The sequence below is a fragment of the Rhineura floridana genome, chromosome 17 (genome assembly GCF_030035675.1).
Source record: "Rhineura floridana isolate rRhiFlo1 chromosome 17, rRhiFlo1.hap2, whole genome shotgun sequence".
NCBI classification, from domain to species: Eukaryota; Metazoa; Chordata; class Lepidosauria; order Squamata; family Rhineuridae; genus Rhineura; species Rhineura floridana.
Window position 1 is genome coordinate 4,047,309 of NC_084496.1, and position 72,089 is coordinate 4,119,397.

Genomic DNA, 72,089 nt, shown 5'->3' on the forward strand with positions numbered 1-72,089 from the left:
GCGTTGAGCAGGGGGTTGGATTCAATGGCCTTATAGGCCCCTTCCAACTCTATGATTCTATGAATGTGGCCCCTGCACTGAACAAAATGTCCCTCACCCCTTCTCAAGAGATTTTACAACAGGTGTTGATAGGAGTTGTAGTTCAGCAACATCTGGAGGTATTTCAAAGGTATCCCACACTTGCTTTACAACATGTCCATATTTCCTTCAATCCACAGAACAATAGTATTCATAGCAATGCTTTTCATTGCCTGAACCTCTGGTCTATTCAATAGGAAACACATTGTCTCTCTACCTGCTCAACAGATATACAAGATATTCTGTCCCGTCCCCCCCCCGCAATCCCCAGGGAGGCTCTCCCCACCCATTGCCCTTTCTGTTGGTTGAATTGCCATCCTGAATTTCATTTTATGTGCCTGGAGATTAAATAGAGCCTTGGATTTGAAAAGCAGGACAATATTGAATCTCCAAAACCCTATCAAAAAATTGCTGTCTCCTTAAGTAAGCAAAAATTTCCATTTCCCCCTCAACCTATTAATATTAAGATACAATCATGGAGGGGTGGGGGAATAGCAGAGCTTTAGAATATATCTCTTTGGCAAAGAAGTGGGGAAAAAATAAGTTAAAAGCAGTAATTTAGGAAACTTAAATGTGACAATGTATGATAGATGTGAATTGGCAAGCCAGGAAAATGAGAAACATTAAAATCATATATTAGAATAGATCAAACTCCACATACCAGTTTATGTCAGCAAGTTTCTTTTAATATGCCAAGTCCCCAAAGGGTGAGACCTGAAGTAGACTTTGAAGATGTATTTGAAAGGGAATACGTTCATGTTTGGGAGCAAAATGAGGCCAGACCATAAAGAAAAGAAAAGTTTTGTTTTGGATTTTAAAAGACATATGTGTAAGGTTCTTCAGTTCATTGGGTGGTTTATTATCATACAGCATTTACAGTAAGGTGTTCATGTTGACAGAGAGGCCTAGCTCTGTCAGGTTTCCTCCTGGCCAAGGCAAAATTATGGGGGGAATTTGGGATCTTGCCAAATAACATAAGACTCTCTCTCTCTCTCTCTCTCTCTCTCTCTCTCTCTCAGAGGTATGCACCAAGCTTTAAGGGCATAAAGGTGAATGGGATTCATGAATTCTCTGTTCCCTTCTGGGTACTGTCAAAAATTCCTTATTATGGCAGACAAGACAAAATCATATTCCACAGACATCATGCACTAAAGCCAAACATTTGGAGAGTATCTGCAGCAATCCTTGCAGTATCCATAATACTGTTGAACAAGAAGGTGGTTCAATTATATAGATATAAAAAAATAGGTTTGGAAATGGACAAGAGATCTAGGGCCAGAATCAAACATATTGGAATGGAGATGGTTATATCACTCAAGATCTTACCAAGATGAACATCTGTGGAGCTGAAAGAAAGCTTTTTATAAAATCCTTTATCAATGGTATCTAAGTCCATACAGTATAAAGCAAAATTTGCCCAACAGTTCGAATTGCTGGAGATGTAACACCACCTGAGCAGATTTTATTCATATAGTTTGGCATTCTCCCACAATCCAGGTTTTCTGGATTATAATCTGTAATCATATCAATGAAATGACTGTATATTAGGGATATAAGGAGGCATTGTTTTCTGTTCCATCCTACATTCTTTGCATGCAGCACTGTATCCATTCCACTACAGTTCATCTTCTGGCAAATGTGATTTGTCTCACTGTCTGCTGTGGCAAAACTACATAATTTATGTAATTTACATAATTGATCACATATATTATGTAGTCATTACCTTATTCCATCCCATTAATTTCAGTATAAACGAAACACAATATAAAACACACAATTACATATCATTTGTGAACTGAAAGCAACAACAGGTCATGTTCACTGGATTTATTTCTGTTTTGGACACTGGATAAATAAGTGAACATTGGCAATTTTCTGCTTGTATTTCCACTTCCATTGGAATTTTCCAATATCCCTACTGGATACACACTACCACATGACTCCAAAATACGGTCACTAGGCTATTTAGAAAATATAGCACTGGAGGTGGATCTTAACCTTGTGTAAAATTTACTATCTTCTATTTTTTTTAAAAAATTGTATTGCTAATGCTTGAAGGAAAAGTACAACTCTTCTAATCTCAGAATGGTTTGAGAAAATTAGAGATGTTTTTGTTATGACCAAACTGATGTATTATAAAAAGGGTAATTAATGAGCAAGCAAACAGATTTTTAGAACAATTGTCTTTATCGTATTCTGGAACACACACACACACGGCAGCATAAGTGCAAAGTCAAAAGTACTTCAGCAACTCAGCATGAAAGATAAACCAAATATAAATATCATGGAGACAGCCAGGATGGGCCACATAGCCATCAAAATACAGCTGCAGCTTCAGACATCTGCATTGATGGGGTCCATGGAGTCCACTCACAAGGCAGATGTCATTTTTGGACAATTGTGGTTGTTACATTGACATCTGGCTGCTGGGATGATTAGCCAGTAACTACAAAAAGTGGTGTTTTTTAAAATGTTATTAAGAAACAGCACTCGGGCCTATAATAACCATTAGATGTAATGATTAGGCATTGAAGGACAATGCAAATAGGAGGGACTGCAAATGATTTTAAACCCCTTTCCTGAAGTTCAGTGACACAGCACATGCTTTGAAGGCGAAAGATCCCAGGTTCACTCCATGACATTTCCTGGCATGATTGGGAGAGACCCCTGTTTGAGACCAGGACTCTTTATTTGGCATGTGAAGTCATTTTGGCCAATCAGTGCCCACCTGTGCTGCACCTGATGAGAGCAGCACTTCACAAGCCATCCCCATCAAGGCATTAGCCCTAACCCAGCTACTGAAAGTAAAGTGTTGGATATTGATTTTGGCTGCACGCCTAACCCCATTTGCGTGGGAGTAAGCTCTACTGAATGCAATAGGATTTACTTCTGGGTAGATATGGCTAGGATTGTGCTGGAAAATTAACTTAATTGGAGAAAATGGAAACGAGAGAAGAAAATGAATAGTTTTGAGAATGTTTTCATATGTTGCAGTAAAATTTCCTTTAGGAGTTATGAATTGGATAAAACCGATGGAGAACAAACTATTAAGAAGGACTAAAAGACAACTGAATTATATGAAGTGTTATGGTAGAGCTGACAGAAATGAAAAATGAAATGGACTGCCTTTAAGTCGATTCCAACTTATGGGCGACCCTATGAATAGGGTTTTCATGGTAAGTGGTATTCAGAGGGGGTTTACCATTGCCTCCCTCTGAGGCTGAGAGACAGTGACTGGCCCAAGGTCACCCAGGGAGCTTCATGGCTGTGGGGGGATTCGAACCCTGGTCTCCCAGGTCGTAGTCCAACACCTTAACCACTACACCACACTGGCTCTCTAGAGCTGACAGAAGGGGTGTTATTTTAAATATAGCTATTCTGAATATTGTATTGGTAAAAGAGAGGAGCAGGTCATGATTTTGTGTTCCCTTTTCATGAAACTTTGAGGGTTTTTTTAAAATTTTAAAAATTGGAATATTTCAAATGTGAGATCTGCAGTTCTCTCACGTTTAATGAATCTAAAAAAGCGATAAGAGATTGTTAAACACACACAATCACAAAATATGCTGTGGTGCATTAAAAGAAGATTAAAGTTTTAAAGAAGGTGGTGGTAGCAGCTCATAAATGCACAGTTATGACAAAAAGGCAACATATGTCTTCTAACATCAACTTCCAGTTGGGGCCATTGAGGACATAGTTAAAAGGATGCCCCATTGTGTCCTGGTGTTACAAGACATATGGTGAGTTTCCTCTAAACTGTGCGATTTCCTGGTTTAACGGCCTTTCATAATTCTAATGTTTTCCTGGTGTAACATTTAGAAGAAGAAAGGACTCTTACAGCTCCTTGTAAAGTGATTCATTGCACAAAAAATATATATAATCTGGCAAAAGCAGTATCCTCTATGGGGAGGGATAGTCTGATAGCAGATAATGCACAACACTTGATGAAAATATAGCCACATCTGCACCATATATTTAAACTAATATATCACTTTAACAGTCATAGTTTCTGTCCAAATAATCCTGGGAACGGTAGTGTAACATCTGGTGCTGAGAGTTGTTAGGAGACCCCTTCTCCCCATCACAAAACTACAGTCCCTAGAGTTCCCTGGGGAGAGGAATTGATTGTTAAGCCATGGGTTGTAGTCAACAAACTTCTGCTCAGAGTAGACCCATTCAAATGGATGAACTTAAGTTAGTTGTTTACATTGACGTCTATCAGTCTCCTCTGAGTAGGGCTAACATTAGATCCAACCCTATTTGTTTAGCATTAGTTATGAGTAACAACTCCTCTTCCTATGGTTCATCTCAGGGTGGCTCTGAATACGCCAAATAAGACATTATTTCTCAAAACATCAGGAATTAGCTAGTTTTTTCTGAGCCAATTGGAGTTAAACTGGACTCTTTTGAGCAAATTAATTGGGGGGTGCAATGGGGTCTGATCTCGCTCCAACCTCCTTTTCCTCCAGCCTCCTCACACCATCTTTCACCTCCCCCAGCTTCCAACCCCCCTCACACCTGCCAGCTTTCATCTAGGAATGGGGAAGTTTGATTCAGTTTGCATTTTAAGCAGAATCTATCCAATTTGCACTTCTCAAAACAATATGAGAACCAAACCACAGCGATTCTGTGAAATTCACACTTATTTGAATTTCGCAATGCAGTTCACCAACTAAGCAATGGTTACACAAACTGCATATTTTAGGGGGAAATGGAAATGGGCTGCCTTCAAGTCGATTCCGACTTATGACGACCCCATGAACAGGGTTTTCATGGTAAGCGGTATTCAGAGGGGGTTTACCATTGCCTCCCTCTGAGGCTGAGAGGCAGTGACTGGCCCAAGGTCACCCAGTGAGCTTCATGGCTCTGTGAGGATTCGAACTCTGGTCTCCCAGGTCATAGCCCAACACTCTAACAACTAGGACACACTGGCTCTACTTTAGGGTAAGGCAAACATAAAACAAATATATCAGCAAAAACTACATACAAAAATGCATTATATGACAAAGAATTGCTTGCAAGCATGTGCCAAAGCTGCCTACAAAAATATGTTTATTTGGAAAAATTCACACTAAAATGCTGGAGAATTTTCATGATTTTTTTTTTAAAAAAATCCCAAATTGCTACAGGAATTTGGAGGACTGAATTTAAGATTGGAAAAATTAGAAAATGAGAGAATCAAAATGGATAGATCTTTCCATCCCTACTTTCAACCAGCATCGCCCACCACCTACCTGTCCACTTACCTTGTAGCTGGTGAGGAAGGGAGGGAGGTCTGCCTTCCTCCTCCCTGGTGTCTACAAGGCGGCTGTCAGCAAGACATGTGGGAGAAAGGAAGTGGACTGGATAGCAGGAGTTAATTCTTCCCTGGCTCAGCTTAAAAAATCTGGGCCGGAGGAGAACTCAGAGGGTCCTAATGCTTGTCTTTGTTTTAGGCAAGCACTATGACAGGAAGGAGGGTCTATGGCTTTTCAGGTGTTATCCATCTCCAACAGCCCCAGGCAACATGGCCAGTGGTAGGGGCTTGTGGGAGTTTCCCTGCATCATGAGATCCCAGAGCTCATAATCTGAGCCATGGAATTATCATTTAAAAAAATAAATCAAAAAGTGAAATACACCATAGGCTCACATTAAGGATACAATAGCCATCAATAGATCCATCTGAAATTACATATAAGGCAATATAAGCCCTCCAGAAGTCCAAACAGGTGTCTGCACAAGATTGATGTTTGTTTGTTTGTTTATTATTTGGTTTATATCCCACCCTTCCTCCCAGCAGGAGCCCAGGATGGCAAACAAAGCACTAAAAACAGTTTAAAACATCATAAAAACAGACTTTAAAATACATTAAAAAATCTTTAAAAACATATTTTTAAAAGCTTTCAAGACATCTTTTAAAAAGGGTTAAAAACATATTGTTTAACAAAAAAATTAAAAACATATTAAAAAGCAATTCCAACACAGACGCAGACTGGGATACAGGAAATATGTTTAAACGTAGCAAGAGTGGTGAGGTCCTCAGGCCTTTGCCAGGGCTTATACATCTGGGGGGGGCATTAATGATGATGATGATTAAATTTATATACCACTTAATGTCAAAACAGGCTTCTAAGTGATTTACAAATATTACATCCAAGGACAGAAAACACTGAAATAGACTAATACCTCAGTTAACAGAGTAGATGTATTCCTGGAAATTACTTCTTTAACAGAAACTTTGGTCCCAGAGGTAGGTATAGCATGGAAAGAGTAGGGAGAGGTTCCAGCCACTCACAGATGGCGGGGGCAGCTTCAACAGGGACTTCAAAGGGTGCCAACCCAGCGCCTCCTCCTCTGAATCATATTCCCTCCCCAACCCTAGGAAAAAGCAAGAGATCCCTTTACTGCAAAGCAAATGCGCAGGCTTGTCCATTTCACCCTAGCAAAGCAAAATCACAGGCGTGAAAGTTTATCCACAGCAAAACAAAGACATGGTCTGGACAGCTACAATTTTTTTAAAAAGAGGCTTATTTGAGAGGAGCTTCTTTCCTGGAGGATTCATTGATTGAGGTATTACTGTATAATTATCCACAATGAAAAAACACAAAACAATCTGATTAAAACAAAACTGGAATTGAAAACATATTTAGTATGTGTTGAGACCATGTAGCATGTACGTTAAAAGTCATGCCCGGACTGAAGGCTTTATTATGGTCGCTGCTTGCTTCGTGGGCATTTGTGAAGGCCTGTTCTGAAGAGTCTTTAACCAGGTGTTTGTCTGAACTTCAGGAAAATTAGTGAAAAGCTAGATGTTTTTTAAGTGTTTTTATTTTAAAGCACCAGAGCTAAACCAACTAAGCTAACAGTGGGGGAGGGACACACTTCTGAAATCAAAGCTCCCTTTCCTTCCACAGCCAGACTAACAGGTCAGGCAAAAGGGTTAAACAAACTTCCTTTTCATTTTCCATTCGGCTGCTTTCAAGGTGACCGCAAAAACAGAAGCAAAATTGCCTCGTGCCCCCTTTATTTTTTTTCTTCCTTTCAGAGCGTCTTTCTGATGTATAAAAAACAGAGGAAAAAAAATCTTGTTAAATGCTTGCTCTTCCCCCGCTCATATAAAACTTTAGAAATGCCCAGAACATAATCTGCTTTTCTTTACGGTCATCTGTATTATTTTGTTCTCTGAAACAAAATTGCAGTAGCAGTTCCGTGGGGCAGTGAAGACGAGGCAGTGCTTGCATCCCTTGCTTGTGGATGCCAAAGGTTGCTGCAGTGCGGCATGGGAGCAGGGCGGTAGAAGGAGCGCTGGATTGGCTCTGCTGCAGTGCCCATACCTCACCTCACTTCCCACACCTTATTTATGTATTGTATTTGTACCCTGCTCTTCAGCCAAAGAGGCTCCCAGAGTGGCTTACGTACAATCAATTAATACAATACAGGTCCTTCCCTGCTGGTGTACAATCTAAAACAAAAAACAAAATGACACGCAAGGAGAAAGGGGCAGGGAGAGAAAAGGAAAAAGGCAAACTCAGGCGGCAATTCTTAAATAGTGGTTCTTATAATGACCAGCTGTCATCGAAACAGTTCAGGGGTAGGAGGTGCCTGCTGGAGCTGGTCTTTCAGCAAAGCCGATGGGATGAGCCTCTCTCCCACCTTGCCTCTCCCTCTACTGGCTGAGGTATGTGGCAGTGATCCCTGGCACCTGGAAGTCGGGTATGCACCACCCCATTTTAATCACCCCACCAAGCACTACTAATTGATTAATTTTCTTACATCCTACTGCTCCTCTTAACTGGAGCCCAGAATAGTGACCATAGCACAGTAGTAGGAGCATAGGAAGACTCTTGGTCCATTTATCTCAGTACTGTCAACACTGACTGGCAGCAGCTCTCTAGGATTTCACCCCGAAGTCCTCCCCAGTTCTCCCTGGAGATGCCGGGGATTGAACCTGGGACCTTTTGCATGCAAAGCAGATGCTCTAACCACTGAGCTACAGCCCTTCCCTTCTACAACATGGGAAGCTGCCTTATAACAAGTCAGGGTATTGACCCACATAGCTCAGTGTCATCTGCACTGATTGGAAGCAGATCTCTCGAGTTTTAGTCAAAGAGTCTTTCCTAGCCCTACCAGGAGAGCTTCCAGGCGTGGAGCCTGGGACCTTTTGCATACAAAGCAGATGCTGTAACCACTGAGCTGCATAGGAAGCTGCACGGACCAATAGTAGGCTCTCCAAGGTTTCGGACAGAAGTCCTTCCCAGACTTGCCTGGAAATGCTGAGAACTGAGGCTGGGTTTTTCTGTAGGCAAGTAAGATGCTCTACCACTAAACTATGACCCTCCTATTCTACACATAAAAGGTCCCGTCCGTGGCATCGCCAGTTAAAAGAATCGGGTAGCAGGTAATGGGAGTACCCTCTGCTTGAGATCCTGGAGATCCATTGCTGGTCAGATGAGACAATACTGGGATTGATGGACCAACAGCCTGAGATGGTATTTAGCAGTTTCCTGTATTTGCCTATATTTGTAGCTTTCTTCATAAGTGGGAAAGATCTTCACGATCATCTAGTGAACAACACAACCATGGGTCCTAAAGTGCTTTTCTTCTTCCACTTGGCAAACCTGTAGATTCGGCACTTGGGAGCCTCTGACTCAGGGATCCCTTTGAAGTTCTGTTTCAGATCCTTGATTGGGCTCAGGAGACATGCCTCTATTCTATCTTGTTGGATTATACGTGCAAGTTTTGCACCATGATCTTGTCCTTGTGGAACTGCAAAAGCCCAGTTTAACATCAAACTATTTTAATACAGAGCAAATTATTCTCTTTCATTTCCCCTTTTTGGACAGGCTACGGTGGGGGGCAGTGAAGGCAGGCACAGTGGAGGGAGCATCAGCAAGGCGCTGAGATCCCCACTGCCTTGGCCCTCTCCTTCTTGGTAGTGATGGGGGAGAAATTTGATTGAGTTTGCATTTAAAGGTGAATCTATCAAATTCGCACATTCTGAAACCATACGAGAAATGAAATTCACAGTTTCCAAAATGAGAACATAAGAACATAAGAAGAGCCTGCTGGATCAGGCCAGTGGCCCATCTAGTCCAGCATCCTTTTCTCACAGTGGCCAACCAGATGCCTGGGGGAAGCCCGCAAGCAGGACCCGAGTGCAAGAACACTCTCCCCTCCTGAGGCTTCCGGCAACTGGTTTTCAGAAGCATGCTGCCTCTGACTAGGGTGGCACAGCACAGCCATCATGGCTAGTAGCCATTGATAGCCCTGTCCTCCGTGAATTTGTCTAATCTTCTTTTAAAGCCATCCAAGCTGCGTCTTGTGGGAGCAAATGCCATAGTTTAACTATGCGCTGAGTAAAGAAGTACTTCCTTTTGTCTGTCCTGAATCTTCCAACATTCAGCTTCTTTGAATGTCCACAAGTTCTAGTATTATGAGAGAGGGAGAAAAACTTTTCTCTATCCACTTTCTCAATGCCATGCATAATTTTATACACTTCTATCATGTCTCCTCTGACCCGCCTTTTCTCTAAACTAAAAAGCCCCAAATGCTGCAACCTTTCCTCGTAAGGGAGTCGCTCCATCCCCTTGATCATTCTGGTTGCCCTCTTCTGAACCTTTTCCAACTCTATAATATCCTTTTTGAGATGAGGCAACCAGAACTGTACACAGTATTCCAAATGCGGCCGCACCATAGATATATACAACGGCATTATGATATTGGCTGTTTTATTTTCAATACCTTTCCTAATTATCGCTAGCATGGAATTTGCCTTTTTCACAGCTGCCGCACACTGGGTCGACATTTTCATCGTGCTGTCCACTACAACCCCGAGGTCTCTCTCCTGGTTGATCACCGCCAGTTCAGACCCCATGAGCGTATATGTGAAATTCAGATTTTTTGCTCCAATATGCATAATTTTACACTTGTTTATATTGAATTGCATTTGCCATTTTTCCGCCCATTCACTCAGTTTGGAGAGGTCTTTTTGGAGCTCTTCGCAATCCCTTTTTGTTTTAACAACCCTGAACAATTTAGTGTCGTCAGCAAACTTGGCCACTTCACTGCTCACTCCTAATTCTAGGTCATTAATGAACAAGTTGAAAAGTACAGGTCCCAATACCGATCCTTGAGTGACCCCACTTTCTGCAGCCCTCCATTGGGAGAACTGTCCCTTTATTCCTACTCTCTGCTTTCTGCTTCTTAACCAATTATGAGAACTGAAACACAGCCATCCTTTGGAATTCACCCTTACCTGAATTTCATGATGCAGTTCTCCAACCCACCAACGCTTACAAGAATGCATAGATTGGGGAAAATGTGCACACAAATGAATGTATTTGTGGAAATAGCATACACAAAACATTGTATTAGGATAGCAAAAGTGTGTAGATTAGTTAAAACTGCAAACAAAAATGTGTTTATTAGGAGAAATTTGTACTAAAATGTACTAAAAAGAAGTTACGAGGATTTTTAGTTTAATTGAGATTAATTTTTAATTCCATGAGGATGCAGAAATGTGGAGAGCTGAATTTAAGTTTAGAAAAATGAGAAGCTGAGAGAACCAAAAATGACAGTGTCTTCCATCTCTAGTGGTAGGTGGTATTGGCTAGCACCTGTAACAACCATATGCCACTTCCCTCTCCCCAGTCTGTCCATGCCAACAATAATTTTATAATGCTTTATCAGGTCTCCCAGTTTCAATTTCTGAGTAATGAGTTATGCTACATTATTACTTACTACATTACTTATTATAATTATATTTTATTATATTTATTCCTACCTCTGGGTAACCAGCAGCAATGCATGGCATTGGGAAGCCAGGTCAGCAATTCAGCCTAAGGTCAAGAGGCAGCCCCCTGCCAGGCATGCTCTGCTCCTGAGATGGATGGCTCTCACAACGGGCCAAATGGCTCGGCTATCCAAGGCCTACTGAGGCTCCTACCAGCCACTTCTGGTGGTACCCCTGCCTGAATGAATAGATGCATAGAGACTCCCCAGAAAATGACTTCAGGAACCTTGGGCTGGGAAAAAAAACAATTCAGGGAGTGTTTCTGGCTGTCAGTTTCCTCCTTCTTAGTGATACCTTTGTAGAACTCAGGAAGGAAGGAAGAAGATGGAGACAAAACTAGAATGAGTTGACTCTGTCTGTTATTGGCTTTGGCTCCACCTACTGTTGGCCACCCTGACTTCTGCCCTACCTGTCTAAATGGGCACCAGCCACCACTGGTCAGAAGATCTGATCAGAGCTTTCTTCATCTTGCCCTGAGGTTGCATCTCCACAAAGTTTTGCCGGACATAAAAGTGTTTCCGTTCCTTTGATAATTTGTTTCCTACAACAACCTCTTCCCCCTCTCCTTATACTCTCCAGCAACTACTCGTTCACCTTTAACTTTTCTCTTTTCAAAACTAGAAATATAAATGTTTCAAAGATATCAATAATAATGAACCCCTTTAATAAAATCAGGCACAAGTTATGCAGCAGCTGTCAATTATAATGGATTTTAAAGGTTTTGATCTAGAACTTGGGTGGCATTGCATTTAGACTAATAACCGTAACTATGATTTATGTGTTTGTAACTGAAATAGCTTCAGCGCTTCGATATATGTCCAAAGTAAAATTTATAGTCTGCTACAGAATGTATAAATAATGAACAGCCATATGTCATATTGCATTTAAAAATTTTACTCTTTCCCCAGCCAGGGTAAAAGTAAAATGAATTAAAAAAATTAAGTTCATTGGGATCCTTGCATTCTTTAATACCTTGTAAAATTGGCACAGTGGCAGAACTAATTTCAGTTATTTTTCCTCCTACGGTAAATGACGAAAAAAAGAATAAACGCTTACAAAAAATAGTAATAATCCTAGAATGTCAACACAGATCAAAATATACAAATGAATGATGGGGGTTTTTTTAGAAAAAAGTGTGCACAAAGAAAATTAACAACGGCTTTTACATTGTTCTCTGGGGAGAGGGACTGACTGTTAAACTCTGAGAATTGTACCTCTATGAAAGGAATAAGGGTCTCCTATCAACTCTCCCTGCACCCTTCACAAACTACATTTTCCAGGATTCTTTGGGGGAAGCCATGACTGTTTAAAGTGGACTGAATAACAGAGGAATAAATGTCTGGTGGAAATGTGGCCATGCAAGAGGCATTATTAGCATTCAAAGTCACATTCCAGCCAGGCAAAAACACTTAGCACGTGAAGTAGGGCGAGTGAGGGGATGTGGCCTGGAGAGAGTTCCAAGGGCCAGATGGGGAGGCCTGGAGGGCCACAGTCACCCTCAGGTCTAAGGTCCCCCACCACCACAGCTCTGCACGTCATGGCCGGGCTTTGAGATTGGCTCATCAGGCTTTCCTAGCGATATCATCACTGAAGAAGGTTAGAGGGCCTTGACTTCCAACTGGCCTTTCCTGGTAATCTCCCCCCACCTCTGAGGAGGAAAAAACAAACAGCCGGGCAGTTTTTGTTTGTTTGGCATCTCTGGGCAGGAATAACACCAGAAACATTTGCTGCTTGCTATATTTGGGGGCGGGGGGAGAAAACAGACCTTTCATCCACTCAGAAAAAGTGGCTGAAGCAAAGGTGTCTTTGATTATTCCCAGATAGTGCACATGCCCATCCTGGCTTTTGTTCCTTGACTCACACTAGACCAGAGGAAACCTATTTGGGCCAGATCTTTATCTCCCCCACAGGTCAACACTGAAAGGTGGGTGTGCCAATCACCTGTCAATCACCTAATGTCACATTGACAACAGGGGGGTCCCCCCCACTTGTCAACATTCAGCCGTGGGGGGAGGGGAGGGGCCTCCTGCACCAGCACATTCCCCGCAGGGAATGCATTGGCAAAGCAGCACCCAGCAGGTCTGAGCTCTCCGCTTGCCAGATGATGTGCAGAAGGGTTCAGTTCTGCCAGCTTCAGGGGTCTGCTTTACCAGCAGGGACATCAGCTGATGGACAGGTGGGAATGGTGTGCAGAAAATGGGCTCGCGGGCCAACTTGGATCCCCTGGCAGACCAGGATTAGCCCGCAAACTGGAGGTTCCCCAACCCTGCACTAGAGAGTGACAAGATCTCTTCTCAATCATCCCAGAGTGCAGAACACGGAATAATGGGTTGAAGTAACAGGAAATCAGATTTCGACTGAACATCAGGAAAAACGTCCTAACTGTTAGAACGATATGTGGTCAGCTCTCCAACACTGGAGGTCTCCAAGAAGCAGCTGGACAGCCACCTGTTGGCCCTGCTTTAAGTTGGATTTCTGCATAGAGCAGAGGGTTAGACTTGATGGCCTTATAGGCCCCTTCCAGCTACACTGTTCAATGATTCTATGATTCTACGAATGCCAGGAGCATACATTCCTAGAAGAGCACCCATCCCTATGAAGGAGAGTATGCACAGAAGGAGGGCTTTTATATTACAAAGATCCCTTGGAAGTTCAGAGTATCTCGGTATGCTCTCTGCACTTTGCATGCATATGCACACTAGCACACATGCGTGCATGCATGGACATCAGGTTGGACTCTGGAAAACTAGGACAGCAATATCGGCATGAACAGCACTTGACTTTCCTCCAAAGGAATAAATGAGAACCATTTTTTTTATATCAAAGATAGGAGAATCCAGGTGTTGCTGTGGCTGGTAAAGCTGGACTCCAACAGGTTCCCCACGCCCAATTTATATGGAAGAAAGGGATTTTGTTGACCTGCTCCCTTGCCTCTGAGGACCCCAGTGATTAAAGTTGTTCTCTGAGCGGCCCTGTCCCTTCACTTGAACAGACAGAGAGAGAGAATTGCTCATTCGTCTGGTAAATCATATTATGAAAGGTCCCTAATAACAGTGCAAGGACTCAAGAAGTAAAAAAGAGAGCGGGCTCCTTGAAAAGACTTCAGCCTACAGATCTAACATGAAGTGTTTTTTTTTCCCCGTTGCACATGCACCACAACAATCTTCTGCTTTTGACTCTCACAGGAAAAGTCTCTGGCATTTCCCTTCAAATGCCGTCGCCTGCAGCTCAGCCTAGCTGCCGGAGTCTTTGCGAGTCAACACAACCTTTGCCATGCAGCATTCATCCTCGAGAAGAAGACAGGCAGCCCCTTTTGTCATCACCGAATATGAAGGGGGAAACCTACTTCAGAAGAAGCATTTTGATTTCCTGAAAATTAAGTTTGGCGTGAAAAAGGTAGCACAATATGAACCCACCTAGGCACAGTGAGTCCTCTGTGTGAAAAAATGAGGGCAGTCATACTGAAGTTCCTTGAAATTCTTCTGATATTTTGCCCAAGCTCATTGCCCATTTTTTGTTGTTTTTAAACATTCTTTGGCAGTTAATTACATGGATGACTTGCTTGTCCTGCATAGCTAGAATTGGAATGGGGTGGGGGTGAGTGCATCATTAATTCTTCTAGCTGGATCTATATCTATATTTATATCTATTTATATATCATCATCATATGGATATAAGAAGAGCCTGGCTGCTGGGTCAGTCCAAAGGGGGCCCATCTAGTCCAGCATCCTGTTCTCACAATGGCCAACCATGGGAGGCCTGCAAGGAGGCCTTGAGAGCAACAGCACTCCATCCACTTTTGATCCCCAGCAACTGGTGTTCAGAGGCATTTACTGCCTTCGGCAGTGGAGGCAGAACATAGCCATCATGGCTAGCAGGCATTGATAGCTTTATCCTCCATGAATTTGCCTAATCCTCTTTTAAAGTCATCCACTTCAGTGGCCATCGTTACCTCCTGTGTGAGCGAATTCCACCATTTAACTATGTGCTCTATGAAGCATCAGGTTCTTTTGTCTGTCCTGAATCTTTTCCCAATATGATCTTGATTCCACCTCTGCTTTTCAGCTTATGCTTGCATATCAGATTGGTCTTGGCACCTGATCTCTGATTCAGACCTATATTCCTCTATATATTTCTGCATTGGTTTGCAATACAATAAGCCCTCATGAATATTCATCAGCACGTTAGCTCCTAATATGCATTTTTTGTGTTTCCTAATATGTACAATTTTGCAAAGCAATTTCCCCTAATATACGGTGTTTTGGTATGTTACATGCAAGTATATGCACACTTTATATATATATGAGAAGTGCAAATTTTGAAGGATGGCTGCGTTTGGGTTCCTGTATTGTTTCAGAAAGTGTGAATGAACTGAATCTAATTTCTCCCCTGTTCCTAATAAAATATAAAACATATTGAAACAAGGTGCAATATCTGTGTCCTGAAGCTGAGGCTATAAGCACAGTCATACCTTTTGAGTGTACATATATCTCCCCCCCTTTATACAAAATATAATTTTAAAAGGGCAGGAAGAAACAAGGATGTATGATGTCATTTTCCTTGAGATGAATAATCCAAAGGAAATGAATTGCAGGGTCCCCCCCCATCAACACAATTTTCAAAATTTAAATTAGGAGAACCATGTTTATACACCACCTTGAGCTCCATGGAGGAAAGGTGGGGTATAAATGTAAGAAGGAGGAGGAGGAGGAGGAGGAGGAGGAGGTGGTACCAGGAAGTACGTCCTTTAAAATAATAACAATGATGTGAATGCAACACTGGAAGATGTTTGATTCTTAAACATCATTAGGTACACTGAATAGTGAAAGAAATTGGAATTGCAAGCTTGCTAGCTATTGCTTCTGATACTGATACAGCATCTCTCTCTGGCCTCATACCTTGAACTAAGGAAGAAACCTTTTAAAATAGCAACCTGCTAGGTTCCCCTCCCACAGAATGAGGACATGAGTAGTTAAAGGTGGAAACAGCAGTGTAGATATGATTGCTTTATATGATAGCTTACGCCCATTAACATATACCAGGACCTGACAGATCAATAGTTTCATATCAGTTTTGGTAGGAAAAATCATAACTGACTTTATGATATGTCTCCTTCTGTTGCGATTCTAGCTAGAGAGAGAGAGATGAACAACCACTATTCATAGAGGAGCAAATTATCTGGTGTCAATGAAGCCCTGCATATCTGATCTCTTGGCAACTGGTAATAATACCTCCATCTCGTATGTGTGCCATGCTATTTTGGGTATGTGAGGAGCTGCAATCAAAGAATTGAGATCATTATCACTATTATTTCATATGATCAGAGAGCAGAAATGTAGCATTTTATGGATCCTAATCTGGATTCCTCATGCATCAGATTCGATGGGCTTTGGGTGATGTTGCATCTGGGCAGGAGGGAGGCAGGTCACACAACTTTGGTGTGCAGTTACTAAGGATATCTGAGCATGGGGGTATGAATAATGAGGCAAAGCAAGGTCAATCAGGGGTCCCAAAATGACCCCTGCCAATACCACCACCATTCCGAATCAGATCAAGGCCCTTGAAGTGAGCCTCATGTTGCTCTTTTGCATATCATCATCATCATTATAATTACTTTATTTGCATGCCATTGTTTAAAAAACGGCATGCAAATAAACCCTTTAAAAAGGCTTTCCATTTTTTTTAAAAAAATGCACAAAGCGGCTTACATAAATGAGAACAAGAAAAAAAGTCACAAAATCAGCAACAGCAAGAATAATTTCGTAGCAGCAATAATAAAACAGCAACGTATAAAAATGTACTGGTCTCCGCACTTCATGAAGGATGAAGACAAAATGGAACAGGTCCAGAGGAAGGCAACAAAGATGATCAGGGGTCTGGAAACAAAGCCCTATGAGGAGAGACTGAAAGAACTGGGCATGTTTAGCCTGGAGAAGGGTCCATGTCAGTGGGGCAGTGGAATCTGTTCCAGGTTCTAGTCTGTTCTAACTAAAACAGACTAGAACCCTGAATGGATTCCACTGCCCCACTGACATGCTGACACTAGCCACCTCTCCCTGCAGCAGCTTCCAACAGCTGGGGGTAGGGGAGCTGGAAGCACCCCTCCCATGATGTTACTCTATCCTTCTCTGTTTCTTAGAGCTCTACACCTTCCTATATTTCCCTTTCTCTGTGTTCATGGGAAGTGGAAGAAGTGAGGCTGTCCAAAGTGTTGACAGAAGAACTTGGGGTTTGATTTTTTTGGTTACATCATAGCAGTAGAGGATTTTTTTAAAAAAAAAGTTAAAAGCTTAATTTAAGGGTTTTTTACATCTTACACTGATCTGCTTTAACAGGGGGGGCGGTGGAAATAAAAAGTGATGCCTTCTAGTGGAAGAGGTATGATAATTAAGGATGCAATCCCTTGCAAGGATTCAACTCCACAGAACTCAGTGAGGCTGGACATACAGGGTCCGATTGCATACCTAGTCCTTTGAGAGGCAGCACTCTCTTACTGAATGAGAAGTGAGACTCTCAATAAATAGGGCACTGCAGGTCTTTTGATTAGGGGCCCACAGAATTCCAGAGGCAGCCCAGACTTACTCTGTATGCATATACTAATATAAACCAATTGCTCTGGTTAAATCGTAAGTAGGGCTTATTAAAATCTGCAAATGGCACATCTTGGCCCTGGTTTCGTACCAATGCACTCTGTGGCAAATAAACATTAATTCAGCTAATCGCAGATTGCTCTGAGACAGCAGGTTTTTGATGCAGTGTGGGATATTCCTTACAGATACCTGCCCCCATATTGTGCTTGATTTTTTAAATTTCTTTTGAAGAATAATTAACATTTAATAGCATAGTTTCCCTTTGTGTGTGTGTGCAACCCTTCCTTGCATCTTGCCTCCCTTCGTGCCTGCTGTGAAGATTGCTTGCATCTGATCCTGGTCATTAGGAAAACTGTACACTAATTGCTTATGTGGCGACTTCTTAATGAAGGACCCCAGAGAGATGAGAAGCTGTTTTTTTGAAGCTGATCATGTTTTACTCTTGGCCTTCTGGCTTACTCTACACATTTCCAACATCTTATTGAATTATTGGTAGTCCTCTCTCTCCCTCCCTCCCTCTCTCTCTCTCTCCCCCTGAAACCCTGACTTCCCTCAGGATACAGATGCCTTATAAACAAGCCCCTTTATCTTGGCTAACAACACAGGCTATCTTTGCTAAATCAAGGGACAACAGTAATCCGTGCTTATTTGTCTTGACCACAGGTCATAACCAAAAAAAGCAGCAAAATTAAATACAATCACACACCTTTAAAACCAATCAATACGACATTCAGCTTCCCTCATAACAGTCTCCCATAAATCATAATAAAATGCAATCTTACACTGGAACACCATAAACGATTTAGCCGCCCTTCCAGCAGTTTATCACACGAAGAGATGCTTCAGAAATTCTCCAGAGGTTTTTGAGTTCCAGATAGCACGGTTACGCTTCTGAAGAAGGGAATTGATGTATTAGGGATGCTCTGTTCAATTTTTTAAAAATTTTTCTAGAGTTCCCATGGAGCACAGTGCAGTTGCCACAGCTGTTTTAGTGGTGGCAGCAATAAGGTTAAAAAAAAGTGGCTTGGGTGGGCAGAAGAGCCCAGTGCCTTGATGAGAATGCAAATCATCACCTTTCCAGCCACCAGAAGGCCTTCCTCCACATAGCTGTGATGTGGCATGACCAGGAGGGCCTCCTCATATGATACAAGTGGTCGGGCTGATCTACATGAGTCCCCCCTAGGCAGTTTTCAGTCACAAGTCTGAGTCAAGCAAAGAACATCCAGGATGTTGGACAGTTCCGAGGGGCCCTGATAAGACAACTGCTGGAGTTATTGTCTCTGCAGGGAGCTAATGCCAACGGAAACCTTATGCAGGCTCACAGGAGAAGCAAGCAGTATCTGCTCCAAGTAGAAAGCAGTCAAGAACAGGAGCCCTGGACAACTCCAAGGGTGTGCGCTGTTGGCTGAAGCATTCTCCTACTGAGGCAGCTACAAGAGAGAGTTAGAGAGTTAGAGCTTATGTAGGCTGAATAGGCCTGAGGTATGGTAAATTCCACATTCCTGGAAGAGCTGGCCAACTGGAGAAAGGACTCTCATCTTATTCTGTGGCTTTTTGCTTCTGCAATGGGTAATAGCAATATTGTAGGGGACTCATACTGCAGGATGGTGGTAGGGCTGAGCAGGGACCTGAGTGAGGGACTAGCAATTCTCCCCCTGAGGATGTAGCCTGAAGCTCATCCTCATTTAAGTTATCAGTCGCCCACTGCAAGGTCTTGGGTAACAACAAAGCCACGACTCATTAGGAATGTTACTGCGCAGGGATGACAGGCATGAGTTTTTTCCCCCTGAGGGACATATAGCAAGGACTGTGGGATTTTACATCATCAGCGCCATCATTTTAACGGAGCAAGATTTTTGGGTCACTGAAAGATAAAAGGGGATTGTACTGTCAGAAATGTTGGTGAACAACCCGAGGCATCACTTGAAGAGTGAAAGGGTTTTCCCCATAATAATCTCTTAGAGCTTTTTGGCTTGAGGGATCAGGGGCCTCCTTGGGGCCTGCAGGCTCCCACCCATTCAGGGCTTATCAGCTTGGGAGGGGCATATGATTTGGACTGGCCTCTCTCAGCACATTAGACAAACGGAGTTTTGCTTGCTGGCAATCTGGAATATTCCATCAAGCTGTGGCCCTTTGCTTTTTTTTTTTTTTTTTCAATAATTTTTATTCAGATTTTCATAAAACATACAAGACAAAATCATAAAACATTCAAAGACAAAAAACAAAATCAAAAATAGTTAAACAAAAAGAAAAAAAGAAAAAAAAAACAAAAATAAAAAATAAAGAGTAAAATATTGACTTCCCATTTGTCAAAGATCAAATCAGTTATAAGTCTATAATATATAACAATCCTGTCTCTTAAGTCATATTATAAAATCACTTTCCTCCAGTAGTTATCTTACTTAATCATCAAATCTCATAAACATTACTTTATTCTTTCCACAAAAAGTCAAAGAGAGGTTTCAATTCTTTAAGAAATATATCTATCAATTTTTTTTTCCAGATAAGCATATCGATTAATCCATCTCATTACTAATTATGATAATCTTGTTGTCATAACCATAGTCAAAATAAACATTTCAATTAATCCATCACATCAGAATCTGTTAGGTTCAGTAATTTCAGTAGCCATTGTTCTATTATCCCTATTAGTTCCATTTTCCATCTTCCATCTTCAGTAGTCTTGTTAAGTCCAGTAATTTCAGTATCCAATCTTCCATTATCAGTATTCCATAATAATCTTGCTGTCAAAGCCATAGTCATATAGTAAGAGTCTGATGGGAATTACCTCTATCCCAAATATTTTCTTGCCATCCATTCTGAATAGGTTGCTGAAATACTGCTGTAAAATCATATCTCTGTTCTTTTTTTCAAAATACACTGGGTCATCTCTTGAAAGTTTTTCCATTGTCACATGGCTGCAGTTAATTCCATAGATTTTCTCTATATTGGGCTCCATCACATCATTCCAGTCCAGAAGATTATCCATGCCATTGATAACTTTATCTCTAGAATCTTCATTAATTTCTTCAGAGATAACATTGAGTTCCAAACAATAGATTTTATTTCTAAAGTCCATAGACTCCAAATCTTGTTCCTGTTCCACGTTTGTTCCAATCTCCGGGATCTCCTCTCTCACAGGGACCCCTGTTCCAGTCTCCAGGGTCTCCTCTCTCACAGGGACCCCTGTTCCAGTCTCCAGGGTCTCCTCTCTCACAAGGACCCCTATGTCTTTAATCTCCTGTGTCTCCAAACAATAAATTTTATTTCTAAAGTCCATAGACTCCAAATCTTTTTCCTGTTCCACGTTTGTTCCAATCTCCGGGGTCTCCTCTCTCACAGGGACCCCTTCCAGGGTCACCTCTCTCACAGGGACCCCTATATCTTTAATCTCCTGCTTCATTTTACTCAATTCAATTTTCAGCTCCTTACAACCCTGTCGCAGGTTTTGTTTCGTTATCTCAATCTCATCCATTATTTTCTGAAACATAGTTATTTCCAGCTTCTCAGCCACTTTCTTAATTGCCATTTTAAAAGAAAAATATAGGAAAACCACTTCTTATTTCAGCAACAATTGGGTTAATACTCCAAACTTGGTGACATCACAGTATAAACAGAGCAGACAGCCTTATCTCTCCATGTTTAAGTAAACAAAATGCAGTTCCCAGGATCGAAACAATTAATGGCGGTCGTCAGAAAACAGATTCGTCAAAATAAAATAGACCAAAAAGAGAGTAGTCTCAGACAATATAATATTCTTCAAAATAAAAATCTGGAATAGAAATCCCTCTTCTGTGTATATCTTTAGAATGCAAATCCAGGACAGCTTTTTGCAACAAAAACAGAGATAAGCTATTAATTAGTGCGTAGCAGAGAGAAGTTATGGCTCCCCAGTGAGATGTCAAAAACCGATCAATCTGGCAAATCTCTTTTAAACAGCAACAATTTAAGTCAAGTAAAAGAAAAATATAGAAAGAAGGGTGCTTGCCTGTTAGTGCGTTCTCTCTTAGAAGATAAGTTGAACGTTCGCTTTTCCAGATAGAGCTTGCTGTTAAAAATCCGTCCCACCTTCGTCGGCTGGACCTCGTCCCATAAATTAATGAGATCTGGTCGTCCCAACAAAAATAGGCTTTGAGGTTAATCTCTTCGTTTCTCCCTACCCGGGAGAAGTTTAATCAGTCAAAAAAAGAAAAAATCTGACTGATATATCTGAATAAGCTTCTTTTGAGGCAGGAGCCCGTCTCAAAAGCAGGCACAGGCTAAGTCACCCTTCCCGGAAGTGGCCCTTTGCTTTTTTGAAGGACTGGTGTCTGGCCTCTTCATTCCTGTGTCTGTGTGCAGTGGCATTTCTAACCAACTATCCCTGCTAATGTCAAGGGAACATTGTAATGTAGGAAGCTGTCTTATAGTGTGTCAGACTGTTGGTCGGTCTAGTTTAGCATTGTCTACACTGATTGGCAGTGGCGTCTCCCGACCCTATCCAGAGATGTCAGGAATCGAACCAGAGGCCTTCTGCATGCAAAGCAGATGTTCTGACCCTGAGCTACATATCTTTCCCAGGAGATTGAGGAGGGGAGTTATCGTGGAGTTATCTTGAGGGGTAGCAGTGTGCCACTCAATTTCTGCTCATGGTCTTAATTTGGAGAATTTTGTGCAGAAGTGTGAGTCTATGGTGGGGCGCCTGCAAGGTTCTTAGTCCAAGGCTGTCAGCTAGAGACCTGTCGCTGAACTGAGGATCTCTGTTGGCTCCCACTCTGAAGCCTGTCCAAGACACCCCCTGATTTTATTTTCCTGGGCTAGAAATGGAGGAGGAGAAGCTATTTGTTTGAGACTCGGGGGAGACATATAAGTGCCCCAGAGATATTCCACTACCACAGAGCTTGGAAAAGTTACTTTTTTAAACTGCAACTCCCATCAGCCCCAGCCAGCATGGCCACTGGATTGGGCTGATGGGAGTTGTCGTTCAAAAAAGTAACTTTTCCAAGCTCTGCACTACCACTAATGAAAAGTGGTGGCTGATGACCAGCAGATTTGGTGGTCATGGGGGCATGGTGAGGTCATAGGGGTGTGGCCAAGGGGGCAAGGCCAAGTTCTTCTGGATTTCTCCCAATCCTCCTCCTTTACAAAGATATTGTGGACACCTGAGCATATTGCATTTGTACAAGTATTTAGCATCTAGCCAAGCACACACACAAAAGTTCTTACTTTGGTTCAGAAGGTGTCCTTGATGTCACAGTTGCTTCTCTCCTGGGAGAAAGGCAGTGTCTCCTGCACCTGTCCTGGTAGTTCCCTTATCCTCCTTCTTTGCAAACAAACAGTGGGCACTTAAACATTGCAGTTCTATTTGTTGCTCCTAAGTGTCCCATCTTGGTCCAGAAGGGGTCCCTGCTATCACAATTTCTGGTGTGGATTCATGTCACGTGAACATGTACATTAGTCAGTGAAGATGCAAACTGCAGTCAGTGTCAACCAAGCCAGGCATTTTGTCATTGTTAGCTGGGGGTGAGGAAAGAGATGCAAAGCTTCCCTTAAGACTGAAGCAACATTATAATATACAACAGATTTATAGGGAGCACTGAAATTTGAAAATTGCATTCTGTTCTCTCTCTCTGTATGTGTAAAGTTATTGAACCAGAAACAGACAAGAATGAATTTGGTATATAAAAAGACAAGTAATTTTATATATATATATATATATATATATAAAAGAGCCAGCACTCCACGCAAAATAGATGTTTTCTTCAATGGCTTCTCCTTTCTTTCCCTCGCTCTTTTTAGTTTTTAAAGTTGAAACCACAAGTGATTTTCAGAGAAACCTGACTTATCTCTGCGGCAGGGTTTAACAGCAGATATTTTATGATGATCCAGAAGCCTTATTTCCATAGCAGAGAAGGAAAGTTATTCAAGAGGTTTTCTGTAGCTTTAAAAGCTGTGCAGGAGGAAGGGAGAATCCCACCTTGTGGTTTTTCCCATTACAGGGTTTCAAGAACAGTCTCAGGCCCTGAACCTGGCAACCCTAGATATAAGCAAAAATAGGACAAAATGCAATGGCTGCTTATGGGGAATGTGCTTGCTCCATCTAGATGGGGCCTAGTGCAAGGGTATAACTGGGTCACATTAGCACTAGGCTTGTTCAGACTTGGTGTGTGTGGGGAGGGGTTTATGGAACATAAGAACAGTCCTTATGGAAACTGTCTATTTTTCAGAGGCCAGAAGGAACACTATTGGTTCTTTAAGGCTTCCTGGACTTTGCTGCAGTGGGATAGCAATACCTGCTTTGTCCAGAAGGTGTGTTGTTGTTGTGGAGCAACCACTCCCTCTTATGGGACATTATCACAGTAGTATAAAGAGTGAGGTACCTGCATACTACTGTGGGATCTCCTGCTTTGAAGCTCTTCAGATTTTAAATTTCCTACATCAAAACTATTAAACCTTTTAATTTTTTTTTGAAAAAAAGAAAGAAATGGGATAAATGTCTCCAGATGATAATCTGTGGCAGTGCCTTACCCTAAAGATACAGGAGATTAGTTTGCATTTTTCTAGTGTAATATACTGATTGGAATGTAACTATCCTTCAGATTCTTCAAATTGTGACAGAAAAATCAGCACGCACAAACATGCACACACACACACACACTCGCCAGGCAAATTAGTTCTCAAGAAGTCCTAAGGACAACATCAAAATTTCTCCCTCTTTGGGGAATAGATTTCAGCACCTTGGACAGCTTCTTGGACGTTCAGATGAAAAGCCAAGCTGATTCACTGCCCCACTGATATCGGAGCCACTAGCCTCCACTGAATGGATCTCTTGCTGAACCTCCAATTTATTCACATTCATTCTGTTGCCATCATCACATTTCTTGAGTTCAACATCCAATTTTTTAAAAATAAATCTGCCTGTTCTTCTCTTTGCTTGTCTACCCTTTATTTCCCCGCTTCCTTCCCACATAATCTTTCATGGTTAGCAAGCTGTTCCTTTTTCAGACTAGACTCCATTCAACCAGGGAAATCCTGGTCCCTGCGGGCTGACTCACACTCTCACTTTAATTGAGCTAATTGGCAGCAAGTATAACACATTTCTTAATTTAACTACAAACACAGTGTTTACAAAACTGTTCGAGAAAACACCAGTATAGCCACCCTCCTACACTTGGTTTTTTTTAATTAAAAAAGCACAAACTCTTTGCCCTGACACTGACATTGAAGACAGATTTGTAAAAAAAAATACACAGCTTTATTTATTAACAGCAAGATCTGCAACAGACTATATAATTGCTTTTCCTTACCTCCACCCCAACTCAGGTACTTATTTCTAATAAGAGATTTAAGAAGTCTACATCCTGCTGACATTGTCAGTTAGGTATCTTCACCTCCACTTCATGATCTGCCCAAGTTCCATCAGCCCTGAGCCATCCCTAAGATGGGCCTTTTCACATTGCCTTTAGACTATTCTGGATTTCTCCAGGTCTTCAGTTGTAGTTCTTCATGGGCCCCCAAAATTTTCCTCAAAAGAGGTCTCCCCGGGAAGTGGTCAAAAGGGATTCTTACACCCTGCCAGCTCCTATCTAAGATCTCAGGGATTCTCAGAACCCTAGGTGATATCTTCCTTTCAGAGAACCAGCATCTACCTCTCCAGCATCTGCTTCTACCTGTTCTTCTTCCCCTTACCCTCTCACTGATTTGCCACTGGGGTTCTGGGCCCCGGGCCCCTTTTTCTTCTTCAAGTAGTCTCTTTGTGGTGGTCCTACTTCCTTTTGTAATCTGTCCTGTTCCCCCCTTAGAAGAGCTCTTAGAAGATCTGGGTTCAAGCCCGCACTTGGGCAAGTGAGTGTTAGGGATGAGGAAAAAAATGGATTCAGTACTCCTTTAAAGTGGAATCTATCAAATCCACCCTTTCCAACATAATATGGGAACTGAAACACAGCCATCTTTTGAAATTCACATGTCTACAAATTTTGCAATGCAGTTTGCCAACCAAATGATGTTTACAAATATGCGTATATTAAGGGGAAATGAGCATAAAGTAAATATATTTGTGCAAACAGCAAATAGAATGGATTAGTTTAGGAGAAATTGTTTGGAAAAACACGTGTACATTAGTCTAAACACCAATCAAAAATGTATTTGTTAGGAGAAATCCACACTAAAATGCTGAAGAATTTTCAGAGGATTTTTTTTAAAAAAAACCACAAATTGCTGCAAGAATGTGGAGAGCTGAATTTAAGAATGGAACAAAGAAATACTGAGAGAACCAACACATCCTCCCATCCCCAGGAACCGTGTCATTTCACACCAAAATGCATGCTGATCTGGTTGTAGAACCCATGTTGATATTATATTAATTGCAAAGGCCCTTCACATCAGCCAAAAGGCTGTCAGAACAGCTTGCAAAAATCAGTTCTAAGAAGGTCCCCTACTCTCAGGGGATGAATGACCATCTAAAAAGACATGACACATGAGGAAAAAAGAATAGAGGTGAGAAGGAGTGAAGTAGAGTTACAGCTCTTGTCAGTGGTGGTTCTGACTGTTTTGCCCTTGATCAAGAGTGGTCCCTTTCTGGAAGCACCCTTTCCACCCCCCAAATCAGATTCAGCAGCTGACCTGGTGACCACATCCAGGCTAGGAGGACAAGGCAGTCCCTGTCACACAGCCTGAGGCTTGATGGCACTTAGAGTCCTCCCAGGAGGTGGCTTGATGGAGTTACCCTCCTCTGTCACCAGTGTCAGTAATGGCTCTGTATATACAATGATTCTGATTGGTTCCTGGATAATGCTACATGGACAGGCAACACCAAATCACCCTATGGGGCTCCTCTATTTTTTTCATTTCAGCCTTTCAGGCTTGTCATGCCATGTGGAGGCTATTGTCAGTTTTCTGGCATTTTTTCTGTGGCTATCTTGAGTGAGTGAGAATAATCTCTCCTCCGGTTTCATATGCACTCCCTTCCTGGTATTCATGTCTAGAAATGGAGTTTGCATCTCCCCGAGGGAAGGTTTATTGCAGAGAAGCGGCCACAATGTAGTGAAAATGTCAAGTCTTAATGACAAGAAAACAGTTCCCTTGAAAGATACTGATTGTGGGCCATGCGAGGCTTAAATTACGGGAATTCAACCCTCGAGCAAAGAGACTCGTCAAGTCCCCAGACCTGTGATCACTCACAAAGAGCTTCGAATGCAGGACCGCACTCTATTGCAGGTTTCAGAATGTCAGAGTTGGGGTATTGCAGAAGGAGACTGCAGGAAATATGTAGCTCATGTTCTAATTTTCACCAGTCACCCATTGTCCCTAATGCTTTAATGCCTTTAATTCCTTTTCCATTTAATCCTGGCATTTAGGGCATTTACTAGGGCTGTTCATACTCGGTCCCCATTCTAGCACTTTGGCATTGGCCCTGATCTGACCTGGGATGATCCTGGGCTGACCTGATCTGACCCAGATATGGGGCCAGCCCTAACCCTAATTCAACATGCATTCGGGGGGGGGGAGGAGAGAGAAGAAGCCACTGCATCTAATTCCCCCACTGCATGTTGAATCAGGGTTTTAAAACCCTAATTAAATATATACTCGGGGGGGGATAGTAGCAGGGCAGCCCAGGTTACTGAAATGGGAGAAAGGAATTCAGTGGGGAACTCAGCACAGCGTGCCCCTCGCTTATCCCCCTCTCCTTCTCAGTAACTGGCTGCAATTCGGGTAGCCTAAGAGGGACCAGGATGGCCTAAAGCCTTTAAGAGCTTTTAAGGCTAAAAGGAACACCTGAAACTGGGCCTGGAAACAAAAAGCCAGCCGGTGTAGGTGGTGCAAAAGAGGCATCACATGCCTTCTTGCTGCCAGACTGTCTCTAAGGGCAGCCCCGTGTGGAGCTAATTACAGAAATCTAGAGCGGACATACAGCTCGTGCACCACTAAGGTGATATCTAGAGAAGGCCACAGTTGATCAGCCAGTCAAAAAGCAGGTAAAAGGCATTCCTGGCCACCAGTAACACCTGGTCCTCCATCGAAATTGCCAGATGCATAGAAAGGGCAGTCTATCTTTGCGAGAGATTCTGGCCTTTTTTCATTCTCCCCAGATTTCACAACCAAAAATAGGAATGTTGGTTGTAACAGCCCAGTTCTCAAGCCAAGGGTCGCTAAACCCAGCCGTCCCTCCTGCAGTTACAGAGAGCTGAAAGCCCTACTGTGCTTTCGGGAAGTTGCATTCATTTACTCTGCGACAGACTGTCTTCGCTTGATTTGAAAGCCAAGACAATGTTTTGCAGTTTCAAAAGGTAACCCAGCGGTTGCATTTGTGAACTGGCAGGCTTGCCCACTGTAGAGCACTGTCATGTGTATGAGGAGATGATGCATCTTCTTCCCAACTCGGAGATGTGATGATGTGGTGGAATCAGCATTTATTAATATCATTAATAAAGATAATTTTGATGGTGATGATATTCAACATCCTACTAACATTATCACTGATAATATATTAAATTTCATATATTGATTAGCATGGGTAAACTGATAAAGATGCCCATTCATAGGGGACACTTTTGCAAAACTTATACCAAATCCCTTCAAAAGAATGTGTTACTTTTTTTCTTCCCTCCACCCCCAGCATATGCATTTTTTTAAAAAAATGGACCACATATTCCTGTAAATACTTAATTTTAAACTAACTCAACAATGAAACACCGTGCAGTTAACCTTCAAATATTTAAAGGGACTCCCTGTTCATTTATTTTCATTTCATACTTGAATTCAAAAATGGTTTTCAATTTGGTTTACGGAGAGAGAGAGAGAGAGAGAGAGAGAGAGAGAGAGAGAGAGAGAGGCACCGCTGCAGCATTGAACTTCTATGCAATTTATGAGGTTGTGAATTTTAACCTGACACTAACAATACACAGAACGCTTTACCAGTGTTCCTGTTGCACCATCTGCTTTGCCGTTGCTTTGGAATAATACTTAAAACTGTGTCGCCATGGGCAAAGCCAGGCTGATAGAATTTGACTACAATCTATATCTTTCTGGAAGGAAGAATTAATCTTCAGTGCTTGAAAGCTTTTATGCTTCATCATTTTTGATAAAAAAATCCAAAGTCTTTTTTTTTTTAAGCAGGCAACTGGAATCGAGGAGCTGTGAGGCTGGCAAGGTATTTATAGCCTTGATTTTCTTAGGCCTTATATAGTTGTCTACTTGAAAGGTTCCGTGTGTGTTGTAAACTTGACTTGCTGAATGAATGCTTCAAAAAGACAAGGGTGGGCAGTTAGGGACATAGGAACCTGCCCTGTTCTGAGTCAGACCGCTATTCCAGAGCTGGGAAACCTGTGGCTCTTGAGATGTTGCTGGACTACAGCTCCCATAATCCTATTGGCTGGGGCTGATGGGAGTTGGGAAGGGCTAAGGAAGGGTGGCAAATTCCACTGAGCTCACATTTAAAGCAGAATCTATCAAATTTGAACTTTCCAAAACAGCGTGAGAATTGAAACAGCCACCCTTCAAAATCCACACTCATCTGAATTTTGTGATGCAGTTCTGCAACCAGTGTTTGCAAAAATGCATATATTATGGGGAAACGTGCATAAAAGGTGAATATATTAGTGAAAATAGCATACAAAAATGCATTCTGTTAGGAGAAACCGCTTGCAAAAATGTGCACATTAGTCAAACCAGATACAAAAATGTGTTCATGAAGAGAAATTCACACTAAAATGCTGAAGAATTTTCATGAGAACTTTTAAAACAATAAATTCGCAAATTGCTGTGGAAATGTGGAGAACTGAATTTAAGATTGGAAAAGTCAGACACTGAAAGGACCAAAAGGGACAGAACCTTCGCTAAGGGAGGAGCACAGGTTCTACATCCTTCTCTTATACTGACTGGTAGTGTAGGATTTCGAGCAGAGTTCCCTCCCACCAGGCATTGAACTGACAACCTTCTGCATGCAGACCACTGTATTCGGACCCTTCCCCTAAACACAAGCCAGCTTCAATACAAAATAGCCATGACATGGACATAAACAGAGGCCTGTTGCATCAGGCCCATCTTCAGTGAGGTCTCTTCTTCCTCCCCACCCCCAATGACCACATCCAGAGCCATGCTCGATCCCCAGTTCCACCACCTCCCGTTTGGTTGCCCAAAAGCTCTATCATCTGGGGTCTACTCAGGAGGAAGGTTTTATGCAGGAGGGTCTACTCTGGAGGAGGGAGAAGCACCAGCTGCAAACAATATCCAAGCACAGGACCAGGAAGAGAAGAAACTGGTGGTGAGTATATAACTCTTTCATTCTCTTCTCAATACTCTTTGGGTTAACAGCTTACTTTCTCCAGCCCTCCCTAGTGAGCAAGGGCAGTCAGTGACTGACTGGCAGCATCCCTGAGAATGCAGTGATGGGGGAAGGGGGGGAAGGAATTTGGTTCAGTTTGCATTTAAAGATGAACCTATGGGATTTACATTTCCTGAAACAAATGCGTACTCTAGGGGAAAGGGTGCATAAAATGCACATATTAGTGAAAACAACTTTCAAAAAATGCATTGTATTGGGCAAAATTGCCTGCAAAGCTATCTATGTTTGGGGAAACTGCATACAAAATGTGTATAATAGGGGAAATCTGCACTGAAATGCTAATTGATTTTCAGAGTCCAGCATGCTAACCATTTTGCCACATTGGCTCTCATGGCAACATTTAGCCATTAAAACAAACTAATGTATCCATTTTATCAAAATTATTTTGGAATCTTCATTGTTCTGTAATTTCTTTGTCCAAGGAGAAAGCCCTAAATCTGCTTAAAATTTCAGTTTAGTTGCAATTCCACTGGCAACACTGAGCATTGGGTGCCATTCTATGATATGTCCTAAATTTTCTCCTTATACTTCACATTCGTAACATGAATCCAGGATATTGTGCTTCAGGTTACGAGAAGACCTCTCAGTCTACACCAGTTGCTTATAGCGATAGCAGGGTGGGGAATCAATTTTCTCTTTGGCAAATAATAAGTAAAGCCTAAACAGTCCTTTGTAGTAGAGTTGCTTTCTAAACACTGTTCATCATTGTTCACTAGCTCTTGAGAGTACATTCAGATTTCACAGGATTGCAACATACCATCCTGTGTGGTGTGCGGGCCTTACCAAATGGTATCCAATTTGTTTTAAACTGTGCAATGGCTGCACCCAAAGATGGTGGCATAATTAAGAAATGTATTCAACCTATTACTAATTTAACACATCTCATCAATGTTTTCATCAGAAAGCTGTTTATGACCCACTGTGTCTCTGGCAAATTTATGCATTGTAAATACAAATATATTTTATTCATAGAAAAGTCTTGCAACTTCAATTATGCAATAAGTATTTATTTGGAATTCATTATTTTCTCCATTTGCCATCCATCATTAATTCATGTTCCACTGATGAAACCTGCTGTAAAGCATTAGTGAACATTACAGATGACAAAATATAGATTTGTAGGGCTTTGTATTCTCTGTACAGTTTCTAAGTGAAAGCCAGGAGGTGATCCTATTATGTTCTCGGTCATGGCGACTGACTTTTATGATGTTGCAACACAAAAGGTTCATTTGGAAAACAGAAAGCAGTGACCCATTTTCCAGACTCACTTTCACAAAGGCAAATTGAAAAACACTTAATATGGAAAAGGGACATGGGATTTTTGAAACAATGTTAAAAAGAAATTCTGTCACATGCAACTGTTAATCTCATTGATCCCCTTACATATCCCCTCCCCCACAAGACAACTCTGTGGACATTTCCCTCCATCCTAAATTCTCATCCTAAATTCGGTTCTCCACATCTCTGCAGCCATTTGTGTGTGTGTGTGTGTGTGTGTTTAAATCCTCATGAAAATTAATCAGCATTTTAGTGTGAATTTCTCTTGGCACACACATTTTTGTATGCAGTTTTGCAAGCATTTTCTTGTAAAATATAATTCACTTTTGTAATGTGGAAAACTCATTTTAAGACTGGAAAAATGAGAAACCGGAATGGACAGATTTCCCCATCCCTAGTGGAGATGTGACTCATTCATTTTAATGGATTTTACACATTTTATGCACACTTGCCGATGCTTTTCAGTGCACTCGCCAGTAAAACACACTTTTTCTACAATTTTTTTATGTGAAATATGTATTCTGGGGGTGGCAGTTCTCATTCTTTCACCACCTGAGAAATTACTGGGAGTGGTGCACAAGAGGTTTTCCGCCGCTGCCACCTCACCTCTGGAATTCATTCCACGCTGAGCGGCATCTTGCATTTTATTTTTGCCGCTGGTTTAAGACACATCTCTTTGCTCAGGCATTTGGAGAGGCAGAGTTCATGTAGTCAGCTTCTTCCAATATATCACTTGCTGGGTTATGTTCAGAGTCGCCATGGGTATTTTTTCCCAGTATTTTATAGCACTTTATGCTTGGTTCATGTCTAGATTTTGTTGTAACCCAATCTGGAATTAATACAATAAAGGGTGGGATTATAAATTGGAGGTAATCAGTAAGACAAACAAACAAACACTCTCAACAAATTCATGGAGAATAAGGCTGTTAGTGTCTGCTAGCCATGTTGGCTATGCTCTGTCTCCTCAGTTGAAGGCAGTGTGTTTCTGAATCTCCGTTGTTGCAATATTAATAATTGCAAAAGAAACCGTTCGTTTGGTTGTCAGGGCTGAAGAGCTTCAGCAAATAATCCCTATGATTGGGGGCAATTTAGGATAAAGCCAAGAATGGCGACTAGCCAAGATGGCTACGTTCTGTCTCCACTTTTGGAAGCAATATGCCTCTAAATACCAGCTGCTGGATATCACAACTGGGGAGAGTGCCATTGCACTCAGGTTCTATTTGTGGGCTTCTAATGGGTATCTGCTCAGACACAGTGCGAATGGGATGCTAGACTAGATGGGCCTTTGGCACAATCCTGCAAGCTCTTCTTCCATTCTTATGATTGGGCTTGGGGAGATGGGATGCAATTGCGTGTTAAAAAAATAACTCTGAATGCTAATACGCCTGTTTCCGCTGATGGTGAAATAGGAACAAATAGGTTTACATTTGCAAGATGTAAATGTCTTGTTGGAAAATTCCTGAGGTATAAGGACAGCTGAGCAACAGAATGTGTTGCCCAAGGAAGTGATGGGGTTTGAAGGAAAGGGAGTACAAACGGTAAATCAAGAATGTTTTATAGGTATATCGAATCCTGTGTTAGTGCATGGGGATGAAACAGATGGTAGTGGAGGGTCCTTCCAGATGAATGATTTTGTAAATCTTCATGCAAACACTACCAGTAATCAGAGATAAATGTACCAGGCTGGGATAGATTTCTGCACAATCTTAGTACCAAGAGTGTGGTTGAGCTTATTCCAACCATGCTCCTCAGGGACAGTGCTGGTAGATCACTACATATGAAAGCCTGGTTGCTGTTGTGATGTCTGACTAGCATCAGCCACTGAAAAGATAGGCTCTGCTCTTGTATGTTAGTCGAACACTTCAAAATCCAAATCGAGAGTCTTTCATCATTGATATGCGTATTATTTCCACCAATTGAGGCAACAATGCAGCCAGCCTGGAGGGCACCCGGTTGAAGAAGGGAGTACTAGAAGGTGATTTTTTTCTACATAATATTTACAAGGTGGCTAATATAAGAGAGAGGGGTGTGTGTCCACATGGCCTGCTCTTAAAGAATACCCCAAAGTATGGATTTGATTTGCAGTGAAATCTATTTACATGAAGAATGGGCCAATTTTTATTCCACTTTCCTCAAATAACTTGATCAAGACTTTCTATAAACTCCCTTCAGACTTGTCTGTCTCCACAGTTTTCCATTTCCCCCATGTGCTGTCATTTTTGCTTGTGGAAACACACACAAAAACTCTTCCTCTTTCCGGGGCTGTAGAAACTCAGCCTGCCTTCATTCTTGGTTCTTCTATTGGAAACAGAAATCAATCCATCACCAGCCACTGGCCTCGCACCGCTTTCTGCAAAGTTATTGCGTGCATTTCCAGCTTGCACGTACAGCTGTTCTTTCTGCCCTCTCAAAATGTTACATGTGAAGCTGCCTTATTCTATTGGGACATCTAGCCAAGGAATAGAACATAAGAACAGGGAAAGAGTCTGTAGCCTTCCAAAATTCCAAAGCAGAATAAAATTCTCCAAAGGAATAATTATCCCGCCAATATGCCCAACACCTCTGAAAAGGGGGAGGGCCTTAAATTTCTAGAGGGAGGTGACCAAAAGAGGCTGTGGAGGTGCTGCATAGCGCAACATGGCTGCCATGGGGATGTGGCGTACAACGCAATATGGAAGCCACATCCAAAAGAACAAAGAGATGGGACAGGGCCACAAAACGGTGCAGGCATTCTCCCCTCACATCTGCCAACCCATCACTAAGAAAAAAGGCACCTCCATCATCCATTGCCATGCACCCTCAGAGACAAAGAGATCTTTGCATCTCTCCTCTGTTCAGAAAAGATGGAAGGTTGAGTGGCCAGTCCTGGCATCCAATGAAATATGGCCATGTTTAAGGGGGCATGTTCAATACTGGAGAAGCCAACAGTGCAACCAGGAACTGAGCAGGAAAATCAAACAGTCTCTCTGGTGCTGTGGATTGTTAAGGGGATATTTACCAAGACTTTTGATGGTTGGCATAGGAGGTGCTGCCAGGCAATCCCTGGAATAATCAAGACACCATGAACACAGTCCCCAGCCCAAAAGAGGGAAGGGATGACAGAAGGGTGAATCATGCAGAGAAGCCAGGCAGTATTTTGAGATCACAGAAACCAATCTTTAATTCATTGACTCATTTCTTGTGGCCCACCAGCTGTCCTCTTATGGAATATGAGCACACCTTGGGACACAGTTTTTGGGGAAAATGTCTCCAATAAATCACAGTGCTGCTTGCTTCTGTTTTAGCTCTTTAGGTGTACACATCATTAGGTCAGTGGGGGAAAAATCTACCCATTGCATTATTAAGAGGACACTCCAAATCATTTGCGGTGAAATGTTCTTCATTACCGGCACGGTGGAGTCCTTGCTGTTATCTGTGCGCTTTTAACAAGTGACATGCAATTTTGTTGAATTCCTCCATGTATGCCGCAAGAGGGGAGGGAGTATGAACAGTGAAGCCTTAGTAATTAATTCCAAGGAAAGGAGAAGAGAGGAGGGGTATTGTGAAGGGTAATCAAAGAGGGTGATTTTATTGGAGAGGGCTAGGGAGGGAAGGCTCTGTCCATTTTTTCCCAATCTCAGATTCAGATTTCCACAGCAGTTCACGATTTCTTTAAAAAAAACCTCATGAAAATTGTTCAGCACTTTAGTGCACATTTTTCCTAATAAACACATGCATGTATGCAGCTTTGACTAGCAGTTTTGCAAAACAATTCTCCCAATAGAATGCATTTATGCATGTTGCTTTCACTAGTATATAGTCATCTTTATGCACGCTTTCCCCTACGATATCCCTGTGTGCAGACATTGCTTGGTTGAAGAACTGCATCACAACATTCAGTGTAACGTGCAAGTGTCCAAGGATGGCTGTGTTTTGGTTCTCATATTGTTTTGCAAAGTGCAGATTTGATAGAATCAGCTTTAAATACAAACTGAATCTAATTTCTCCCCTGTCCGTAGAGATGGCTGAGTATCTCCATGCAATAGGGAGATATTTATCTGTTTTAACAATTTACATTTGCTGCCTTCTACTGAGTCAGACTGCTGGTTCATCTAGCTCAGTATTGTCTACCCTGACTGCCATTGGCTCTCCAGGATTTCGGAGAGAGCTCTCTCCCAGCCCTACCTGGAGTTGCTGGGGATTGAACCTGGGACCTTCTGCATGCAAAATAGATGCTCTTCCACTGAGCTATGGCTTTTCCCCATAGGAAGAACTAGTGTGGAGGGACTGTGTGTAATAATCTATTTTTGTAACTCAGCCCCTCTTCATTTCACTCAAAACCATCCAGTGGCTTACTTTTTCTTGGATCAACCAGAATTGTGGGGGACATAAGGGCCTTGTTCAGGTGTTCAAAAGAATGCATAGAGGTTCAAACTCTTTAGGGCAGGGGTGAGCAGACCTGTTTCATCCCAAGGGCTGCGTTCCCATTTGGGAAACTTTCCAAAGGCCAAAGGCTCTTCTTGGCATATGATGTGGTCAGGAATGATTGCTCCTGTCAACTTTGCCTTGGAGAAATCCTTTGGATTATAGTCAGCTAAGTCCTATTCAGAGTAGACACACTGACAGTAATAAACACAAGTTAGTCATATCTATTCACTTCAGTGGGTTTACTCTGAGTAGGACTAACAGTGAATACTATCCTTGATATTTGGGGATGTTCACACATGCTTAAATCATATTCCTGTAGTGTGCGAACAGACTGACAAGAAAGTTTGTTTCTATGAGCCCTTATGGTGACTCAGTGACTTATTCTGCAAGATCAGAAGGACAAACATGCACCATCTATCACCTCGTGGTTTGAAGATCTCACTGCCCTTTCTATTTAAACATATGGCTTATAACCGTCAATTATAAGCTGTTAGTACTAGGATATAAAGCAGTTAGTACTATAGCATATAAAACCCTAAATGGCTTGGGAATCAAATATCTAAAAGAGCTCCTTCCCCATTATCAGCCATCTCAGATCCAATTATCAGCAGGCAAGGCCTTTTTTATGGTGTCACCACTGGTGGTTGTCCTGTTGGCATTGAGCCATGATAGGGCCTTTTCAGTGGTGGCTCCCCATTTGTGGAATGCCCTCCCGAGTGAGGCATGCCTGTCTCCATTACTTTTGACTTTCAGGAGGAAGTTGAAAACATTCCTATTCACCCAGGTATTTGATGGCTGAAGGGGACCATTCCTGGCAACCTAGAGATCACTGGATGGAAGAATGCTTTCTAAATTGTAACTGGGTTTTAGGATGATCTTAAATGCTGTTAGGAAGCTTTTCTTTTTGTTGATGTTAAATTGTTTTGTTGCCCTGGGATCCTTCGGGAGGAAGGGCGGGATATAAATTTCATGCCTAAATAAATATATAGTATTGGCACTGCTTATATTCATGTATATGTTCAAGTCGTTCAGGGCTTGTGACACTCATGTGAGCCTCTGGAACTGGGCCTGGAACTGGGCCCATCCATGGTAGGTAACTTTTGTCAGCCTGAGGGCCACATTCACTTTTGGGAAAGCTTCCGGGGGCTGTATGCCCATGGTGGGCTGGGCCAGAGGTAAAATTGCCCTGAGCAAGGGATGCATTTCTGACCTTTGTGCAGTAGGTTACATCTCAGCCAGGCAAAAGTAAAAGGTTTCTATAGCACAGAGCTTGGGCGGACCGGACTTGGGGAAACTTTTATAAGGCTGCCAAAAAGAAAGTTTTAATATGATTAGCAATGTTTCTGGGGCAGGGAGAAGGAGGGCTCACACATCCCCCAAGACTGCGCTCTCATCCTGCTGGGAGCCTGCCAGCATTGCAGGCAGGGGGCTGCAATGTTTAGACACGGCTGTGCTTGGGAACGTTCTGCATCTGACTCATTCATAAGCCTACATAGTCTCCCACAGGTAGATATCTAGGATTTAGAGAAACCTGGAGGCGAGAGATCTTCTCTGCCTCTGCTCTTGAGCTCTGAGGACTTTAGGAAAGAGTTCTTGTGGACCGATTGATTTATTCCACTGATGTTTCAATCACTATTGTTTTATTTGCAATCCATTTATGAGAAATGCAGCCACTTTATCAATTTTGTTTTTTAAAAAGGTGGCACAAGCTCAGAGCTTTGTTTGCTTATTGCTTCTCTGAGCACCAGCTCATGTTGCTTGGATTCGGCTGCCAGTGTAAGGGATTAAGGACCTAAGTGAGTCTGACTGGTGCAGGGATCTTTCAACTGTGTTCTTCCAGCTCAACCCTTTCACAGGCAATTTTAGTTAACCCAAGGGGGAAAAAAATACCTCCCTCTGTGCAAGGCTGGTGGCAGCAACGCAATTGCCTATCTTGGGGATGGCACAATATCTTCACAATTTCCTCTAGGGAAAAAGCGGGGGGGGGGGAGAAAGGTAACCAAAGAGAAAAGCATTTGCCTTTTAAAATCATCCAACGAAGGGATTTGCTTACATAATTACCCACTTACCAAAGTTGTTTGCTTTATGTGATGCTTTAGATTGCTGTATATTTCTAGCCTTGCCACAGGGCAATAAACAGTCACACATCCCAATAATCCTATATAATAACACTTCCACACACCTACAAGCCTGTCTTTCTTATCTGCCCATCTTCTCCTGAACCATTTTGGGGAGAGAAGAGGCACCATCAGTTAGGCACAGGCAGGAATGTAGTTGTCCAGGGTCTCAGCGGGTCTTAGACCCCTTACTTTTTTGGGATCCAGGTCCCAGCAGGGTCCCCATATCTCGAGCATCCTGTGAGAATCAGAATCAGAATGAAAGGCAAATGCATTAGCCATTGAGAAGAGTCTTCTAACTTGCTTCCTTGTCCTTTCCTGCTGATTGGAGCCAACCAGAGTGAAAGGAGCTCTTTTTCGTTCCTACTTCAAAAAGCTTGGGGAGAGAGAATTTTGAAATTGACAAAGAAGTGGATCCTGAGGACAGCACCCCATCTACATCATCAAGCGGCTTGGTAGCAGCAGGAGATCAACGTGTTGACGTTGAATCCCGTCATTCAAGCAATATCACTGAGAGTGAGAAGGGGCAGCCAAATGGTGACAGTGACAGAGAAGCAGGAAGCAGTATTCAAGCCTGGAGCAGATTATTCTGTAATCTGAGAAGGGGGCGTGGCTGTGATTATTATGAAGGGACCCTGCACTTCTGAATTTACCACTGCACTAGTAGCTACCGAATGGAAGGGAAGGTAAAATAGATGTATTGTAATGTGCTGTGCTAGATGCAGCAGGATTTTTAATCGTATTTTCTTGTTTTTACAAATTGGAATTCAAAATTCAAACGGGAATTCAAACTGTGATACAATAACATATGATATAAGAAATAAAAAAGCAGTCATAATACAATTAAAAATCAATATGAATATTTAAGGCAGACATGCTACGAACCACCCAAAGGAAGCTTATGGTCCACTGGTGGTCCATGGGCCACAGTTTGGGACACCCTGCTCTGGTTCACATAATTCATCCCATGCTATGGTCTGAAGGCACACGGGGCCAGCTCCCTACTGAAGCCAAGCAGGGTCAGGTCTGGTCAGTGCCTGGATGGGAGACCGCCTGGGAACCATACATAAGCTGCCTTGAGTTTCTATCATGAAAAGAAAGGTGGGGTATCAATGTAATAAATAAATAAATACATGACGGCCTTGATCCATCTCTAACTACACATAGACAAAATGCTGGTACATGACCAATTGCAGGTAAAGATGCAAATCCAGGTGTGCATCTGATTCAAACCAATTCAGCATTGACAGAGTCTCTGAATACATCTCTTGCATCTGCCTGTAGTTCCTAATCCATTGAGCAATATCCACATGTAAGTTTGCTTACATGCACAGATCTCCTTAGCTGGGTTGGATTGAATTAGTATAATTAACAGAAGATGACAGTCCTTTTAATCCCGATACAGTGAAACTTATCAGTGTAGATACTACTTGCAAGCTATTAATTTCCCATTATGGGAAACTGAAGAGGAGAGGGGTTGAAAGAGATGGAATGCACATCTTCAAAACTCTTCACAGTGACTTTAATAAGGAATTTGCAGTTAACTCTTCAACATATTCATTGTATGATACATTACAGCATCTTGTGTGGGTGTCAATTATAGGCACTAAATTGTTTGTATTCCTTCAGGGTTTTAAGGCCTTAATGTATTTGTTCATATACCTCTTTTCCAGGTCATTAAGGCATGCTTGTCAAAAGAATAGATGGAACAAGCTTTTAATCTCTTTTAATGCTCAGTAAAGGCATCAAGAAGGAGCTTCACCTCAACATCCTTTGCTGACAACCTTTCTTCTACATCAGGCAATTAACCAGTTAGATTAGCCATTTGAAAAAGTTTTGCTCTATTAAAAAAAAGTGCCACCAAACTCTTTGGGCAATGGATTTAAAAAAAATAAATAATAATAATTCAATTTTAAATTTGACTTATTCAGATAAATCACCAAGATTTCTGTGGCAGTGAGCAAAAAGATAAAGCTTAAATAAAGCTTAAATAACAAAACAGTATAATCAAAAAACACTTAGTAATTAATACCAACAAGACAAAACCATCTTAATGGCTGTAAAAATGCAAGAACATAGGGCCTGGTTGCTGGAGCAGACTAATGGCCTACCTAGTCCAACAACCTGTTCTCACTGTGGCCAGCCAGATGCCTCTGAGAGGCCCACAAGCAGAATCTGAGCGCAACAGCACTTTCCCACCCTGTTATTCCCAGCAACTGGTATTCCAAAGCATACTGCCTCAATAGTGGAGACAGAACATAGCCACCATGGCAAGTACCCGTTGGCAGCCTTATGTGAGTATGTACTGCCTTCAAGTCAATTCTGACTTATGGTGACCCTACAAATAGGGTTTTCATGAGGCTGAGAGGCAGTGACTGGCCCAAGGTCACCCAGTGAGTTTCATGGCTGTGTGGGGATTCGAACCCTGGTCTCCCTGGGCGCAGTCCAACACCTTAACCACTATGCCACACATAGCCTTACCTTCTGTAAATATGTGTCACCTTTTAAAGCTGTCCAAGTCACTCTTGTGGGAGTGAATTCCATCATTTATGTGCTGTGCAAAGGGCTACTGCTGGGCGATTAGGAATTGGAGTATGATGGGATAGGGATGGAGCCTAATGATATTTGGTGAGAGCAAAGGGTGACATATGGACAGTCCATGGAACTGCCTGACTATGCTTGGTGTCTCAGGGTGGATTTAGATGGCCATGGGTGAGGTGGTAAAACCTCTCAAATCATGCAGAAAGTAGCACATGTTCTGGATTCTGTGTGCACTGCCCATCACCTTGAAATTTTACTCCCTCACCCCCTGGAAAGTTTGAGGACTGTAGATGCAGGTCAAATTCTGAGATCCATGGAGGCTAGCTAGGCCTGGTAATACTAGGAACCCTAACTCTTTGCCTTACTCAACAAAGAGGATGGTATTGTTGCCTGCACCCCCATGTAAGGGTGGACAAATCTGTCGATATCAGCGAATCTCTGTTGGAAGACCATTCCACAGGAGTGGGCCAATGACACTGAAGGCTCAGTTTCATTTTGATGTCAGGTGAGCCTCACCAACTTGGGGAACAACCAGCAACACTCTTGTTGATGATCTTACTGACTGAGGTGGGGCATAAGGGTTCAGGCAGTCTCTAAGTTACCCTGGACCTAAGTTCAAGGTTTTGTAAATTAACACAAGGACCTCGATCCTGGCTCAGTAGTAGATGGGCAGCCAGTGAAGGTGTTTTAACAATTGTGTCATGCTGTTGGCTATGTGTCCCCAACAGCAGTCCAGTCACTGCATTTGGCAGGGAATGTGGGTTTGATCCTATGGTTCCACACAGAACCCACAACCTAAGGACAGCCATGTTGATTGAGGCTGGTGGGGGGGGTTGTCATTTGAAACACCTAGAGGACACCAGGTTGTATAAATATCAGAAATATCTTCCTGCCCCCACATTAGTTTCAATGTGAAAATGAAAAAGACACCCCATAGTATGAATACTCCTAGGACAGCTTGGGATTTTCCCACATATGCAACTGAGCCTCAAAATTAATGTTCTTCAGTGTTGGGCCCCCGGATGTTGAAGGATTACAACTCTCATCAACCCTGACCATTGACCATGCTGTCTGGGGATGATGGGAGTTGTAGTCCAACAGGACCGAAGGTTGAAGAACAGAGCTCTAGATCATGGATGAAGAACATTTTTCAACCTGACGACCACATTCCCTTCTTGGGATCCTTATGGGGGCACATGCCAGTGGTGGGTGGGACCAGAGGCAAAAGTGGGTGGAGTAATGGATGTGACAGCTAGCTTTGTACAATAGGCTACATGCCAGCCATGCAAAAGTCAGAGGTTTACAGCACAGGCCCATCCTTCATCCAGATGAGGAAGAAACATGACTGCAGTTTAAGGACACGTTCCAGACTCTAGGAACTGCAAAGTAGGGATGGTGATGGGTACTGCCTGGGGAGAGGATGTAGCTCATGGAGAACCCCAAGGGCCAGACAGAGAGGTCTGGAGGGCCAGATTCAGCCATCCAGATCTGAAAATCTCCACCTCTGCATTACAATAATTCTAAAAGGATGTTACCAGAACATGGATAACTTGAGACCACTACGTACTCCCTCTATGGGCTTTGTCATGATGACACACATTTCCCCATGAAAAACTCTCAACATTCCATAAGGGGAAAAAAAGGAAAAAGGAAATTAAATTGATTTCCTTACTCTAATTCTACCAGTGCTAACTAGTGTGCAATGCATTCTAGTCTACAATGCGCTGTGTGACTTCAAGATCAAGGGAACTTCTGTTTTGCCACGCACATCGAAAACATGTGGCAAAAATTGATTTTATGCATATTTTAGATGCCACCAGGAGTAAGTTGTAGAGCATCTGAGGGAAAAAGGAATGCTTGCAACTGGGTAGATAAGCTGTAATGAAAATGCATTGCCTAGTTTTGGTACATAAGCATAAATGTATTAAGGAAAGACGGGCTGTGTCTAAAAAGAAAGAGGTTTTCCTTCAAAATGTTTCAAGGCTTTGTCCTTGGTGGTTTTCTTTGCTGCTCTGAGTGTGGATTTAAGAATTTGTTGGCTAGAACCTTGGCAAAGCTAATATCTGTTAAAGGAATACTTACAAGGCAAAGAGTGGCCATTTCTAGGATCTGCAAATATGATGATGATGATTACACTTACACTGTTGCTTGGGGAACTCTGGGTCCCCAGATGTTGTTGGACTACAACTCCCATCAGCCCCAACCAGCATGGCAGATGGGTGTTAGAGTCCAGTACCCAACCTTTAAATAGTCACAGTACAGAGCAGAATTTACCAAGCTAGCTTTAACTTTGAAAGCCTGAAGCAGCCTTGCCCCAAATTACTAAAGGGAATGTCTTCTTCTTTAAAAGCCTCTCCATACATGCAAAACTCCTCAGAAGCAGCCTTGCTCGAAGCAACAAAAGGTCTTTGAGCAGGGAGTTGGACTCAGTGGCCTTATAGGCCCCTTACTATTCTATGATTCTATGAAAGCACTGGTCCATCTACTTCAGTATTGTCTACACTGACTGGCAGCAGCTTTACAGTCTTTGCCAGTTCTACCTGGAGATGCCATTGGGGATTGAACCTGGGACTTTCTGCATGTAAAGCAGAATCTCCTCTGAGTCTTCCTTCTAGAGCTGGGACAAAATGACACCTCCAGTTATGTGGCCCCCAATCACGGGCTGCAAAACAGGGGGAGCCAATTTAGCTATTAGGGGTGAGATACCTAGCCAAAACCTCTGAAGGGTCCTTGCTATGATCGGTTCACAGCCATCAGATTTATAGCCATCAGAATCGTTGTGGGTGGTGATACCATACCCCAGGAGGGATTTAATTCTGGGAACAATCTATCGTCCCCCTGATCAAAATGCTCAGGGAGACCTTGAGATGAGATATGAAATTGAGGAAGCATCCAAACTAGGAAATGTGGTAGTAATGGGTGACTTCAACTACCCAGACATAGACTGGCCGCATATGTGTTCCAGTCATGACAAAGAAGCAAAATTTCTAGATATTCTAAATGACTATTTCCTAGACCAGTTGGTCATGGAACCAACCACAGGGATGGCAACCCTGGACTTAATCCTCAGTGGGGACCAGGACCTGGTGCGAGATGTAAGTGTTGTTGAACCGATTGGGAGCAGTGATCATAGTGCTATTAAATTAAACATACATGAACCTACCCGTACACTGCGTTCAACATCGAAGGCCCTCCTCCGGGTGCCTCCTCAGAGGGAGGCTCGGAGGATGACAACAAGAAAGAGGGCCTTCTCAGTGGTGGCCCCCAAATTGTGGAACGATCTTCCTGATGAGGCACGCCTGGCGCCAACATTACTATCCTTTCGGCGCCAGGTTAAAACTTTCTTCTTCTCCCAGGCATTTTAGCATTTTAGTATTTTAGTATTTTAGTATTTTAATATGTGTTTTGTCTGTTTTAAACTGTTTAAAATTTTGAAATTTTGGATGTTGTTTTAAATTGTTTAAATATGTGTTTTAATTGTAGATGGAAGTTTTAGTTTGTGCACCACCCAGAGAGCTTCAGCTATGGGGCGGTATAGAAATTTAATAAAATAAATAAATAAATAAATAAAAATGTAAATGGCCAATTGCCAAGAAAATCGAACATGGTCACTTTTGACTTCAAGAGAGGAAACTTCACAAAAATGAGGGGATTGGTAAAAAGAAAGCTGAAAAACCAAGTCCAGAGGGTCACATCACTCGAAAATGCTTGGAAGTTGTTTAAAAACACTATATTAGAAGCTCAACTGGACTGCATACTGCAGATCAGAAAAGGTACCGCCAGGGCCAAGAAGATGCCAGCATGGTTAACGAGCAAAGTCAAGGAAGCTCTTAGAGGCAAAAAGTCTTCCTTCAGAAAATGGAAGTCTTGTCCGAATGAAGAAAATAAAAAAGGACACAAACTCTGGCAAAAGAAATGCAAGAAGACAATAAGGGATGCTAAAAAATAATTTGAGGAGCACATTGCTAAGAGCATAAAAACCAATAACAAAAAATTCTATAAATACATTCAAAGCAGGAGACCACCTAGGGAGGTGATTGGACCCTTGGATGATAAGGGAGTCAAAGGCGTACTAAAGAACGATAAGGAGATTGCAGAGAAGCTAAATGAATTCTTTGCATCTGTCTTCACAGTGGAAGATATAGGACAGATCCCTGAACCTGAACTAACATTTGCAGGAAGGGATTCTGAGGAACTGAGACAAATAGTGGTAACGAGAGAGGAAGTTCTAGGCTTAATGGACAATATAAAAACTGACAAATCACCGGGCCCGGATGGCATCCACCTGAGAGTTCTCAAAGAACTCAAATGTGAAATTGCTGATCTGCTAACTAAAATATGTAACTTGTCCCTCGGGTCCTCCTCTGTGCCTGAGGACTGGAAAATGGCAAATGTAACGCCAATATTCAAAAAGGGATCCAGAGAGGATCCCGGAAATTACAGGCCAGTTAGCTTAACTTCTGTCCCTGGAAAACTGGTAGAAAGTATGATTAAAGCTAGATTAACTAAGCACATAGAAGAACAAGCCTTGCTGAAGCAGAGCCAGCATGGCTTCTGCAAGGGAAAGTCCTGTCTCAGTAACCTACTAGAATTCTTTGAGAGTATCAACAAGCATATAGATAGAGGTGATCCAGTGGACACAGTGTACTTAGACTTTCAAACAGCGTTTGACAAGGTACCTCACCAAAGACTTCTGAGGAAGCTTAGCAGTCATGGAATAAGAGGAGAGGTCCTCTTGTGGATAAGGGATGGCTTAAGAAGCAGAAAGCAGAGAGTAGGAATAAATGGACAGTTCTCCCAATGGAGGGCTGTAGAAAGTGGAGTCCCTCAAGGATCGGTATTGGGACCTGTACTTTTCAACTTGTTCATTAATGACCTAGAATTAGGAGTGAGCAGTGAAGTGGCCAAGTTTGCTGACGACACTAAATTGTTCAGGGTTGTTAAAACAAAAAGGGATTGCGAAGAGCTCCAAAAAGACCTCTCCAAACTGAGTGAATGGGCGGGAAAAATGGCAAATGCAATTCAATATAAACAAGTGTAAAATTATGCATATTGGAGCAAAAAATCTGAATTTCACATATACGCTAATGGGGTCTGAACTGGCGGTGACCGACCAGGAGAGAGACCTCGGGGTTGTAGTGGACAGCACGATGAAAATGTCGACCCAGTGTGCGGCAGCTGTGAAAAAGGCAAATTCCATGCTAGCGATAATTAGGAAAGGTATTGAAAATAAAACAGCCAATATCATAATGCCATTGTATAAATCTATGGTGCAGCTGCATTTGGAATACTGTGTACAGTTCTGGTTGCCTCATCTCAAAAAGGATATTATAGAGTTGGAAAAGGTTCAGAAGAGGGCAACCAGAATGATCAAGGGGATGGAGCGACTCCCTTACGAGGAAAGGTTGCAGCATTTGGGGCTTTTTAGTTTAGAGAAAAGGCGGGTCAGAGGAGACATGATAGAAGTGTATAAAATTATGCATGGCATTGAGAAAGTGGATAGAGAAAAGTTCTTCTCCCTCTCTCATAATACTAGAACTCGTGGACATTCAAAGAAGCTGAATGTTGGAAGATTCAGGACAGACAAAAGGAAGTACTTCTTTACTCAGCGCATAGTTAAACTATGGCATTTGCTCCCACAAGATGCAGCTTGGATGGCTTTAAAAGAAGATTAGACAAATTGACTTCCGGGAAGGGTGACTTAGCCTGTGCCTGCTTTTGAGACGGGCTCCTGCCTCAAAAGAAGCTTATTCAGATATATCAGTCAGTTTTTTCTTTTTTTTTTGACTGATTAAACTTCTCCCGGGTAGGGAGAAACGAAGAGATTAACCTCAAAGCCTATTTTTGTTGGGACGACCAGATCTCATTAATTTATGGGACGAGGTCCAGCCGACGAAGGTGGGACGGATTTTCAACAGCAAGCTCTATCTGTTAAAGCGAACGTTCATCTTATCTTCTAAGAGAGAACGCACTAACAGGCAAGCACCCTTCTTTCTATATTTTTCTTTTACTTGACTTAAATTGTTGCTGTTTAAAAGAGATTTGCCAGATTGATCGGTTTTTGACATCTCACTGGGGAGCCGTAACTTCTCTCTGCTACGCACTAATTAATAGCTTATCTCTGTTTTTGTTGCAAAAAGCTGTCCTGGATTTGCATTCTAAAGATACACACAGAAGAGGGATTTCTATTCCAGATTTTTATTTTGAAAAATATTATACTGTTTTGAGACTACTCTCTTTTTGGTCTATTTTATTTTGACGAATCTGTTTCTTGACGATTGCCATTAATTGCTTCGATCCTGGGAACTGCATTTTGTTTACTTAACTATTGGAGAGATAAGGCTGTCTGCTCTGTTTATACTGTGATGTCACCAAGTTTGGAGTATTAACCCAATTGTTGCTGAAATAAGAAGTGGTTTTCCTATATTTTTCTTTTAAAATGGCAATTAAGAAAGTGGCTGAGAATCTGGAAATAACTATGTTTCAGAGAATAATGAATGAGATTGAGATAACGAAAATTGAATTGAGTAAAATGAAGCAGGAGATTAAAGATATAAGGGTCCCTGTGAGAGAGGTGACCCTGGAAGGGGTCCCTGTGAGAGAGGAGACCCCGGAGATTGGAATAGGGGTCCCTGTGAGAGAGGAGACCCTGGAGACTGGAATAGGGGTCCCTGTGAGAGAGGAGATCCCGGAGATTGGAACAAACGTGGAACAGGAACAAGATTTGGAGTCTATGGACTTTAGAAATAAAATCTATTGTTTGGAACTCAATGTTATCTCTGAAGAAATTAATGAAGATTCTAGAGATAAAGTTATCAATGGCATGGATTATCTTCTGGACTGGAATGATGTGATGGAGCCCAATATAGAGAAAATCTATGGAATTAACTGCAGCCATGTGACAATGGAAAAACTTTTAAGAGATGACCCAGTGTATTTTGAAAAAAAGAACAGAGATATGATTTTACAGCAGTATTTCAGCAACTTATTCAGAATGGATGGCAAGAAAATATTTGGGATAGAGGTAATTCCCATCAGACTCTTATTATATGACTATGGCTTTGACAGCAAGATTATTATGGAATACTGATAATGGAAGATTGGATATTGAAATTACTGGACTTAACAAGACTACTGAAGATGGAAGATGGAAAATGGAACTAATAGAGATAATAGAACAATGGCTACTGAAATTACTGAACCTAACAGATTCTGATGTGATGGATTAATTGAAATGTTTATTTTGACTATGGTTATGACAATAAGATTATCATAATTAGTAATGAGATGGATTAATCGATATGCTTATCTGCAAAAAAAAAATTGATAGATATATTTCTTAAAGAATTGAAACCTCTCTTTGACTTTTTGTGGAAAGAATAAAGTAATGTTTATGAGATTTGATGATTAAGTAAGATAACTACTGGAGGAAAGTGATTTTATAATATGACTTAAGAGACAGGATTGCTATATATTATAGACTTATAACTGATTTGATCTTTGACAAATGGGAAGTCAATATTTTACTCTTTATTTTTTATTTTTATTTTTTTTTCTTTTCTTTTTTTCTTTTTGTTTAACTATTTTTGATTTTGTTTTTTGTCTTTGAATGTTTTATGATTTTGTCTTGTATGTTTTATGAAAATCTGAATAAAAATTATTGAAAAAAAAAAAAAAGAAGATTAGACAAATTCACGGAGGACAGGGCTATCAATGGCTACTAGCCATGATGGCTGTGCTGTGCCACCCTAGTCAGAGGCAGCATGCTTCTGAAAACCAGTTGCCAGAAGCCTCAGGAGGGGAGAGTGTTCTTGCACTCGGGTCCTGCTTGCGGGCTTTCCCCAGGCACCTGGTTGGCCACTGTGAGAACAGGATGCTGGACTAGATGGGCCACTGGCCTGATCCAGCAGGCTCTTCTTATGTTCTTATTGATGTATTTAAGGTATTTATATATTGCTTAATCAGTAACATTTCTAAGCGGTGTACATAAAATTACAAAATGAAATAAAAAGAAAACAATATACACAGTGGCCACCTTGATGCCACAAGCAGGGCATGAGTGCAACAGCACTCCCTCCATTTGTGATTCCCAGCAACCTGTTTTCGGAGGCAGACTGCCTCCACCCATGGGGACAGAACGTGGTCATCATGGCTACTAGCCGTGGATAGTGCATCTTCCTTTCTGTGCTTGAATATAAGTGAACAAAGAGCAAATGGACCACTATACTCCAATATTAAACTGCATAACAAGAAATAGGATTGCTGCTTTTTGTAAAAGCGTGTCTGTGATGTTCCTATATTAATGTATATATGGTAAGTGTTGGTTGTTTAGAAGATACATGGTAAGTGGAGTGAAAGAGGAGGGGGAGTGAATGGGCAGTAGAATGCTTGATGATTGGCTGAGTGTTTAAAATGGCTGGACGTATAAAAGGAAGAGTGAGAGTGGAATCTGGAGGGGAGAAGAGAACTGAGTGGGTTGCTTGGTGAGGTTTGAGAGAGTGGTTTGCCAGGAGAGAGTGGAGAAGGAGGGGGGTGGAGTTCGGATTAGTATTGAGTAAAGCCATATGCTTATGTGCCTTAAGAAGAAATCTTGTTAATCTTGTTAGCTTTGTTATCTTTAATAAATACTTAATTTGGTTTACCAAAGGCCTGATCCTTGGCTGGGGGTTCACAGACCAGAAGGGAGGGTAAGGTAATGACCAAGGCTGAAGAGAAACTGTAACAAATGGTGGCAGCGGTGAAGAGAATAACAATACCAGTATTCAGAGTCTCTGGGAATACTAGTATTAGGACGTGACTGGTGGTTGCCTAGCAGGGGGATCTGTTGAGATCTATGCTAGAGTGGGGAGAGAAACAATAAAATAAAGGACAGTCCGGACTGGTGGAGTCCCTGGTGGTGCCTAGTGACAGGCAGTAGCCACGCGCAGGTAGGAACCTGACAGGGAGAGCCAGGAAAGTTTGTCACAGTGTCCATTAACGTTCAGGCTCAGTGGCCATTTTTATCTTCTAATCTGTATGACTGATCACTCCACTTGGAATAATTGTTACTCCCTTCTCAGTCCTCTCATTATTTCTTTTAGTATTCATTATTTTAAAGGGCTGTGCAAAACAAGATATATTTGCCTCTTAAAATGTGTAATTTATGGAGAATTGCACATTTTGCTTTTAATTCCCTTCTTTCTCTAAAAGGTGCCTTCTCCCTAAGCTGACTTTTCTTTTCTTTGCCTGGCGCCTACACTTTTATCTTTTCAGCTCCAGGTAAAGACCTTTTTATGCTCCCAGGCATTTTAATTTTCTTAACCATTTTAATCTTTTAATCCATATTTTTAATTTTTGTCATATTGTGTTTTTGTAGTGTTTTTTGTTGTTTGTTTGTATATGTTTTTATGATTTTTATTATGATATATTGTATTTTATCTTGTTTGTTCACCGCCCTGAGAGCTATTCTGCTAAGGGCGGTATATAAATTGAAATAATAAATAAATAAATAAATTCTTTGGATTTCAATAAACATTTAATGTAGTCTGATAGAGCACCCACCCACCCACTTGCCCACCTCCTTTCACCAATCCAACACTGTTTGTATAAACAGCTAAGCCAAAACCTCACATTCCTCCAATTTCTCTGGTTACAGAATCTGACATCATTGTGAAGCTGTGAAATATGAATCATAGAATCATAGAGTTGGAAGGGGCCTTGTAGGCCATCGAGTCCAACCCCCTGCTCACAGCAGGAAATCCACAGCTAGAGCATCTCCCGCAGATAGCTGTCCAGCCTCTGCTTGAAGACATCCAGCGAAGGGGATCCCACCACCTCCCTGGGCAGTCAGTTCCATTGCCGAACTGCCCTTACTGTTTGCATCCCCTTCCTTTGGGAAGGCTGTTGCTGAGGAATCCAAGCACAGGGCCACATGTTGACTTGAGATTTTGCCTAGGGCAAAAATTCAAGTCACATTTGGGTGTACTTGGTTGGAGGGAATATCTGAGGAGTGCAGAAGAGCTTCATCAAGGCTGGAGGAATTTCAAATAGGAGGTAGAAGTTCTGTATACATGCCCACAGAAAGTATTGCTACAGGCAGGGAAGGCTGCTTCATGGGGGCTAAGAGGGCATTTCCCCACCAACGTCAATTTACTCTGAGCCAGCCCCACCTACCTGCCTTCAAACAACCAGTCTAGGGGGTAGCCCTGGCTATCACCTTCCTCCTCCTTAGTCTCTGGCCAGATTCACACTGTACATTTATTCTACTATTATGCCACTTACAATGGTCATGGCTTCCCCCAAAGAATCCTGGGAAGTGTAGTTTGTGAAGGATGCTAAGAGTTGTTAGGAGACCCATACCCTCCTCATAGACCCATGATTCCCAGAGTTCCCTTGGAACAGGGATTGATTGTTAAACCACTTTGGGAATTGTGGCTCTCTGAGGGGAATAAGGGTCTCCTAACAACTCTCAGCACTCCTCATGCATCTGTGAGAAGAGGATGTTGAGCTAGAAGATGGATCTTTGCCCTGATTCATAGAGAGGCCCGGAGGGTGGTGACAAGATCTAGGGCCTTCTCAGTGGTGGTCCCCGAACTGTGGAACAGTCTCCCCGAGGAGGTACGTTTGGCGCCGACACTGCTATCTTTTCGGTGCCAGGTTAAAACCTTCCTCTTTCCCAATGCATTTTAACTTAAGTTATTGATTTTTCATTTGTTGTAATTGATTTTAGACTGTTTTATTGTTATATGTTTTTATTGTATTATATTGTGTATCTTAGTATTTTTGTTGTTCACTGCCCAGAGAGCTGCTGCTAGTCGGGCGGTATAAAAGTCTAATAAATAATAAATAATAATAATAATTCGCCCAGAGAATGTTCACCTTGTATCACAGAATCTGAACTGACAGCCCTTAGTTTAACCCAGTGTTCTTCACCCTTGGGTCCCCAGATGTTGCTGGACTAAAACTCCCATCACTCTTGACCATTGGTTAAGATGGCTTGGGGTGATGGTTGTAGTCCAGCAACATCTGGGGACCCAAGAGTGAAGAACACTGGCCTAGCCAACCATGAGAACATAAGAAGGGCCTGGTTGCTGGATCAAGCTTGAAGGTCCATCTAGTCCAACATGCTGTTCTGACAGTGGCCAACCAGATGCCTTTGGGAAGCTCATAAGGACCTGAATGTCACAATTCTCTCCCTATTCATGATTCCCAGAAGAAAGAGGCATGACACCTTATGATAATTTGCTTGCCCTTTTCTGACTCTTTTTCCAGGTCTATAATATTGTTCCTAAGATAATAGTGGCCCCAACTGAGCACCGCAATGTCACTCATGCATAAGAGCAGACCCACTGAAATTGACAGCGATGACTACATTAGGTACATTAATGTTAATGGGTCTACTCTGAGCAGAACATAGTTGAATGCAACATGTCATATTCCAGGTGCTTTACTTTTGCGAGAAGCACATGTCCAATTCTCATATCAGACCAAGAAAAAAATACCGAGATCCATGGAGTCTCTCCTAAATAGTGCATGTGCATTTTTTTCCTTTTTAGCCTATCTGTCTTTGTGATGGCATCACATGATAAAGTACATTTCTCTGCATATATAATTTTGTATAGCTAACACATCCCTATACACTAATTAGCAGAGCTAATTAATCCTGAGAAGTGAACATTATTCTTCCTTTGAGATCACTTTCACACTTAAGGAGGGGGGGGAACAGAGATAATTCAGAATCATCATTTGACTTCTAAAATATCATACACATGCCCATTAACAGCGGTCCCAAAATAATTCAGTTAACAAAGGAAAATAAGAAGGAAAATTATTCCCTTTGTAATATAATCTAAACCAGGGGCAGCCAGTTGGCAGTCAGTGAATCCTGCCGTTAACCTCTTTTATCTGACCAACTCTCCCCTCCAACAACAGTATTTGTCCAAAGTTTCATCTGTAAGGTTGCACATTGTATCATTCTCCTCCTCCTCCTTCTCCTCCTGTCCTTTCTCCCAAAAAGGCTCAGGGTGGCAAACACACAAATGGTAAAGCAATTAAAACATCTAAAAATATCTTCAAAACAAACCCGATACAGTTGGAGACTGGGATAAAGATCTCAATTTAAAAGGCTTGTTTGAAGAGGAAGGTCTTTAGTAGGCAAAGAAAAGACAACAGAGACGGCACCTGTCAAATATGCAATGGTAGGGGGTTCCAAAGTGTTGGTACCATGATACTAAAGGCCTGGTTCCTATACTGTGTGGAACAGACCTCCTAATAAGATGCTATCTGCAAAAGTCCCTCTCCTGCAGTGCTCAGTGGTTAATTTGGTATATAAGGGCTCCTTCCAGACTGGTGTGTATCCCTCTCCCCCACCAGGTGTACTCTGCAACATGTCACTAACACAATAAGAGTGCATTAGTGGTGGATTTCTAATGGGCAATCCACACATCATTCAAATTAATTACTTGTTCTACAATGCTTCCCCAGTGCTCATATATTCTTGACATCTGGAGGGTCACTCTTGCACTGTAGCGCAACAGAACTAGGACAACAACCACAACCACCCCCCTAGAATATTGGTGGTATGAAAAGTTATGGGATTCTAGCAGGAAGCTATGGGACATGCACAGATTGGAAATGAAGCTACCTGACCGCCCTGCAAACATTATTGAACGAGGTATCGTGCATAACTACCCCGATACCATCATGACCACACGAATGCACAATAAAATAATGATGTGCCTGAAAGTTTGTGTGTGTCTCCCCTTCAACTTGTGGAGGCTGACAGTGTGAAGTGAGGAGCATCCTGTCATTGAGATGGCTCCCCACGTGATTTTGAACCTGGGGTTCTAAATCACACAGGGAGCCTCCAAGGGTAGGAAAGGATCCCCACCCTGCATTAGGGTCCTCCACAAATTGGAAGGCGATACACATGGTAATGTGGAAGGACCTGAGATTAGTACACTCGCCCATGCTTGTGTGTAGAGTTTACATGCAAGTAGAACACCCAGATAGGGCTTGCAGTGGAAGGTCTGAATCAGGGGTGGGGGGGATCTTTTTCAGCTCAAGGGCCGCAGTTCCTTCTGAGCAAAGTTCTGGGGGCCACATGCCAGGTGGGTATGGTGAGAGGCGAAACTGGGAAGAGAAAATGAATGTAAATATTGCCTTTGTACAGTAGGCTAGTTTCTATGCACACTCGCACGCTCCTCTCTGTCCTCCATTATCACAGTTCAAGGACACTTTCTAGCCAGGGCAAAACACTCAGAAAGGGTGCGAAGCAGACTCAGTGAGAGGTGTGCCATGGGGAAAGAAGGGGGCTGTTTGGGGGGGCATAGCCTAGAAAGAGTTCCAAGGGCCAGACAGGGAGGTCTGGAGGGCTCCCTCTCCAGTCTAAAATGATGGGTTTTACAGATCTCCATAAAAATCCCCTCTGGATGAGTTTGGAAAATGGAAATGGACTGCCTTCAAGTTGATCCCGATTTATGGCGACCCTATGAATAGGGTTTTCATGGTAAGCGGTATTAAGAGGTGGTTTTACCATTGCCTTTCTCTGAGGCTGAGAGGCAGTGACTGGCCCAGGGTCACCCAGTGAGCTTCATGGCTGTGTGGGGACTCGAACCCTGGTCTCCCCGGGCGTAGTCCAGCACTCTAACCGCTATGCCATACTGGCTGTCGACGAGTTTACTGGATCAAAAATTAAACATGGGTCCATGTATTAGTTTTCACGTTTAAGGTGGGCAGTGAGCCGTCAAAAGTCTTATGACAAACAAAGTCTCCTGGCAAGGCCTCCCTCCTTTTTTAAAATGAGGGAATGACGTGCTTCCTCTGCCCCCCCCAAATAAATGAAAAAAACACCTCTACTCTCGGCATTATAATAGGAAAGACTATGTGGTATGATTGATGGGCGATTCCGCCAAAAGCTGCGGGGGAGGGAGAAGGACATCCATCATCCCATGCACCGATGATGTGGGACCAGAGGAATTCTCGCTCGGTGTGGTGCAGGAACAGCCGGAATTGCAATCAGAGCGAGGCATGGAGGAGTACCAGGATTTTAATATCTGTTATCAAACGGCTTCCAGAGGATATTCTCAAGTGATAAACAAACAGGACCATTTCTTTTTCTTTCTTTCTTTCTTTCTTTCTTTCTTTCTTTCTTTCTTTCTTTCTTTCTTTCTTTCTTTCTTTCTTAGCAATAACTAAAGGGGCTCCTGTCAAGATGAAAAGCATATATTAAAAATCAGTTTCCATCTGGTACAAGACATTATTGTGACACTCAAGATCAGCGGGGAAAGCGAGTGACTGGTTGCTGTTATATGTTTGGCCATTGGTTGGACAATGCAGAGTTTGGGGAGAGGTACTATTGGTGAGTGTGTGTATGGGGTGAGGGATAACTTCTGCAGGGGCCTATCAGACCTAGGCACTAGGGACGGAAAATATGTCAATATTGGTTCCCAGTTTCTCATTTTGCCAGTCTTAAATTCAATTTTCTACATTCCTGCAGCAATTTGCATTTTTTTAAAAAAAATCCTCATGAAAATTCTCCAGCATTTTAGTGTGAATGTCTCCTCATAAACACATTTTTGTACGCAGTTTTGATGATGTACACATTTTACAAGCACATTTCTCACCACGTAATGTCTTTTTGTATGTTATTTTCATTCCGATATTCATTTTTATGCACTGCCTCTCATGGGAGCAAATTCTATAGTTTAATTATGTGCTGTGTGATGAAGTCCTTCCTTCTGTCTGTCCTGAACCTTCCAACATTCAGATTCATTGGATGTCCATGGATTCTAGTGCTATGATTATTTTACACACTGCTTATCATGTCGCCTCTGACTCGCCTTTTCTCTAAACTGAAAGCCCCAAATGCTGCAACCTTTCCTCATAGAGAGTGTCGCTCCATCCCCTTGATCATTCTGGTCACCCTTTACTGAACCTTTCTCAACTCTACAATCTCTTTTCTGAGGTGAGGTGACCAGAACTGTTCAAAGAATTCTAAATGTGGCTGAAACGTGTCCTTGACCTCTGACAGTGCCTCTGACTTGGAGGACAGAGAGGGGTGTGCAACTGTTTGCGCAGAAACTAGCTTCATCTACAAAGGCAAAATCCACATTTGTTTCCCTGCCTACTTTTGTCCCCGGCCCTGCCCACCCCACCACTGGCATGCAGCCCCCGAGTGGATGCATACAAGAGAACGATGCCCTAGGCCTCTGAGCAAGGTCCCCTGCCTGTTCTCTGGAGTGTGGTAGAGGAAGGAGAGGCCCTGGTCTACCAAATGTTCACAGTTTCTCTAAAGAGAAGCATCAGAAGAGGTGACCTCTGCTCCCAGAGTCCTGGGGGTGATGGTGAAAGGTTTGGTGACGGGGCAGAGGTCCAGTTGGAAGATGTGCTGTCTAAGGGGGAACAGGGACTGCTGACTCTATGCAGTCCCAATCTGGGCTGTGTGTGTGTGTTACAATGATCTTCTACTTCTGAGGAGGTCTTGTCAGGTTGGGAGCCCAGACACAGGTTGGTCCTGACACCATCCATCCAGCAACAGAAGCTTACAGTGATCAGCTCCACTCAAATGCCAATTGTCTCCCTCAACTGCAGCAGCATAGTGGCAAATTCAGACATGCAGGGTCCTTTCATGATGGTTGCAGCCACACCCCCTTCGTCTCTTCTGCTGTTGGGGTGGGAATGAGCCAGTAAGCATGAAAAGGGGAGAGTGTTAGCTACTGAAAAGAGTCTTCTCAGTGGCTGACTCACCTCTTTTCACCCTGATGGGCTCCAATCAGCAGGAAAGGGCAAGGAAGCATGTTAGAAGACACTTCTCAGTGGCTAACCCTTTCATGCTTGTAGGATGCTAGAGACATAGGGACCCTGCTCCCCAAAAAGTAAGGGGTCTAAGACACCCTGGCCAAGATCCAGGAGGACTACACCCCTGCTCAACTGTCAGCCAGCAATAGTTGCTCCATCGGGGCACAAAAGAAGGAAGGAGAGAGGAGAAACAGAGCCACTGCATCCGCTCAGCTGAGAGACGAACAACTTTGGATTCCTCCTGTCCTTGAACTTCTGTCATTCCAGCTAGTCATTATAAGAACTCGCTAACCTTTTGTGTCATGTATTTCATATAGTGAGCTTGAAAGTAGAGACTCTCCTAGAAATGATCTTTGGGAGCCAGTCCGGGACGCTTTTTCAGCCGAAGAGTTGGGTAAAAATGTGCAACATGAAGAAAAGGCCTGGAAGATGCTGGGTCCAATCCTTCCCCAGGAACACGTAATTTATTTTTTTTATCCACTTTTGAGAGAGAGAGAGATAATGAGAACATTATACTTCTATATTTTGTCAAAAAAAAGAGAAAGGATAATTGAATGTGGACCTTGGCATACTAGTGAAGAAGTAATTAACTTGCAATTAACTTAAATTAGCAAAGAGTCATACCAGGAATGTTAAAGTCTGTGGTGGATTGAAGTGAAAATAAATGCTAAAATCAAGGTGAGGTTCAGGAGAAGAAGCGGAGACAAGAAGATCTGTCTTCCTAAGTGAACATAAGGATGGAAAATGGAAGGCAACGTCTTTGTGGAATTGCAGGAAATGACTCAACATATTAAAGGCCTGGGGTGGGGGAGAGGGAAACTAAACACTTCATAGAGAATAATTAAGAATCTTCAAGGAGCCCAGTAGGTGAGAGACAGTGGAAAAAACAATTGCAGGACAATATCTGAAACAGTGCCAGATTTAGGAACAAGTCAAGCAAACCATGACTTAGGGCCTCACATTATGAGGGGCCTCTAAACATGTTGGATATAAAGAAGTATTATAATTGAAATTTCCTTGGCTTAAATAACCTTTTATATAACACTACCAAAATTCAGAACCCTGACCTCCCTGTCCCAATCGACACCCAATCCCATCAACTTCCCCTCCAGGGCTGCTGGACTACTCGCATCATCCACGGGTTGTCCAAGAGCAGACAATGGAAGCTAGCCTACCAACACAATTTGAAGTCCCTGTTCCATACCAGGCATCGTTTCCACTAATCCCCTCCTTGCCACTTTCCCAAAACCTTGTTCTCTTCATTTTGACTTGGTTTAGGGCCTCGATGTGTCTTAATCCAGCCCGGATCCTAGGTCACTCAAGGTTTGCGTTGTGCACATTTTCCCCATATAAATGCAAAAAAAAAAAAACCCATATAAATGCATATTTATTATGTGTGGATGCATATGTATGGATGTGAAAGTTGGACAGTGAAAAAAGTGGATAAGAGAAAATCAACTCATTTGAAATGTGGTGTTGGAGGAGAGCATACCATGGACTGTGAAAAAGACAAATAATTGGGTATTAGGACAAATTAAACCAGAACTATCACTAGAAGATAAAATGATGAAATTGAGGTTATCATACTTTGGACACATAATGAGATGATCCCTAGGAAAGACCATAATGCTGGGAAAAACAGCAGGGAGTAGAAAAAGAAGAAGGCCAAACGAGAGATGGATTGATTCCATAAAGGAAGTGCCAGACCTGAACTTACAAGATCTGAATAGGGTGGTTCATGACAGATGCTTTTGGAGGTCGCTGATTCATAGGGTCGCCATAAGTTGTAATCAACTTGAAGGCCCATAACAACAACAACAAATGCATATTAGTACACTTTTCTTTTGGGGGGGTTAGAGAACTGCATCACAAAATTTGGAGAAGTCTAGATTTCAAAGGCTAGCAAAGCCACATTTTGGATTGTGTATTGTTTCAGGAAGTGTGACTGAGGCAAGTTTGCATGATAAGGCAATCTGCACCATATTTCTAACTCATGCAGCTGCTATCCTTTTTGTACCAATTTGATGGGCTCTATTGGAAGATGGAGGGAGGGGGGGCATCCAGCAGGTGCTATTGAGCCAGCTTTGATATTACAGACTCATTCTCTAAAAGAGCAGCTATTTCCTTCCTAACCTACCATCATTTAGCGGAGAAAAAATAACAATAATAGAAAAAAACCCTGCCTGAAATAAATACAAAGAATAAAAATAGTTGAAATGAAATTCCTGTTTGCACGGGAGATGAAGAGATGAATTAAAGATGCTTATTTTAAAGAGGGAAAATAATGCTAATTTAAGTTAGAAAAGGGTGGTAACAGATATACGGCTGTACATCCTGCAGTAAAAAAAAATCACCTAACAAGGTCATTGTAGCTCAAGCAATTATTCTGGAAAATTGGTTTGGAGGAATAAAAATCTAATAACGCCATGTAGAACTTGCTCAATTGTCTGCCCGCATCTCTGTGTAACTAGATGAGCACATTTATTTCCTTAAATTAGGGACATGCTAAAGTGGTAGTGTATGGTAACTCCTCACAGGGATCACTAGTGAAGAGTCTAGCTGTTCACATTAAAAAAGGAACTGCCACCTCTCTTCCTTAATCTTGAAAAAGGACTTTATCATTCTAGCAGTGGCTGCATTTCAACCAGGGGTGGGGAACTTCAGGCCTGTGGGCCAAATGTGGCCCCTTAGGCCTCTCTGTCTGGCCCTCAGAACTCTCTCCAGGCCACAGGCCATGCTGGCCCTGTTTCAAAGCCTGAGGGTTTGTGCATGTGTGTGGTTTTGCTTCAGTAGAATGTGTCCTTGAACTCTGATGACGTCTCCATGCTCGTCTGGATGGAGAATAGATGCACAAGTGTGCATGTTGAAACTAGTCTACTGTACAAAGGAAAAATTTGCATCCATTGCTCTGTTTTGCTGCTGGCCCTGCCCATCCCTGTCATGTGGCCCCCAGTAGATTGCCCGAAGAGAATACAGCTCTTTGGCTGAAAATGGGCCCCCATCCCTGCTTTGTAGCATTTGCGTGCATAGACATGACTCGTAAAAAAAAAAGTAGAGTGGGTGGAGCAGCCTTAAATAGCAGCCTGATTGCCCCCTTCCCATTGGGCACTCCAGCTCATGTGATCCCAAAGGCCCTCAGACAGAATAAGTCTTCTCCCCCAAAAGAGTGTGTGGCAGATGTGCCTGATGTTGTGAGCCCTGCGCGGAGGTGGCGGATGGACAAGGACGAAGTGTGGGAAGAGGACTTAGAGTGGGATGTCCAAGCCAGGGAGGGTCTGAGCAGGGAGGGAGAAGAAGAAGTTCTCACCCTGGACTTTGACAGTTCAACCCCAGCAGCTCCAGATGTCCCTGTGGAGCCTCAACCGGACCAGCCAGTCTGATGCTTCCTCTCTGCTTGTCCCTGTGTCCGCACCACCAGTGGACAGCCCTCCTCCCTTAGAAAGGGGAGATGAGACAGTGAGTGAGGCTCCACCTTCACCTTGTGCCAGGAGATGTATGAGGCGGGATATTCAACAGACAAAGTTGAACCATCAACCAACAGTGATGGGGGCACATGCAAGTGGGGGGACCTGCCAAGACTTTCTTAAGCCGGGTGAAGGGGGCAGAGTAGTTGCTGAGTCAATGTCTTAAAGCCGCAAAGTTGTGCCTAGGTAGTTCTAGAGAGGGATGCTGAATTCTGAGTAAGCCATAGGTAGATTCGTGAAGTGCACTGAACTGAAACTTTCTCTTACTACATTAAACGAAAAAATCACAGCTGTGACTGAGTTATTCGGGTTCAGGCAGGACACCCCCACTATAGAGAAGGAGCAGCATTTTCCAATATTAAGTTTCCCACATTTCCATATCACTTCATTTTAAAAAAACAAAACACTCTCATAACAATTTCTACTATGATGCACATTTTTCTATGCAATTTTTACACAGCAGTTTTCCTAAATATCATGCATTTGTGTGTGTTATTTTCACTAAGATATCCATTTACATGCACACTTTACTCCAGTGTATGTATATACTGCCATATACACTTTTCCTTTCTAATTCCTTGCTCGTATAGGGAATAGTTATTTCTCCTCCCATCTTGCTTTGCGCATTTATTTGAATTTGGACTCGTGCTTTTCATGCTGTGCTAAAGTAAACAAGGCCACTCTCTTAAAAAAACCGAAAGCCAAGTTCTAAATGATTGGTTAATTTTTATTTTACTTTTTTAAAAACTAAAGTCAGCAGAACACTTTTGTAAAAATGTAGCCAGGTAATCTGTTGAAAAGGAACCCAGATTTTTTTTCTCTTGTGGGAATGGAACAGAAATGACACAATAAAATCAAAGTTGTGTGCTGTTGTGACTTGTCTGAGAGCCCTACTTTGAAGTTCATTTAATTCTGTTTCTTAAACATTTCAAAACTATTTCGCTCAATACAATTTTAGTTCATTAAGTTGCGCTATGGTGCGTTGGGAACAAATCATAGTTTCAGTTCAAACAATGTAACAAGCCCTCCAAACTCATAGCCATGCTATGGTAGGGGGAGTGTGTGAGCCCAAGTTTTCCTCTGTTTTGTTCATGTGAAACTAAATTATGTCCAAATGTAGCCAATGTCTTGGACATTGGTTGTGTTTTTAATCTGTTAATGTTTTTATGTTACTGTTTAATGTAATTGTATATTCTTGGCTGTACGTCGCCCAGAGTGGTTGGACAACCTCCCAGATGGGCGACTAATAAATTCAATAAATAAAAATAAATATTTTTTTTTGTACATCTTACTTGCCCGAGGACTGCACTGTAACATTTGTGGATGTGTGACTATGTAAGGCTGGCTGTGTTTCAATTTACATATTTCAAAAGTGCAAATTAGGGAAGTTTGCCTCTGAATGAGAACGAATTCAAATTTCTCTTTTACTCACAAACAAAGGGATGTTTCAGCACACCTAGGGGAATCACGGAGTATACACAAGTCCAAAAAAATAAGGCCAGACCCCCTTCCCCAAAAGGAGTGCAAAAATATTGTAGCCTGCTATGCAAAACAAAGTGTCCTATCTGTTGCTGCAGCCACTTCGGCTTCTGGCCACACTGGCACGCAGCTAGTTATAAGTGTATGTCGGTGTGAGTGTGTAAAAACCCCATAAAAAGCATCATTAATAGGTTCAATGGAATCTGATCCATTGTATAGTTAATTCACTAAGAGGCCAAAAAACAACAACACCCTAGCGGTTTAAGAATATACCTATAGCTGCAGTTATTTCTATCAAACTTTAAAAAGCAGGGAAATTAAGATGTTGGACTACACCCTGGGAGACCAGGGTTCGAATCCCCACACAGCCATGAAGCTCACTGGGTGACCTTGGGCCAGTCACTGCCTCTCAGCCTCAGAGGGAGGCAATGGTAATCTCCATCTGAATACCGCTTACCATGAAAACCCTATTCACAGGGTTGCCATAAGTCGGGATCAACTCGAAGGCAGTCCATTTCCATTTCATAAAGAATGTACCAGGGGAGTGGGAGACTTGACCTTCTCTCTGAGATATTGTACTGGCCTACAAATTTATAAACATGCAAACACAATTTGAGTTGGTCTTTCACAGCCCATTACACTTCCTGTGTAGCTCGGGAGAATTTGGTATCATGTGCCTCTAAGCATATGGTGAGTGGTGGCAACATCTGCAATCAGGGCTGTGTCTCCAAAGTTGGAGAATTACCTTTGTTGCATGTTTGTTGGCGTTCTTCTTACTTTGCTTCTTTCCTATGTTACTAGTGGTTAGAAAATAATATTTCACTCTATGTGTCACAGAAATCTATGTCAAATCTACTTGTTTATTTGCAATGCCTTTTTACTAGTCAGTGTGGAAAGATGGTCTTTGTTTATCATGTTCTGGAACAACAGACATCAAGAAAATATAAAAGCCTCATAAAGCTTTTGCTCTGTTACAAATATGTAATATGCAACCTGTGTGTATGACATGACTGTATAAACATTGCTCTCTTTCAGTAAGAGAGAGAGAGATTTTGACTACTGCAGACATGATCAGAAATGGGCAGGGATGGAGAATATAGAGAAAAGATTTGAAGAAGCCACCCACACCTTGCCCAGCAAAACCCAAATGCTTTTAGCTGCCTGAAGACTTGGGCATGAGACTAGACTGCTCCTGAAAGCAGGGACAAGTGGCAGAGAGGAAGATGCTTGATCCACTGTTCACGGGCAAGCTGGAAACAACATACCCACCCCACGCAGACATGAAATGGCTAGAAGGGTTTTCTAGTCAACAACATGCTTGAGGCCATCCCATCACCTGCCTCTGTGTCTTCTGTTCTCCTCCACATCTGAGGAAGCCAAAAACATCACACATAAAACAGAGGCCGTATCCATTTCTGGCATATCCCAGAGGCAAGAAAGAGAGAAGAATGTAGCAAGAGCATATTTCAAAGCTTGAGGATCTGCTTTCTTCTATTTAGTTTTTTTTTTTTTTAAATCCTCCTGGGGTGGAGAGGGGGAGAGGTCTCCTGGTTATGATTCTCACTTACTTTTCCTGCCTTTTCCACATCCTTGGAAGGCAAAGGAAAACGAACAAGGGAGAACGTATTGTGTACATCAAGAATGGCTAACCTGTGGCCATCCAGATGTTCAGAAGCTACAACTTCCATCAGCCCCTACCAGCACAGCTGGTGGTTAGGGATGAGAATGGATGAATCTGTCAATTGTGGTTTTCCTCATTGTTCCAATCTTAAGTTTAGTTCTTCACATTTCCACACTAGTTTGCCATTTTTCTTCTTCAGGTCCTCATGCAAACAAGCAAATTTCTCCCAATATACATGTTTTTGTATGTGCATTTTTCTAGGCATCGTCTCCCTAATATAATGCTTTTATGTATGATGTTTTCACGAATGTATACATTTATATACATATTTTACCCTATCATATGCAATTTTTGTACGCATTGCTTGGCTAGGGAATGGCAGAGCAAAATTTGGAGACGTGTGAATTTCAAAGGATGGCTGTGTTTCGGTTCATGTGAAGAGAACCACAACGGCTAAAGAGAAGAGGGAACAACCAGAAACAAACCAGCCTGGCCTGCTCTGGACAGAGATTTTGTTATGCAGAAATAAGCAAGTAGTGATTCATATGTCATGCAGCTACACATAAACATCTCTGTAGGTATATGGTCTTTGGCTGGGTGCACACCTTACATTTAAAGTGCATTTTCCTCCACCGAAGAATCCTTGGAACTGTAGTTTAAGGGTGCTGGGACTTGTAGTTCCCAGGATTCTCTTTTGGGGAGGGAAATACACTTTAAATGTATGTTGTGTAACCAGCACAAATCTTCTGGCCATATTATTCCAGCATTCTTTTGCATGACAAAAATAGCAGGCAACTTTGGAGATACATATTTTTCCCTCTCCCTGCAAAGATGCAGAATCCTAAGCTACATCATGAGACTTTTTTTAGGAAGTGGGCAGTTTGAAAGCATAAGTGTCAGCGGCGTCACTAGCGGGAGTGCGGGGGGGGCTGACCTCCGGTGCGCGCCCTCCCAGGGGCATGGATGAGGTGGCTGGGTTTGCACATGCGCGTGCACTCCAGGCCAGCCATCCCGTCCATGCCCCTGGGAGGGCACGCACCGGAGGGGCACCCAGCCGGAGAAAGCCTGGGAACGCTAGCGCACCTCCCTCACCCCGCTGATGCTGCTCCTGGTCTCGCCCGCCCGCCTGCCTCCAAAGAGGAGTTGGAGCAGCCTTGCCGGGCAATGGTGTGGGGCGGGTCAGCTCTGGGTGTCATCCCCCTCATGGTGACACCCGGGTGCGGGCCGCACCCTCCGCACCCCAGTAGTGACGCCCCTGATAGGTGTGAGTTTATTTTCATTTTCATTTTGGATTGAAGGGGCAGACTTCAATCGTGTGTTAAGGCTTCTTTTGCCGTTATGTGGACTAGAAACTTTTTTTTAAAAAAAATGAACCTTAAAAGCTGAGATTTTTTTGAAGCGTAGAATATATCAATTCCAAAGGTGCCTTAAGGCTGCAGTGTTGCCTTTGCACTGCACAAATTTTGCTTTCCTTCAGTTTTGGTCAACTGCAAAATTGTGTGTGTGTTTGTGTGTGACACTTTTGTCTTGCAAGGTCATATACAGTGCTGAAATAAGTTGTGACAAAGCCATTGTTGCCCAGAGCATTTAGTGATACCACCAGGCTAAAAGAAAATGATTTTTTGGGGGAGGAGGATTACAAAATGTTCCAGCTTACACTACACAATTGTGCTGAGAGTCAATCTCACTTGCCCTGAAATTCTTCTTGCACCCACAGTCACGAATGAAGAGTCAGGAAGAGATGAAGGCATTATATGGATGTCAGAAATGGGAGCAGAAACTTCCAATGCTTGCTTATTCATCCCATGTCTGGGACGGACATCAGTCCAGCAGATCCAATCAATATTCACTGTTGTTGCTTTCAGTATGCAAATGATACATAATTTTTAATATATATATTTTATTGGATTTTATGCAAATATAAAGAGGAAGCAAAACAAACAAAAACCCCAAAACAAAACAATGCAGAGAAGCCAGCCAATTATATGCCTACAATATTGTCCCATGGGTACATAACCAAAAGTACATTGCATTTTACTCATGCATCCCAAATTTCTATGGATACTGCACGCTGCTGTTGCGAAACGTTTGAACTATTAGCATACATAATAAAGTTTCACCACATAAAGTGAAAAACATCCAGTGTTTCAATTCCCTGTAGAGACTGCAAATTATGAGTGATTTTGTTTTCATATGATGGCAATATTCCACACATTACTATACCAGGTTTCAATATTCAAAAATAGGTTTCGGTGTCTTGGGCCAGGTTTTAGTCAGAAAGCACCTTGGCCAGCACCTTGAAAGTTTTGACTAAAACCCAGAGTGGATTCCACTGCCCCACAGACATGGAGCCACCAGCCTCCACTATTTGCATGTACACTTGCTGGTCAGGGGTGTAGTCATCTGGGATCACAGAGGGTTGTAGACCCCTTACTTTTTTTTTGGTACAGGGTCCCAGAGGGATTCCATCCTGCGTGTTGCCTGCTGCTGCTCCTTTGTGAGCAGCTTCTCTGCATGCAGGGAAACTGAACCTGCACCACTCAGAAGGAATCCTCCTTACCAGCTGATAGGCAAGAGGATTCCATACTGCGGGGTACTGCTCAACAAGAAAGGCACACTGTCTTTCAGAAGTAAATTCAAGAGGGCTAGCTCGGGGTGGATGTGGCTTTCCTCCATGGGGCATGGGTTCTGGCTTGGCTATAGCCACCAGCCCCAGCTGCCTCCTGCCACCCTGGTCCTGCCACAACAGCTCCCAAACAGAAAGGCTCAGATGTCAGCAGGTCAGTGGAACCCACTCTGGGTTTTAGTCTGAAATAAGTTCAGCACATTGGACAGCTCCTTGGAAGTTTGGACTGAAGCCCAGAGGGGATTCACTGCCTTACTAAAATCGGAGCCAATCGCTCTCCATCACCAGGAACCCATGTATGCGAGTCGATGAGAGCCTGTTGAAATAAAACCAGCAACATTTCTCCCCTAATGCTCAGTTATGACAGTTGCAATTATGATTTGAGCTGAAGGGAGTTTGTACAATGCTAGCAGCAGTGCTTTCTTTAAAAAAAAGAACCCCATTTAATCCTGTCTGGGCAAAGATGGTAGTGACGTCGATCACTGAAGGACCCCAGCTTCAACCACACCACATCTGCCTCTGTTTTAAAACAGCAGCAGCAGCAGCAACTTTCGTTACCAGCTGTAGTTAGTCGAAGGTCTCAATATTCTGTCAGGCCATCTCCAGAAGCGAATTACATTTTGCCTGAGCTGAGTCATAATTAGAGACGTAAGAAATTAGCCATTAAAGTTAACAGTGAAATCCCACTTGTGCTTCTTGCAGATTAATCTATCACTTTGTGTTTTCCGGAGAGGAGAGCAAAATGTTCTTTTCAGTGCTGCGCGACCAAAGCACCAAATGTGTATATTAATTTTTCAACCTCCCCGATGAATCTTATTGAGAAAATGGATCATGATGTAATGGGACATCATTATCAAACTTGCGGAGCTTCCTGATCTTTTCCTGTTATAACCAACAGTTACCAGTCACAAGGGGGAAAGTAAGAGGGTGTCTGGGGGTATGTGGGTGTTAACTTTAAAAAAAAAAAAGATGAGAATCAAAATGAAGTAGAATATAAGGGAAATGTGTATGGGGGAAGGATGTAGATATAAGAAGATGCTGCATTGCATCTTTATTACTTTTTGGCGTTGCGGTTATTTTGAGTCTATTTATTTATTACATTTATATCCCACACGGAGTTCAAGGTGGCATGCATGCTTCTCCCCCTTCCCTGTTTTATCCTCACAACAACCCTGCAACGTAGGTTGGGCTGAGAGACAGTCACTGGCCCACGGTCACCCAGTGAGCTTCATGGCAGAGTGGCGATTTGAATCCCTGGCCTCACTTTAGCCCCACTAGCTCTTCACTCACCACTGTTGGCCACATTTAATCATTTTGCAATTTGTAAGAAGGGCTCAAACCAGTCTAAAAGCTGGACCCAGTGATGTTAGAAGTAGACTCTCACTACAGAATGTCTCTATGGCCCTGGAGCTCAGTCCTAGAATGTTAATTGACACTCCACTGCTGTGAGGAAAATGAAAGGTCAGTTTAAGCCAAAATTCAGACCAGGATTGGAGGAGACTGCTGACAGGAAGGGGTTGAGAAGAGGAAACCGTGCCAAGGAGAGAAGGAGACTGAAGACATGTGCCCAAAGTAGTAGAGACACAGGAGTCAACAGCTGACTGGCGGAATCCATGCACGACCGTGCTTGAAGTCTGTTGTAAGCCTGGCATGTTTGCAGAATGTAAACCACTGCAACATTAGAGAATCAGTTGGTTTTGCATCTGTGATGATCTCACTGAGGGAATATGAAGGCAATTAGGAATGTGGCTGTGTTTGTGTGTGTGTGTGTGTATGAATACTCTGTCAAGGACTGCCCCATCATTTCCAGAAAGGGACACCATTTTTCAGCACTGAGGAAAATATTTGCAAAGGAAGAAAAAGGGAGCCCATTTCAGCTTAGCCTAAAGGTAAAGGTGTCCCCACACGTATAGTCCGAGTCGCTTCTGACTCTTAGGGTGGCGTCTTGCGATGTTTACTAGGCAGACTGTATATATGGGATGGGATTGCCAGTTCCTTCCCCAGCCTTTCTTTACCCCCCAGCATATGCTGGGTACTCATTTTACCGACCACGGATGGATGGAAGGCTGAGTGGACCTCGACCCCTTTTACCGGAGATTCGACTTCCTCCTTCCGTTGGAATCGAACTCCGGCCGTGAGCAGAGCTTTGGCTGCATTACCGCCGCTTACCATTCCTTTGAAATGCTTCAACCTGACAAGTGTTCCAAGCTTCTTTTTTGTTACCAATTCCCCTCTTTTTAATGGTAGACTCTGCCCTCCAAACCTCCATTCCTAATCTCCAGTGGTAGGGAACGAGTGTTCCTTTTTATTCAAAAATATGGCACTTTATCAAACTTGTATATAAATCACCTGATTCCTCATACCACCGATATTCCTCCAATTGCTTTAATAGACCATAAAAATGGTAATACCATGGTAAACCGTTAAACACTTAGCCATTAAGCCCAGCAGTATTCCTTGTTTAATAGTTTTTTACTCATTTAACACTTACGATTTGTAACCGAGTAAATCTAATTTTAAAGTAGGCTGAGGAAGTGAAGCCACCTCCAGGGAATAAATCTACACTACCTTACCTGGAGGGCAGTATTAATTGCTCTCTAGACCCAGAGCAGGCTTAAATGAAGTCAAGCTCCAAGGATTACTAATGAGTGAGGATTCTTCCATTGTACCTGTTCAAAGTCTTTGGAAAACACTTTTCTTTTTCTGGAAGAAGCAGCTGAAACACAAAGCCCTTGAAGTCTCTACCTCACTAATGCTTTTAAGTTGTTAGTAATGATCAGGCTGCTTTGCTAGGGCATTAAGCAGATGTTAGCTTGTCAAAAGAGAGAAGGACGGTAAATATGTGTCTGTAGTGATGGGGAGAAATTTGTTTGTTTGCATTTAAAGCTCACTTTATCAAATTCACACTTTCTGAAACAATATGAGAACTAAAGGACAGTCATTCTTTGAAATTCGCACGTATCTGAATTTTGTGGTGCAGTTCTCCAACCAAGTAATATTTACAATAATGCATATATGGGGGGCAGGAGTGCATAAAATGACTATATTCATGAAAATAATATGCAAAAATGCATTGTATTAGGAAAAATTGCTTGCAAAAATGGGTACTTTAGTCAAAACTGCATGCAAAAATGTATTTGTTAGGAGAACTAAAATGCTGCATTATTTTCATGAGGATTTTTTTTTAATTGCAAATTGCTGCAGGAATGTGGAGAACTGAATATATGATTGGGAAAACGAGAAACTAGAAAAGCCAAACCTGACAGATCCTTTCATCCCTATGTGTCTCCTAGAAACCACATTCCATATGAAACAGAACATGAACTAAATTAAGACCATTCCATTCTTGCTTAATTTCTAGGGAGTAGCCTAATAACTCTCTCATACAGGAATCTGTCAGTCTGAGAATTCCACACACATATTTCTCTTTTCTGTTTGGTAAGATGATTCAGGTGATGCCAAGTGGCTATAGTTTCATTGACACCAATGAATACTTGGCAAATGGTCGGCAGTCTTCATTCAATGGGAGCAGAAGCAGCAGAATGCAACTATCTTGGTTTTTGGACATATACCATGGTATAAAGTTAGACCATGTTTCCTCAGAGTCATTTTAAGTTTGCTGCCCATTTAAAGCTCTGAACTGCTTTGTACGCCTCTCCAGCAGAGCATTAGCCCATACTTTTGTGTCTCCAACCATTCAAATATCCCGTTTTGAGCAATCAGTTGTCTGCCTGTGACTCGTAAAAACACTGTTAGTTCTTTACACAGAAGATCATTTGGTTCATTCGTAAAAATTCTCAGTAAAGGTAATTGTGGAGTACATTGGACAGCCTGTTGTGTGATCAAGTTTCGTTCCTGTATTATATCACAAGACCATCAAATTCTTTCTTGGAGACGTTCCTTCCTTCCATGCCCTCTGAGCATACAAATAGGTCTGAGGAAAAGGAAGCTATTGATGCTGATGTCTAAGGCATGGACACCTCCCTAAAAAGGGAAAGTTGAGCTCTTCCCATATGGTATTTCTGGGTGGGAGTAGGGAGCTTTTCCCCTGATGGGCATTTTGAAGGTGCTCCAGATTTCTATTGATGGCTTACCTGACTAATCCGGCAAAATGGTTTAGGAAGGGGAAAGTGGATAGGAGTGGACGAATCTGTCAATTTCATTTTCTCCAAAGTGCTTTTAGTGTTTCTGTTTGCCGTCCTGGGCTCCTTCTGGGAGGAAGGGCGGGATATAATTTAATGAACAAACAAACAAATAACAATAGCAGCATATATGCAATTTTCCCTAATGCATATTGATTTATTTATTTTGTCAGAGAACTGGATCACAGTGTTGAGAACAGTATGAATTTCAAAGGTCAGCTGGGTGATAGGAAGTGTGACTTGGGTATGTTTGCATTAAAATGTGAATTGAACTAATTTCTCCCCTTCCCCATCCCTGAAAATGGACAGATAAATTCAGAATTACAGACAGCTGGGCATTATTATAATTTGTTTTAAAGCATGTGATTTCTCCCTGTTCCCAAGGTGAAAGCTCTGGCAAATGTAGCTGGATATTTCTCTCTCTCTCCCTTTTCCCCCTCCGATGGGAGATTAAGCAAGCCACAATTTCAATCCATTCTTTCTCTTGGTACCAGCCCTCCTGAGACTCCTGAGCAAAACTAAATGAGGCATAGTGTTCCATTAGATTTGGGCATTCCCCCTTCCCCAGCCAGCATAGTGAAAAGTTGCAAATCCCATGCTATATTAGATTATGTTCTCTAAGGACTGGCCTTTTAACTTTGGTTTATTATATCTCCTAGGGGAGAAGGCAGGGTTAGGGCCAGATAACAAACTCGTGTTCATCTTGGCAGCTTTATTAGTATTCTGAATTGTCAAGGGACAAATTCAACTGATCAGCTTTTTATTCTGTGATTCCCTCTCCCCCCCTCAAAACAATAAACACGTGGAAAAGTAAATACAGGGCAATAGTGGCAGTGGGTGGCTCCATCTCAGTGGGGCAACAGAATCCACTCCAGGTTTTAGTCTGAACTTTCAAGGAGCTGCCCCAGAGTGGATTCCACTGCCCCATTGCCATGGAGCCCCCAGCCACCACTTCTATGTCACTTCCAACTAGAGCTGGACTGAAAATTCTGCTGTGAATTTTTTTGTAGAACTTTGATGGGATGTCACTTTTTTTTTTGTAACAGCAGTGAAAAAGGCTACTCCTCCAAAGTGCCCAGCAGCCATGTCTTCCAGTGTGGCATACTGTTGGATCAGGACTTGAGAGGCTACGGTTCAAATCTCTACTGTGCCATGAAGCTGACTGGGTGACCTTCAGCAGAGACATCCTGGTCTCTGCTCACATCTTGTCTGATGCACAAAGACCTGAGGCTGCTTCTAACTGCATTCAGCTGAATGTGTTTCAAAGCTCCCTCCCCCTCCCTCTCCCCATCCACATACATTTGGGAACCCTGATTGTATCAGAAGGGGAGCTGGCTGGGACATGGGCAATGGGGAGGGGTTAGGGCAGGCACACTCACAGTTGTGTATATTAAGACAAAGTGTTCTGTGTTTAAATGAGTATTTCAATGTTCATAAAGAGCTTTTACAAAACGCAGAGTAATGTGGAAACAGACCACAACATACCTTATGAGTGAACACACAGGGAAGTGCTATGAGCCAGAAATGAACTGATTCATCCCAAGACTGATGCCCTTTCCTCTTAGCTCAGAACTGGGCCAGTCCAGAGATACCTCTCACTCACCGGATCACTGGGAGGGTATGTTTCGGGCCATGTAGTATTAGCCAGTGAGCAGAGCTTGGAAGATTACTTTTAAAAAGTAATAAATTACAGTTACAGTTTCATGGCCCAAAAAAGTAGTAATTACCGTTACAATTGCAATTGCTCTGAAACTAACTGATTACTTTTCCTCGAAAGTAATCACTACAATTACATTTCAGTTACTTTTAAAAAACCGCCTACAAGGTGCTGGCCTTGGCTGCTGCACATCTAAGTAGCCTAAAACAACATTAAAAATAAACACACACATACAGAGGTAGTAGAATAATTATTTTTATTCATAAGAAAGCAACGGTGGTCTCTCCACTGGTAAGGGAGGTGGGGAGGGAGGCTAAGGCCACTACTCAGATCTTTGCACGTCAAACCAAGTGCAACCCCCCCACTCAGCCTGCCAGCATAATCTCTCTCACTTACCCACCTCCCAGACCCTGCCCTGCCACCAACTAAGGGACACTCACTCAAGCAAACATTTTTCCCTGAGATGCAAAAAAGTTAAAATACTGCAAATGCAGCACAGTAGCCAGAGAGGGTGGTGGAGGCCTCTTTGTGTGCCAAGTGCAAACACACGCACACACACACGGATTGTCATCTTTCACCTCCACAGTTCTTATCTCCATTCTGCTGCTGCCTTCTTCTCCTTTATCCATGTTCTTGACCTCCTGATCCTTTTCCCCTCCACTCCATTCTTCACCACCACTATCCATTTTTTAAAATAATTGTTTTCTCCACTCCACCCCATCTCACTCTCCGCCTCCTCCCCATCCACAGAGCATGAGGAAAGAGCAACACTGCAAAGAAGCCCAGTTTGAAGCACATGATTTTCATCCACAAATCAGAGGAGCAGAAGACTTCCCCTGCTCCCCCTCCAAAGCAATGCCCAAAAGTAATTCTGGAAATGTTGCAATTACTCCACAAAAGTAGTAAAATTACTCCTAGTTCTATTACAATCAAAATGTAAAGGAATTACCCACTCGTTACTCAAAAAAGTAATGAATTACAAGTAATTCGTTACTTGTAACTAGTTACTTCCAAGCTCTGGCAGTGAGCCACAGGTAGCCTAGCAGTGAGAAAGAAACAAAGGTATGTTTCTTGGAGACTATGCATGCTGACTGGAAAATGTGCTTATCACCCAAAGAATGTACAAAGTCCCCAAAGGCCTGCTGGAGATTATGCATATTGAGCAGGAAACGTGCAAACCTTCTTCTTGGACAGGTTGGGTTGTATTCAATGACCATTA